At 32.1% G+C, this 60,827-nt stretch overlaps 3 protein-coding genes and 1 long non-coding RNA gene across 4 annotated transcripts; 1 reads left to right on the forward strand and 3 right to left on the reverse strand.

The window, feature by feature from the left end:
* Positions 1-1,300: 1,300 nt before the first annotated feature.
* Positions 1,301-33,825, forward strand: LOC123660333 (estradiol 17-beta-dehydrogenase 11-like). Its single transcript, XM_045595435.1, has 6 exons — positions 1,301-1,607; positions 20,273-20,397; positions 21,066-21,176; positions 25,399-25,646; positions 26,335-26,451; positions 31,905-33,825. The coding sequence occupies exons 1-6, from the start codon at positions 1,301-1,303 to the stop codon at positions 32,086-32,088; spliced, it is 1,092 nt and encodes a 363-aa protein (XP_045451391.1). The 3' UTR covers positions 32,089-33,825.
* LOC123660335 lies at positions 25,336-28,559 on the reverse strand. The gene is made up of 2 exons (XR_006744168.1): positions 28,433-28,559; positions 25,336-25,690 (listed from the first exon to the last, which is right to left on the reverse strand). It is a non-coding gene; the product is annotated as an uncharacterized LOC123660335 (long non-coding RNA).
* A 1,159-nt stretch (positions 33,826-34,984) lies between the features above and the next one.
* LOC123660463 (integrin beta-nu-like) lies at positions 34,985-52,584 on the reverse strand. Its single transcript, XM_045595538.1, has 13 exons — positions 52,340-52,584; positions 46,243-46,381; positions 44,225-44,382; positions 43,826-43,991; positions 43,374-43,518; positions 42,760-42,949; positions 42,153-42,274; positions 41,422-41,751; positions 40,129-40,301; positions 39,138-39,329; positions 37,940-38,109; positions 36,560-36,754; positions 34,985-35,379 (listed from the first exon to the last, which is right to left on the reverse strand). The coding sequence occupies exons 1-13, from the start codon at positions 52,413-52,415 to the stop codon at positions 34,985-34,987; spliced, it is 2,451 nt and encodes an 816-aa protein (XP_045451494.1). The 5' UTR covers positions 52,416-52,584.
* Positions 52,585-57,491: 4,907 nt separating this feature from the next.
* LOC123660159 (phosphatidylinositol 4-phosphate 5-kinase 2-like) lies at positions 57,492-59,187 on the reverse strand. The gene is made up of 2 exons (XM_045595262.1): positions 59,028-59,187; positions 57,492-57,895 (listed from the first exon to the last, which is right to left on the reverse strand). The coding sequence occupies exons 1-2, from the start codon at positions 59,185-59,187 to the stop codon at positions 57,492-57,494; spliced, it is 564 nt and encodes a 187-aa protein (XP_045451218.1).
* Positions 59,188-60,827: the final 1,640 nt, after the last annotated feature.

Here is a 60,827-nt window from a genome sequence, read left to right on the forward strand (position 1 = left end):
TGCAAAAGGTTCTTTCGACAAACACGCTTACGGCTCACCTGATGGTATGCGATTACCGTAGCTTATAAACGCCTGTAACACTAGAAGCATCTCATGCGCGTTGCCGATCCTACCCATAATTCCCCTCAGGAGCTCAGTCAATGTCACAAGTCACCTTACTCACCACAGGAACGTATTATTTAGCTGTGATCTTCTATTCCAGATTTTGAGCTGTATACTAATGTGACCTATCTCAGTTTACCTTTGTATCTACCAGTAAATATGTATATATAGCAATGTATATGCATACATTTTTATTTTATAAAACTAATGTAAGAGTAATGTGGTATGTGAAATAACTTTTCTTACGTCTAGTGGTGAAATGTTGTAATCTGTAAGCATTCCTTTAATACGACGAAGATTAAAAAAAAATGAAGCTGGCTATATTATATAGGTAAAATAATTTTTAAATTAAAATGAAATAAACATTTGCAATTTATATTTATGAGTTTTAAATGATAATATCGTCGAAATATAACGTATTAAAAAATAAGTGATTTTATCAAGCAACAGGTACTAAATCATAGCGCGTGTGGGCACGCTCTTATTTCTTAAGAAACTCACGTCAAGATTTACCAATATCATAATATTATCATATGAAGTAATAAACGTCGATTAATCTATGCGACGTTTGAAATATAATGCATACTCAATCATTATTACGAAACATGTTTGTAAAGGCTGTATTCAAAGCCTCAAAGGATAGGAAAGAACTATTTCAACTAGTTACCTATTAGATTAATAGACGTACAGGTACAGGTACCTGTATAAAAATAAATCCCTATTTCCCTTGGTGACGCCATAAATTGAGGAAGATTTCACAGATTTTCATTCATCTATATTTTAAGTTTGTTTTTACAAAGTACTTTATAGGAAGTACCTTATAGGAAGCTCTTACGAAATAAAAAAAAAACAATGTTGTGCAAAAAATTGGAAAATTTCAAAAACTGCGAAACTGAACTTTACGCGTTTGGCAGTTTGACGGACAGGACAGTCTGTCGAGTAAACTTAACTCTTGGTAATATTACGGCTGAATAAACAAAACTACGTTATCTCCTTTTTAAGAAAATGAACACGTCATTAAGAATAATATTTTAGCAAATGTAAAATAGATATGTTTATAATTTTTTTTTTGTTCTCAGATTCAACTGTTCGGAGTTTCAAATTTTATTGGAATAAATAATAAAAAGGAGAAACAGTTCGATTAGCAAGTAATGTTCAGCAGAAATATATTTTAATTAAATAAAACAATTAGATCAAAATGGCGGCTGAGACTCAGGAGTATATGAACGGATTGAGACCCGGGCCCTTAACGAGAGAGATCCCAGAGTGCATGCGTGATAAATACACAATTATACAGACTGTTTTCGATGTACTCGCATTTTTGATCGTGGGTATTGGTCATGTAATACTAGCAATATATAGATCAATAGTTGGGATTCCGAAAAAGGATCTAAAAGGCTGTATAGCTCTCGTGACAGGGGGCGGAGGGGGTCTTGGTAGCCTCATTGCTTTGCGGCTGGCCAGGCTCGGTTGCGTTATCGTTTTATGGGACATTAACAAAAGAGGTAAGTACTATTTTTTTTTTATTAAAAATATTTTATGGTGTAATGTCGAGTAGACCTAGCCTAGATGTAGAGACCGTTGCATTACAATCAAATACATAGATGTTTTTTTTTATATTTATATGTAGGTACCTATATTCTTTTCAACCTTAGATTGTGGCAAAAACTATCGACGGCATCGGCCAATCGACAATATCAGCTTCATAGACCACCCTTAAAACTTTAAGTTTTTAAAAATTTGTAAGTTCCGTGTTAAGTAAAATGTATATTCCTTTATGTATAACTACTTATACATTATTGTTTTAATACAAAAACACGTCTAATTTGACCCCAAGATCAATTATAAAAATAACTAACTTATTTACTCTGAACGCTTCTTTTCCGTGTGTAAAATTAGGTCTAAACACAAACGTTTCGCATATTGCAGCAGCTCTGTGTTGCATAATACAATGTATCATTGTAGTGATAATAATAATGGACAGCTGACGATTTATGTGTAAGTTAGTAGTCGCTAAACCCAAATGCATTGTCATATGTAAGTTAGGCAATTGTTAGAATTTTAAGTACTTTTCCACGTACAGTTTAGTTAGCATTTATGATTGTTTTTCTTTTAGTTTACTTTTTCGTAATTATTGATATTTTTCTGCCAGTTAATTCTTTTTAATCTTTATATTTTACTTAATCATTAATAAATAAGTAATTAATAAATGATTAACTCTCAACGGTAGGATGGGATTTTTATGTCCGAACAACACGAACAACACTGGGCATTTGTTATTTGTTGTCACACATGTAACGTTTTTATTGGCCATACAGATGTTCGCCGTGGTCTGGTTGTTTGTGTAGTCCTTGTGGGTCTCCCTACCGTGCCTCGGAGAGCACGTAAAGCCGTCGGTTCCGGTTGTTATCATGTACCTACACCTGATAGCTCTGATACTTCTCCTACATGGGGAAAGAGGCCTATAGCCAGCAGTGGGATATTACAGGCTGAAGCGTAGAGCTTGATATTGCTACGATTTGACACAATATTTATCTTTAGCTCTGGTGTGCGTGCAGTGTTGGCGCCTACTCACCGGTGGTCGCGGGTTCGATCTCCGCTCGGAGTGAATATTTGTATATGTACAAATATTTATTTCCGGTCTTGGTTTTTATCCTTGACTCCATACCGTGCCTCGCAGAGAAAGTTAAACTGTCGGTCCCGGTTGTTATTCTTGTTTGGCTAAGTCTTGATATTTCTTAGTTTGATTTTTATTGCTTTTAAAAATAAAAAGGAATAAAAAGTCAATATGAAATGGCTGTGCACATTGACTATAAATAGAAGATGTAAGCTGTTCACATAATTTATTAGTTTTTCTTTAAAAGACATTATGTTCGTACCTTGGTATTAGTAATCTTTTTACTGTTCTGAATTTTAATTTTAATAAACTGAAGGTCGGTATGGTCTTTCATGTTTCACTGCTGTTCGCTTGTCAAGGTTTGCCACACAAATGTTACATTACCCGACGAAATTATTAAAATAATTACTAAAATTGATACGTGATAGCTAAAGGTCGAACGATATGAAGCAGTAAGATTTGTAGAAACGGTCAAAAGTTTATTTATACTAAAATTAAAATTATATATCTTTTAACTGTATGCTGTGTGGTTACAGCAGTAAAGAATATAGCCACCCCCTCTCTTCCCCTGGGTGTCGTAAGAGGCGATTAAGGGATAATACAATTCCACTACCATCTTGGAACTTAAAAGCCGACCGAGATGGCGAGATAACCATCCAACTGCTGGCTTTGTAATACACAGGCCGAATACGGGCAGCAGCGTCTGCGGTGCGACAAAGCCAGCCCTGCGGTTACCAACCCGCTTGCCCAGCTTGGTGACTATGAGTAAAACACATGAGTTCTCGCGATCGGCGCGAACTTGTGGAGACCTATTTCCAGTAGTGGACTGCGATAGGCTGAAGTGAGTGTGAGTGAGAGCTTTTTTTGTTTTGCTATATATAAGCTTCCTTTGTATCACAGACGCAACGTCCATTACCTTATACAATACTTCAATTGATGGCGACGAATTAGCGCGGTGGTCATATGAACTGGTCCGTTAACGGTCGTAGGTTCGATATCTGCACATGAAAACTATTTGAATAGACGATACACATGTTTGTCGTTATCTGGGGATTTGTACATGCGTATTTTTTTTTGTGTTTTCGGTACCCTGATACAGTATTCATGTCCTATTGGGTGACATGTCCGTTGAGTGTTAGGCGTTATTTATATTTATTTATTGAATTATTATTATAATTTTATAAAATATAAAAATGTCTAACTTGTGTTATAACTAATTTAGCATGCTTCTTTATCAATAATTATTTCGTCGCTAAGTAAAATGTAGTCATCGATTGCGTGCCTTTCGGTGTTCGAACGTCGCTGTCGAAACTTGTCCAATGTTTACAATACGAGTGACCGAGCAAAGTCTATGTTGTAATAATTGATCAAAGAGGACATACCAACATCTCATCTGTTAAATATATACTTTAGGTCTTTGAGGCTAAGCTACCTTGAACTTAAAATATAGAAGTACTTATTATGTAATTATCTTGTATTAAAAAGTCTGAAATATAGGTTAAAAATTACTAAAATTCTGCTTACGTATTACTTGAATGACCCCTTAGAAATCGTAACAGCTTTCCTCAAAATACCGTATGAATTTCAAAATTACTATCTTAATCGATAAAAGTTATTTTATTGTTTCTCAACAAAGACATCTATATTGGAGTTTCTACAAATACTGAACTTAGTCAATTTTGAAACTGCCGCTTACATCACTGCTTTTAAATTACTGTACTTCTGTTTTTGTTTTGTTTTCAAGGCCAGTACATACTCATTATGTTTCAGACATATATCACTAATTAATTATTTTATGTGTATTATGATTAACTTGACAAAAGCCTCATTGTCATTTGAAAAGTTTTAAGCCATAAAATTAGGTATTAGAATATTATCAACTTAGTAATAATAATAATAACCTTGTTTATCTCCAAAGTAATAAGATATAAATAGGTACTTCTTACGTTACTTCAGGGCCATATCATCTTCTATATATACATATATATATATATACTAGCTGACCCGGCGAACTTCGTATCGCCTAACACAAACTTTATCGTATGGTATTAAAGTTCAAATTGACTTTTAACTATTAACACAAATCTTTTGTATGGGAGTATAGAAAAGTGTTGTTTTTAGACTTTTTCAGGAATTTTTTTTTTTTTTTTTTTAGATTTGTTCTCTCCGTACAACAAAACAAATAGGTATGAAAATATAAAACACTAGCTGACCCGGCGAACTTCGTATCGCCTAACAGTCGATTCTTTAATTTTATTGTTTTTTTTTTTTAGAATTTTTCTCTCCGTAAGAACCATCCTCGTACTTCAAGGAATATTTTAAAAAAAGAATTAGCGAAATCGGTCCAACCGCTCTCGAGTTTTGCGCTTAGCAACACATTCAGCGACTCATTTTTATATTATATATATATATATATATATATATATATATATGTTCCAGATAAAATCCGAAACTACTGAACCAATTTTTATCAAATTTTGTGTGCATCTGTGATTTGGTCCAACTTGGGAGATAGGGTAGTTTTTATCTCAATTCGACCCGGTAAGTGGCACTACTATCGGTATGTAAGCAATTGAATTTGGTAGCTATTTACCGGACAGGACAACGTCTGCCGGGTCCGCTAGTTATTTAATATGTATACTAGCTGACTCGGCAAACGTTGTCTTGCCGCTAAACGCTATTTAAAAATAGGGGTTATTGGTAGAAGGGTGAAAATTTAGGGTTGTATGTATTTTTCAACGCCAAATCATAATAAAATAAAATAAAAAACAATAATTTATCTAAAAATTAAAAAAAAATTAGGGTTGAACTACCCTTAACATTTAGGGGGATGAAAAATAGATGTTGTTCGAATCTCAGACCTACACAATGTGCACACAAAATTTCACGAGAATCGATCAAGCCGTTTCGAAGGAGTTTAACTACAAACACCGCGACACGAGCATTTTATATATTAGATTAATATTTTGACGTCGTTAATCTCAGTGTTGGATGCAATAATGTAATTTATATTCTTGAAATATAATAGAGCAACCTTTGTTGTAATCCATAGTCAGATCAGAATTTTGATTTATATTATGTGTATAAAATTATTAACCTTTTCATCAGCCTCCTCCCTGGGTAAACGGTCGCAATGTATACTTTGAAGTCCTACTTTTCAATAACCTCTACGTTGAAACCATTTTAAAAAAATATCATAATATGTGGAATATAATTTTGTTGTCCACTATCATAGATTTTTATTCCATTTGTATCTCTATTAAACGATAAAAAAAATTTAAAGTTACGATATTTCTCTTAGAAAACTAAGAAATTTTAACGAACTATCTTCATCAAAGTAAACTTACATCATTAAGGAATACAAAAAAAAAATAATTAGAAGATGTAATTATTTTTAATACATTTTATATTAAATAATAAAAAGATAGTATATATTGCCACGTATCAAGCCCGGTAAATCAGTCGAGCGCTAGCGCTCTTAGAGGTAAGGTCCACGCCAAATTCTGCGCAGCCGTCTCTTTCGCTAACACGCGCCAAGCGCCTGTTGTTATAGCGGATAAAACGCATTTGATACTTTCATAATAAAATATAAATAAAATAAACATATTACGAAAATGACTGTAAAATAATATAATGATAATTTCTGTAAACAAATGTATAATTTAATTTTCTTTTCTCACACTATCAATACAAATAGGCATTTCAATCTGTTTGTCTTGTTATTTGTTAATTAATATGTTTGTCGGTGTCGATGTCATTAAATGCTTTTTTATTCATATCGTAAATATTAGATTCATTCGTAAACTGAAAAAACTAAATCAATTTGAAAAATTGTTTCATAAAATTGATTTTTTATTTTTATTTTAAATTTATTGACTGTTGTTATATAACATACTTGAAATTTTTAACAAATTAATTATGTAAAAAACATTTTATACCATAGTTATAATTTTTATTATACATCAGAAAATGATCACGATGGTCTTTTGGTTGTCACACTATACGTACTAGCACAAAGATCGCGCGGCTCGTACGACTCGCGCGATGCGACCAAATTTACCTAAACTTGCAGAGCGTAAAATTGTGAAATGGCTCTTAACGAAGAATGCTATAGGCTTTTTTTCCTTAAATCAATGCGTGTGAAACCGCTAAGCAAAGCTAGTTATAAATAGTCATTTCTATATAGGCAATATGTAAATTTTTAAAAATAAGGTAATATTTTATTCGTGTATGATTTATGATACTAAAAAAGTTAATATAAATTTCGTAGGTGTGTAACTAGTTTATAATGTTATTCAATCTTATGTTTCAAATGTTTGAAATGAAAAACTACATGGGTAGAAGATAGCTCTGTTGTTAAATCAAAATGTTCGTTATCTTTAGAATCGTCTTGCCAATAAAACATTCTGAAACCATTATGTAGCCGATGATATGCATTAAATTTGTGACACGAGTACCTACCATAGCAGTATCCTGCGTATGGCCTGTTCTGTCTCTTATTGTCTGTATAACCCTTTTGTCGTCTGGTGAAATAGCTATTTTATAATATAATAACATTGGCATCATAGATTAAAGTACGTTTACACGACACGATACAGTGTCTCTAATTATATTAGGTTATTATATTTCTCTTAATTCAATTTATTTTATGAAATATGTCAATAATGAGTTTTTATACAAACTTCTTTATATTTAATAAACAATAGCAAATCATAAAAATGGCATCGGAATTATTCGATTGCGTATCGACATAATTAAAGTTTTTATTACGTTAAAATAATAGCCGTATTAATTAGTTTGGGACTTTGGGTACCTATTAACTGATGTTTCATGGCACGTGATCAATTTAGAATAAAATTAAATTTAGATATTAAATTAATAAAAAAATATTTTAGTTATTAAGGTTAAACATTTCATAATGACGATTTGTTTTAAATGACATTAATAATATTTGGGTACGTTTAGCACGTTTCAAACTGGAACGGAAAAAGATTAATTATAATTAACTTTAGGTAATTAATTAACGTTTATTAACGTTTGTCTAGTTTAGTAATTATCCGCGTTTAATACACAGTAAGTTTGAAATTGTTTTTATTATTTGATTTGATTTGATTCAGCCCGCAACATTCCACTGTATAAACTGACATAAGCCTCTTTCTAGGCCTGCGGAAAATGTTTTTATTATATTTGCATTAATGTTTACGAGTTTTATCATGATTATGCTTGGTCTGCGCCTTTTTAACCGACTTTAAAAAAGGAGGAGGTTATTCAAATCGACCGCATAAAAATCAGACAGACAGAAAATCGTACTGACGACTAGTGCGTTTGTTATTTTTTTTTCGTCTACTTACGTTCTATTACTTGTCGATGTAATTGCAGTCGGTTTTTTTCGTTTGCGAGCAAACATAATTATTTGTAACTCCAACGTTTTACAGATTGAATTCATCTCTCTACTGACAAGAAAACCGCGCTCTCTCAGACGATGATTTTGCTAGATTTCTACCCACTTACCCTCACAATTTAGCTGGTAGTGTCGTTATATTTATACATCTCAGGTTTGCGTCGGTATATCGATGTCAAATATAATTGAATGTTATGGAAAACAAGACTGATAGCCTCGAATAAAAAAATGTTTAGAATTCCTAATGTGTGGGTAACACAAAAATAAAATCGTACATATTAAGTGCAATATATTTGAACGTAGGGAAATATTTTTATTAATTTCTCTTTCTCTTTCTTTTTTTTATTTTGTCGGTGATAATTTTAATCTAAACGGTTAACTAAGCCTGTGTAAAATATACAAGAGGAGGACGATAAAGGATCATACGAAGATATGTACAAGTCAAACATTATAATTTTTATTTTGAAGACAGACGATTTATTCTATAACTTTATAATCTTGAGAATATAATAATATCACATAATTTCTTGATTTTAATTTTCATCTTATTCTAAGATTAAAATGTAATGAATTACTCTGTTTTAACTCTGTATAAACTAAGATGTAATAGCAATCTTCGTATATATATATTATTTTTAAGTAGCTATGTATAATCATGAAATCAATTTTAACGTGAACTATAAACCTACATTAAGTAATTTATTTGAAGAAATGATTTGCCATCAAAAAACAATTAAAGTTTCTTGCTCAGATAGAACATAATTAAGTTCATTTTAAATAATATTATCATGATGGCGCGCACGAAACCGTTTCATACGCACAGCTAGTATTTATTTTATTTATTTTAAAACTGTAATTAGTATATAAAAACTGATAGATTATTATTTTTAGACTGATTTTAAATTACTTTGTTAATGACGCATATTCAGATGCCGCTGCAATAGTTTCAATCAATCAATCAACCATTATCAATTTACCGCTCAAGCATTGACAATCAGCAAGTGACTGCACGTGAATGATCAATCACTACCTTCAACCGTACCTATCAATCCAATAATATAATTAAGTCAGAGTAAACTTAATATTTACGACTAAATAGAAATAAATCGAATCCGTGTCTTGCAATTAGCTATACGTTAAATTATCTATCACAGGACAAAAAAGTGTCATTAACATTATTTTTACATATTGAAGAAAAACTAAAATACCGAATCGTTTTGTATATTATTATTATATATTTTTTTAATATAATTAAGATACATCCACGGGCTTTTGAAATCCATTTTTTTTTATTTCTAAAACATGCTATTTTTTATCAAGATAGGCGTTATTCAACAACATCATTGTTTGAGTTAGACTAACTTAATGTCTCTAACAGAGACGTGAGTGCACCGACCGGATCTTATTCTAACGTATGATACAAATTTTTTTTTGTAACTATTCTATCTGGGGGCACGGTAGTGCCCCCGCAAAGACGAACCAAAAAAAAAAATAAAAAATAAATAAAAAAAAAAAAAAAAGGAAAAGCACTACCTATCTTTTCTCGAAGTGCTTCGTCGTTTTTTTGAACCCTCATAACTTGGGTTTGGATTATACCAGATAAACAAAATTCTGGGGATATGATGTCAATAGTGAACTTATTAAACATATAAAGTTTCAATTGCATAGCTCTTATACTTTAGATTTTATTGATATCTAAAAAACCCCGATTTCGTCACTCACTGATGATCATCAAAATTCTTAGAGCACTTCCTGAAGTCCCAGAAAGCTGAAATTTGGTATGTAAGCTAGTATTAGTACACAAACAACAAAAAAATTCTAAAACTTGGAACTTTTACCCCCCAACCCCTTAAACTGGGGGGTGGAAGTTTGTATGAGACTTCCGCAAATTTTGATGCTAGAGGTCTGAAAATTGATATAGTGACTCCTTGTTATTAATAATAATAATAAAATACATAAAAAACAAAAATCGGTTATTAGTTTATGTCGAAAATTTATATTTTGTAATTTTGGTATTTAAGTTTTGGCGGAGATCACCGTTTGCATATCAGTTCAACATAAAATCAAAAACAGCGTGCTTAAACCGAATATGGTGAAGATTGGATGATATTTATGGTATAAAATGTGTCGGAGGTAAAATGCAGCTGTAATATTGTCATAAGCAACTTACAAAAAGAAGTGAAATCCCACCAAAAACATTTTCATGTAAAATGTTGCCAAGACGAGATCATATGGCTCGCACTGTCAAAAAGTTATCAGATCTCATGTAGAGCCAAGCTTCTAAATCTACACGCCCTAACTCTACAAGCTCTAACTTCACAAACTCTACAGCTTAGTCAAAATATGTGGCTTGGCCGTTTCGTTACTACCGGCTGCCGATGTTGTAGATGACGACTTTCCTGTGTCATTTATATATATATATATATTTTCTTTAATAGAACTATTGTATGACAGAAAAGTAAAAAACAGTGAAAAAAATTTTCACCTTACGTGACGGTAGCGAAACGGCCAAGCCACATATTTTGACTAAGGTGTAGAGTTTGTGAAGTTAGGGCTTGTAGAGTTAGGGCGTGTAGATTTAGAAGCTTGGCTCTACATGAGATCTGATAACTTTTTGACAGTGCGAGCCATATGATCTCGTCTTGGCAACATTTTACATGAAAATGTTTTTGGTGGGATTATTTATTCTAGATGTATAAATATATCTATGTTTTTTTTTTTTTGTATATTATTCTCGACTAATGAGTTTTTAAGGCCACGCTTAAACTTAGGTTTTTTTATAAACGATAAATAAATCTAAGGTAAGGTAGGTAAGATAAAGAGATATCGTGGGTGAATATCGTTGTCGTTGTAGTAAAGATGGCACGACTACGGTAGACGTTATAGTTCAATTTTATAATACCTTTAAGAAGTTTGCCATGATAATTTACAGAACAAAAACATAAACTTATTTTAAATGATATTTTATTGATTTAAATAATTTTATTTTCATAGCCCAGTATCCCTTATAGTCTATAGTCCAGGATCCCAGGTCTATTTTTGTACTTGACTACTATAAAGCTAATTTTCCGTGTTTAGCGTCATTTTGATAAAGATACCATAAAACAAAAAGTAATTGAAACCGTAATGGTTGTTATATTCCGTCAATACAAGTTTCATGTACCTAAAGTTGCAATAATTTTAATATTACAAAAATAACCATATTGTTACGTCTAAAGTTTTTTTTTCTCAGAAAAAATTAATCACAATTTAATGGTTCTTTTATAATTGAATTTACAGAATTCATCGCTGTAATGATACAATAAAATAAAAACGACTTGAAATCATAATTATAAATTCTGACAATAAAAGTTTACCTACCTAAAGTAGGAATAATTTTTATTAAATAAAGGTTAATTTAAATCTAGAAAGGTCGTATTTGTGATCGACCCAAAGAGATCAAGGATAACTTGTTGAAGTCGTTATTAATCACGTGTACTTAATTTGTTTAAATAATATTTATTTTTTGAATTTATCATAATGAAATAAAAATAACAATTAATTCTTTGTTGCTATTTGTACTATCAGAGATTGTTAATTTTTCATATGAAGGAATACTTTAAAACTGAAGAACCTATTTATGAACTTCTAGCTTTCCGCTTACGACTTTACCCGCGTGGATTATACGGTTTTAGCTGTTTCTTTTTTCTCGTTAAAATGTAGCTTAAGTAACTTATAGTCAGTCATAACGAAGCTTTCTCCTGGCGTTCATTATTTAAGTAGTTCTTGAGTTTATCGTCTTCGGTGCGACGACAAAGCCAGCCCTGCGGTCACCAACCCGCCTGCCCAGCGCGGTGACTATGGACACAAGACACTCATGTTCACGTCATTTTTGGCGCGGAATTGTGGAGGCCTATGTCCAGCATTGGACTGCGATAGACTGAAGTGATTATGATGATAATAATGATGAGTTTATCCATTTAACACAAAAACTATATTTTTTTTATATACTATTATAAAGAGTATATATTAGTTGTGTGAGTTCGAAGGACATATTAACAAACTAATAATTATTATTTTACTTAACGATAAAACACGCTACGAAATTAAGTAGTAAAATGTAAATTTCGACTAATCTGGCAAAAATCGAATCGCGGAAAAACCACACATTGTTTTTTTTTCTCATACCTTAAGATCCGTTTTAGAACTCTCAATTATATAATTATAAGTGAACTAAAGTTTTATTTTAATGATTTGTGTTTATTTTGTTTGTTGTTAATTTTGATTTGTTGTTTTTATGTAATTTACAATTCTTTTTTGTGTATTAAAGTTTAAAATATATTTTATTTAACATTGGGTGTGTTATTCTTTTATTTGTCTTAGAAACATGCAGCAGACGCAAATGATATTACCATGCTTTTTTTTATTCATGTCTTACTATAATGTTACTAAGCTAGTAACATTATAGCAATGATTATTTTTGTATATATTCATAGATAAGTAATGTGTTATGTATTTGTTGTATGCTCGTTTTTACAAAAGAAAATTAAAAAAAAATGGTAGGGAAATTTCAAGGAAGAAAGGAGCGATTATTACTTTATTTTTCAAGAAAGAAAGTACTATGTAGGTGGTTCAATAAAATGTCAATTCTAGGTAAATGGCGTAAATCTTTTTAATGATGTTTACTCATTTCAAAGTCATTTAATATTTCTGTCGCTGTCAGTAGTTATTACTATAAAAACATGCAATGGCATAGAACCTTACTAAATCACGTGTGGGAAATAAATGATTTCTTGGAATAATAGATTTTATGACTTGTTGTTAAAAGACTTTACGTGCCTAATTTGTAAGAAAACTAAGTAATTAAATTGTTATTTATAATATTAGTACTAAATGCTAGCAACATTAAACTAGCCTTAACACTTTTTTAAGTGTGTGTAATTTTAAAGACGAAGACACGTAACAATAAAATTATTAAAAATGTTAAAATCAAATCAATTAACAACTTTAACAAACCGGTTATAAACTTAGAAAATCTTACATGTCTGTGTAGATATGTCTAGTAATGATCACGTAAACACGTTTTACTATTTGCGAATTTAGAGAAAGCTCGTAAATAAACGAAACTCTCTTCCAGTGTACCTAAACTTTACTTATTCTTCGAACACATTTGACTCTTCTTGAACATCCATACAATTTTCATATGTTAAAATCTTACGAATATTTAACTGTATTCACAATGTAACCTTTTGAATATTTATAACTGTATATGTAGATGATAAGCTGATGCTAATGCATTAATGTGTTTTTCTGTTCATCTAAAAAGTGTTACTCCTATGAAATATTTAAAAAACTTTTTGTCGTAATTTTATCCTATCACATATGTATAAGCAAATTTAAGTCTATTTTAAATATTAAGTAAAATTGAGTATTCTTCAAAATTTATCTTTAAAATATCATACACAAGAGAGGCATTCGTGTTAATAATATTGCTATGGAGCTTCTAGTAGGATCTTAGACTATATATATATATATATATATATATATATATATATATATATATATATATATATATATATATATATATATATATATATATATATTTGATATCTATTATCTTGGAGGTCAGCGACTCATTATAAGACTGCGTTTCTATTTTTTTTTTTTTTTTTTTTAATATTCTTAACAAAATATTTGATTCTACCTGTTCAATATATTATGCTTTAAATAATACAATTCGTCAAAACAGGTTAGCCGCATCAACGTGAACAACTGAACTGAACTTGTTCTTTGAAGTTTTTACTATTGTGTTGTAAGTGTTTAGAATTTTTGATGTCCCGCTAACTCGAACCGAGTAACACGAAAGCTATTTAATATATCTTCGTATTTAACGTAAATATTGTTAATTTTTCGTACAAGATTGTTTTAGATTTATAGTATCTCAAGGTATAGATAGGTAGCTATCTTTAAGTAATAATTATACATTGTGAGAGCGCGTTTTGTGCCTCTAAGAGCACGTAGAGCCGTCCGTCCTGATTATTTACCGATACGCCGATAGTAAGTTTTATAACGTTACGGCCGCCATCGTGCTACTATTGACGAAGTTCTGCTTAAAACCGCGTTCTGTAATTATCGATTCACACACGTGTTTAAATTTATGCAGATGTGCAAAAGTCAGCATCTGAATCGCGTACGTATCGCTTTTGTATCGCTACAAACGCGCGTCGTCGTCGGCGCGCTTTAAAACGTCTTTGCTCAGGCTCTAAAACAGATTACAGCAAACCCCAAAGGTTTGCGACAGTCAGGAGTCAGGAGGCGGACACGCTGTCCTAGATGTGGCAAGACAAGTGGCATCAATGCAGCGGGTGAGACGTTCGCCTACGATGACTATACTAAATTTTCCGCCAAAAAACAAAAACTAATGTCGAAAACACATATTGATATCTTTAAATTTCTGACTGAAATAAAATTAATAGGATTCGATTTAGCATTAATTTTTTTCCAATGCAACTAATTTATCATTGTCGTCATAAGTTATATACCTACGCTATTTCGTCAAATGTAATCTACAGTTATGATACACACTTGAAATTGACTTTATTTTATATTTTTAATGTAGACGTGATATACAAATGTTTTAGTTCTAGAGTAGTAGTTCTCATAGTCTCAAACCTCGTGACCTGCACGTACGTGTATTAAAGATACGTGTCAAGGCAATTTAGCTGAACTTTTTCGTTTTATAGTATGATATATTTAAATTTATTTCTCTAATTAATATACAGACATTTTAGTTGAAACGACTTCTATCAAAAGAATAATATCTCAAAAAATGATAACAAAAACAAAATGCATTTTTATTTTTATTTGGTGTGATTTATCATAAATAATTAAAAAGTACAATTTAGACATCCATTTGGTACCAGTAGTAAATTATCATAACAGGTTGTAAGATCTCGGTAAACAGTTCAGATTCGTGACGGGGCACGGTTCGATTGCCGTGTACTTTAAGGTGATACTTAAGGTGATGGAAACAGGTGACGCGCTGTTTTTCAATTCCTGCTATTAGGTCAGAGTATTTATGTATTTCATTTAAATATTCAGACTTAACTTGTAGTGAAGTAAATAGGAATTTGGTAAAGGAACCTTGTCGTTGTGATGAGGTCGGGTCGACCTCTAAATGTTCATCTAAAGAAGTAAACAAATAATTACAAGAACATTTAAGAACTATTATCATTATTACTATCGATATTCTATTGTTAAAATAAATTATTATTCTCAAGGTTTTACAGACAACTGTCAAATATTATATAACTATATTATATTACTATATCCTAACGTTATACTGCATGTTGCATCTTTAAGTTGTGCTTAATTTTAATTTTATCTTAAGCTTAATTCAGTGTCTTTACCAACTTCCTACTCTTTTTACTATCAGTATTACCGCTACCGCTACCGTAAAAATAACTAGCTGAATTTTTATTTTGCATGCTAAATTATATTGCGTTTATCCTTATTATAAATTTTGCAGCGTTTTATGCGTGAAATAAAGTTTTATTAATACTTAATTTTAGTGTCAAAGATAATTTGCCGCTTCACTGCAAATTCATATTTAGAAGCCAATTAGCATGTTTTAATGACGCATATAATAAATATAGCAATTTATGATTCTGTTATAATTTTAGTTTTATATATATATATTATTATACTAAAACTAAAAGTATAAAACTTTTAGTTTTAGTACTAATTATTTTTTGAATGCTTATTCATATTATAATTTAATATTCGTATGTTTTTTTTAATAATGAAGATTTTGAATGGCAATTATAATAGATTTGTAATTTGGATGATATTTTTAGCTATGCCCATGCGATTTTACTACTATATTTATACGAGACGTTCCTAGTATTTTTTATGTATGTTCGGTGATAACTTCGTCGCTTATGAACAGATTTTGATAATTCTTTTTTTGTTGGAAAGAAGATATCCCTGGTGTGGCACCCTGATAAGGAAACCAGGATCTGATCATGGGATCTCAGAGAAATCGAGGGAAACTCTCGAAAATCTGCATAACTTTTTACTGGGTGTACCGATTTTAATGATTTTTAATTTAATCGGAAGCCGATATTTATCATGTGGTCACATTTAAATTTTATCGAGATCTGATTACAACTTCTGGAGTAATCTTTGATAATGCGTATTTACTTGACTATTTTTTCGTCTACCTACGTTGTATTACTTGGCGGGGCAGTTTGTTTCGTTCGTTTATATTTTTCTTTCAAAATTTAATTATAGTAAAATTTAATTATAATAAAATTTAATATATAATATTGAGCTAACATCGATTTAGAATGTAGACCGTAGAGAGAAGAGAAGAATTGGCAAGAAAGTCAGCTATAACATTTGTCAATCACTTTATTTGTTTATAAAACTTTTTACATACTAGCATAACATTCTGTACATTACTGCTGTTATTATAACAAAGTAATTTATTGAACTGTATTTAACGACAAGATGAGAAAGTAGTTCATTTTTTGCAAAAATAATTTAACGTTTGATCTCAATGGTTTTCACTTGGTTATGATGTTTTCGTCACAAAACTATATTGTATTTAGTCAAGGTAAACTGGATTACGGCAATTCGTGCTGTAGGTATGCAATATAATTGAGCCGTTACATTCAAGTGTACTCGGTCAAGAGTAAACTGTTGAAGTAACAACAAAAACGCGAATAATAAAAACAATAGAAAAAATTCATGGTTGCTTTTCGTGTACGTCATGGAATAAATATATGTGATGAATGTGATAAATGGTACACGGTAAAGTTTTCTTATAAACTTATATTTGTAAGTACCTTAAAATTATATATGTACGAACATTATAACTGTGCAATAAATAAATAAATAATGTACCTTATATTTACCTACTACGAGTATACTACGAGTGCCTATATTGTAATTTAACACTGCAAATATTTCACTGCTTTGAAAAGATCATTTCAATTAAGGAGAAGGATAACTAGTAGAGGATAACTAACTGAGTTTCTTGGTATTAGTCATATAAGGGACTAGTATAGTTGATAAAAGCATAGTTGTTCTTTACAATTTCCTGATAGTAAAAATGTTTCAGGGTGTCTCAAAATTACATCTAGCATTAATAATCCAAATGACAAGAATATAGAAGACTAGCTAGCTATACTAATACCAAAAGTATAACGGTTATCACTTTTCAAAATAACAAAAAAAAGTATTTATACGTGACTTAATTTGAAATTAAACAAAAATTTTACCGACCGTCAATCATGTTGACGTTGTCTCAATGTATATCTACATATATAATTGTAAAAATAAATTAATTTACAAAAAAAAGCAATAACAAATTTTTTAGTCGTCGCCGGTAGAGCAAGCAATTATATATAAAACGATACATAATTTATGTGGAATAATTCTGAGGCTTTTTCTAAAAAGGGAGGCAAACATCTTAAACCTTAGCGTATTAACATATATGATGACAAGAATTTCATAAGTTAAACATACATTGCAGATGTAAAGACTTCAAGATTATAATAATATTTTTTTAATTAAAAATTTTAATATTAAAGAAACTACACTAAAATAACTGTAAATAAAAAGTGCCACGCTCGAAAGTGCTGTATCATTACACTGATATCATTAAAAGAAAGTTTTCTTCATTTCTATCTTAGGATTGCTTTTCAATTGTATTCATAAACATATCTGATATAAATATATAATATTGAAATGATAATTTTATAACTTATTTTTAAAATAAAAAATTCGACTATTGACCGCTCAGCATATTTTTTTTAAAAGATAATCTACGATAATAAACTAATTTTCTGACAACAAAAATTATATACATGTTACATTTTGATATTTTTAATGAAAATTAAATTTAGAACAAATATAATATAAAAGCAGTAATTACGTTCGACGATGCGTTAAACGAGTTCGATCCCCCCACATGACAAACATTTGCATTGGCCATGCAGATGTTTGCTGTGGACTGGGTGTTTGTGCAGTCCTTGTGGTCTTTCCATCGTGCCTCGGAGAACACGTTAAACCGTCGGTTCCGGTTGTTATCATGTACACCTGATAGCAGTCGTGACTCATAGTAGGGAATATATCAGCCAACCAGCATTGGAGCAGCGTGGTGGATTAAGCTCTGATCCATCTCCTTCATACTGAGGTAGGGCACAGCAGGAATTCCCTGCTCAAAATATGGAGCAGCCCGACTGGGGAAGTACCTCGACCTTACAGAAGATCACAGCTAAATAATACTGTTTTCAAACAGTATTGTGTTCCTGTTGGTGAGTAAGGTGACCAGAGCTCCTGGGGGGGGGGGGGGGGGATTGGGTCGGCAACGTGCTTGCGATGCTTCTGGTGTTGCAGGCGTCTATGAGCTACGGTAATCGCTTACCATCAGGTGAGCTGTACGCTTGTTTGCCGACCTAGTGATATAAAAAAAGTAAAAAAATAAAAAATAGAGAATGAGGTCTATGCCCAGCAGTGGGATATTACAAGCTGAAACGTGAATTTCGTCCAAAAATCTCACATATTTAGCCTTATCTTCTTATCTTGTCATTATGTCGTAGCTTCTATCAATACTAGCATAATTCTAATACTTTTCATGTTATTATTATTTTTATTCTTTGCCACGTACCCTCAATAAGATATTATTAAATAATTAAGAGACAAAAATTAAGTAAAAGAAATAAAAGAAATTTTAATACGTTTTACACTAATCTACCTATCCAACAGTTGTTTGTTATTACGTTGCCGTTACTATAATTCTAGGTACTCCAGTACTAATGAGGAATACCGTTGATTCATATTATACGTGACGTCAGCTCAGAAGAAAACTTTACAATTACACGATACACTTGCCTACGCATATCTTCTAACAAAACATATAGGCTTAATATCATGTAATATAGTATGTGGGACGAGTATGTTACTGTGTTATATATCTAATGTAAGCTTATTATATTATAAATAAACATAACACGTGATTTGACCCTCAAAATAGGGTTCCTATGTAAAAAATGGAAGTAGTTTCACTGAGAAATTTTATTATTTTGAAAATATATTGGTCATTTAATTTATTTTGTTAATCGTATCCTATTAGAACATCAATCATTAATGTTTGCCATAAAACTAAAGTGAAATAAAACTAAAAGGATTTACGAATATTTTGCCTCAAGTTTTAAATTTTTAATTAAACTTTTTATGTAACTATTTAACGAAAAGTAGGTATTTAAGCGATAAACATATTATTCAACTGTTTACTATATTTTACTAGAACAGGAAAAACAAATTGAAAAAATAAATATTTATATATATTATAATTATAGATAGTATATTAAAAGTCGTTTTGTTGTGGATGCATTGCATTAATTTATTTCCGCATTATTTATTTAGTTATCAACATTAGTTTAAAGAAAAGAGGAAATTAATTTTTATTGTTATAAATAACATGTGGAAACTGGGAACTGACGTAATAAAAGTTTATAGGTATACCGAATGTATTACAATTCATTTCATAAACTAATTATTTGTAAATATATATAGATATCAAATGTTTTTTTTTTTTCACTGAACGATATATGTATTCATATAATTATAGGTATATATTATAAAACTAGGTCGGCAAACAAGCGTACGGTTCAACTGATGGTACGCCTGCAACACTACAAGGTAGTAAACGCGTTGCCGACCCTACCCTCTATCCCCCCTGGAGCTCTGGTCACCTTACTCACCATAGGAACACAACACTGCTTGAAACAAAGCTGTAATATTTTGTAGGGTCGAGGTACCTCCCCAGTAGGTCTACTCCATTTTTTCAGCAGGATATTTTCTGCTGTGCCGCAGCTATATATTTTATATACAAGACTATAAAATCAGTCAGATATAACTTAAATGGTTATTATTTACAGTATCAAAAACCAGAAAATTAGAAAAAAAAGGATTTATTGTACATGAAAGTAACATATTACATGGAACCAGTGTTAAAATAAAAAAAAAAAAACAAAAAACAAATAGGTACATACAAATAGGCTGTTTTGGTGCTAAGAGAGTGATCTCATCCAAACAACCTTTAAAAAAACAAATTGAATTAATTAATATATTATAGTTAAATAATGCTTAAATCATTGTTCTAGGGTTGGAAGACACGGTGAAACTAGTCAAAGGTCTAGGCGGTAAGTGTTACGGCTATCTGGTAGATCTTGCGAATAAGGACGATATCTACCGGACTGCAAAGCAAGTGGAAGAGGAAGTTGGCAGAGTAAGTAAACCTATTTGAGCAAATATATGTTTTTGCGAAGTTTTGCTTATATCATAAGATTATGTGTAAGCTATCACTTAATATAATAAAAAAAAATTTTCGACGCGGCTTTATGTGAATACTAGCTTTTCCGCGACTTCACTCGCGTTGACTTCACGATTTTGACGGTTCCTTTTGCTCCCGTTAAAATAATAGGTTTCGCTCGGCGATAACGTAGCTTTATATTGATATAATAATTTTTAAAACTCGTCCAATAATTTTTGACAATTATTTAAGCTTTTTATTGGTAAAAAAATATAGCAATATTTTATGATATAGACAAATTAACATCACCTATTAGTACGTTTTCTTCTTTATTCGAAACCATGTAACACGGATGTAATTTTAAATATTTAATATGGGTGTAAAAATTTGATAACTTAGAATGACGCCAGGACCGGTTCTTTGTTGGATATCACCTTATTCAAAATGTGTAAGCATATTAATTAGAGTTAACTAACTATAAAGATGACTAAGCTTTTGTTAGTGGATCTTATAGTAATAAATTGGAATTTTATCAATATGTATTTTTTAATATTGGTGGCATAAAAGTATATATTTGTATCTTTGTAATATATATATTTGACTTCTAGATAATATTTTTAATTTTGCTCCGTTTCTTTTATTAGGTTAATTTACTGATCAACAATGCAGGAGTGGTGTCAGGGAAATATCTGCTGGATACGCCGGACCATCTCATACAAAGAACTTTTGACGTCAACGTCTTAGCGCATTTCTGGGTGCGTATTGACTTGGGTTTATTTGTTATTAGTATCTTATTAATACTACAATGTTAATTAATTCTAGAGCTCATGGCTTTCTAAAGAGAGGTTTTTGACCAGATGTAAAATAAATATTTGAAATATAGGCCTGAGTTGGAATTATGTATAAAGTACGTAGCATAATCTAATATATAAAATTCTCGTGTCACAATGTTAGTTACCATACTCCTCCGAAAGAGCTGGACCGATTTTTATGTAATTTTGTGTACATATTGGGTAGGTCTGAGAATCAGCCAACATCTATTTTTCATACCCCTAAATGATAAGGATGATCCACTCATAAATGTTTTTTTTTTTGTTGACAAAATTTTATATATTTATTTTATGATGATGTGGCATTAAAAATACATACTACCCTAAAATTTCACCCTTATACCACCAAACCCCTATTTTTTAATAGCGCTTAGCGGCAAGACAACGTTTGCCGGGTCAGCTAGTAACGTATAAAGTTAACACCAGAATGTCTTGCTCTTATTGAGAATCTTAAAACCAGTAATACAAATATAACTTTCCGTAGTACAAATATAAATTTACACATCACAATATATGCTTCAAATCTTTTTATAAAATAATATATACATCACATATGTAAAATATAAAAACATTTATTAAAATAAAATTATTTAAAATAAAATGCTGATATCCATTTAGTTACCTACATAATTACAAAGACATTACTTACAAATATTTGCATAAATAATTGTGTTTATTATATTTTATTGCGCGCAATTCACGTGATGTGTGATGGTACGCTAAGTCTTTGTGACATGTCCATGACAATTACAATTAGGTATATGCGCGTAGTTATTTTTTATATATAAACATTATCAATAACCTTGTAATAATATTGCCGCAGATAAAAAGTTTCGATCTCAGTAGAAGGTTTTAGAGTTGGTAAAGTCAGTTAAAAGTTATGGTTCAATTATTTGTATATCATATATGTATGTATCAGTCAGTCAGTCAGTTAAGCCTATAGCAGTCCACTGCTAGACATATAGGCCTCCCCAAGTTCGCGCCAGACATCGCGGTTTTCCATAATCCTTATTAAATAGTAATACTCAGTATAGTATGTATGTATACATACAATTGTATACTTATTATAAATGTTTTTGGTTTTTAACCGACTAAAAAAAGGATGAGGTTATCAATTCGAGTGTATTTTTTTTGTGTGTCACCTCATTTATTACTTACCGGGCGGATTTCGATAATTCTTTTTTTAATCGAAATGTAGTAGTTGTCGTGTGGTCTTATTGAAATTTGATCGAGATCTGACAATTACTGTTTGAGTTATTACTAATAATGCGCATTTACTTGAATATTTTTTCGTCTACCTACGTTGTATTGCTGGTCGTTGTGATTGAAGTCAGTTTTTATAGTCTGCGAACACAATTGTTATAAGTCATTCTCATTTTATAGCCGAGTATAGAATTATTAATGGAAAAACCTAAGTTAAAATTACGAATAGGAAAAGTCATTTAAATCAAAGTGATTAAAATATTAAATTATAATCCATCCATTAAAGTCTTATAGAATGTGAACTGACTTAACAATACTAAACAAAATACTAAAAGCCTAAAAAAAACATGACCCTGTTGAACAGGTTTTTTGATGGATTTTGAGAGCAAAAAATGTTAAGTTCTTAAACTTAATTCTAAAGATTAAATTATATCAGATTTGCTTGAAAAGTTAGAGTATATATACCTTTATTTTCAACTGAAAAAAGGAGGTACTCAATTCGAGTGTATCTCATACTATTAAACGAACAATTCTTGTATATGTGTAATCTGAATCTCGGAAACGGCTTCAACGATTTTCATTAAATTTAGTATGCAGGGAATTTCGGGGAAGATAAATAAATCTAGCTAGGATTCAGTTTTAGAAAATATCGTTTTATCCCAGTTTTTAGACAATGAATAAATATCGTTAGAATACGAAGGTAAATTTCGCAAATGTCAGTAAAGTTGTAATAGCTCAGGTGGGAAATCGGCCGGTTTCGATCGACCGAAAAAACCACGGTTCAAATTCTCGATCGATTATTATTTTTCCTTATTTTTTCTAATTGCACTCGTTATTTTTTTTTTAATAATGTATATAAAATCGAAAAATATTATGTATATATATCATTATAATTTTTTAATTATTTTTTTTTATTTTTGATTTTTTCTATTTATTTATATTTTTTATCATTGTCGGTAAAAAAAATATTATTCATATTTTATAAATATGTAATTCGCATTTAAATCATCATTACAGCCTATACAGTCCACTGCTGGACATAGGCCTCCACAAGTTCGCACCAAAAATGCGTGAACTCATGTGTTTTGCCCATAGTCACCACGCTGGGCAGGCGGGTTGGTGACCGCAGGGCTGGCTTTCTCGCACCGAAAACGCTGCTGCCCGTCTACGGCCTGTGTATTTCAAAGCCAGCAGAAGGATGGTTATCCCGCCACCGGTCGGCTTTTTAAGTTCCAAGGTGGTAGCGGAACCGTGTTATCCCTTAGTCGCCTCTTACGACAGAAGAGAGGGGGTGGCCATATTCTTTAGTACCGTAGCCACACAGTACACAATACAACACAGTACACAGTATTTAAATATGATTTCCAAAACACAATTTACTAAAAATACCGAGCTAAGCTCGGTCACCCAGGTACTTACTTATAACTAACTTTTTACTGGTTGTACCGATTATAGACGATTCTTTTTTTTTAAAATTGAAAGCTCGTGCTTATCATATAGTCCTATTTAAATTTTATCAAAATCTGCCAAGTACTTTTTGAGTTATCCCTAATAATGAATATTTGATTGACTGTTTTATCGACTACCTACCTACGCCGTATTAATTGTCAATGTAATTGAAGTCGGTTTTTTTCTCAATTATTGGACTGTATGATAACGTTTACTATAATTATAGACGATTAGTCAAGTAATATTTTCAATGAACTTTATATTATAGCTAAACTCATTATAAAGTATTTGCCTTATAAGAACTTAGAAGAAGAAGAGATTTGCCAAAGAGTAAAAAGCTGTGACCTGTTTAGTGCATAATTCTAACTTTACAAAAATAAAGGATGCAGATAAAATATATTGAAGTGTAAAATTTATATTACAATTTATTGACGATGTCTTGGCGCAGCGGTCAAAGCACTGGCTGTTGCGTTGGCGGTCGCAGGCCGGATCCCCGTTCACGACAGACATTTGTATTTGCCATATAGATGTTTGTCGTGGTCTGGGCGTTTGTGCATGTGTATTGTGTGTGTTTCCGGACCCCGACACAGGAGAAAATCCTACTGGCGGCCGTTGGGTGTGAAGCGTTTATTTATTTAATTTTACTGTGAACGTTATACTCACTTGTTTTTAAAATTTCTTGATGTTATATGAACTATTTATAGACTCCAGTATCTATGGCAATAAACCTATGACATTTCTGATCTTTGGAACCAAAGTATGCAGTATAGAGGGAACTTTCTCAAAGTATGCATTACAACGGTCTCAAACTAAGAAAAATAAAATAAAGTGAAGAAATTTTAAAAATTAAATTGCTGTCAATTGTAGTTGAAGAGTAAAAAAGTTTTTTGATGACTGCCCGATCTTTGATTTAATTTCTCAAAAATACGTTAAGTCAAGTACTATCCAGTGATAAGGGACCCTCTTAAATTTACTTAAACAACGTAGTACGTAGTACATTACATGTTTATACAAAATAGAATATTAGTTTTTAAACAGTCCATAAAAATATATATAATAGACTGTGTGGCTACGGCAATAAAGAATATAGCCACCTTCTCTCTTCCCGTGGGTGTCGTAAGAGGCGACTAAGGGATAACACAGTTCCACAACCACCTTGGGACTTATAAAAGCCGACCGATGGCGAGATAACCATCCAACTGCTGGCTTTGAAATACCCAGGCCGAAGACGGGTAGCAGCGTCTTCGGTGCGGCCAAGCAAGCCCTGCGGTCACCAACCCGCCTGCCCAGCGTGGTGACTACGGGCAACACACATGAGTTCACGCTATTTTTCATCAACTCAACTTGTGGAGGCCTATGTCCAACAGTGGACTGCGACTGGAGTGATGATTATGATGATGAAAAAAATATAAATGCATAGAAAGCAAAATAATTGCCACCCAAATATACTATATACTTTATTAAAAATAACTAAAAAAACTTTCTACGTTTTCAGACAGTGAAGGCCTTTCTTCCGTCTATGATAGACTATAATGATGGTCATATCGTGACCATAGCGTCTATGGCTGGCCACGTTGGTGTGGCGAAGCTTGTAGACTATTGCTCCTCCAAGTCTGCGGCCTGCGGTTTTGATGAGGCGCTGAGGTCTGAGCTGGAGGTCAAAGGCATTAAGGGCGTACACACGTCTCTCATATGCCCTTATTTCATTCGAGCGACTGGAATGTTCGAGGAGGTCAACTCAAGGTGAGATTTGTTGCTGCAGGAAATCTCAAACTCTTCAACGTTTCCTAGAATAAAATTATAGTTAATTAGCCAAAGACAAAGTATATATTATTGATAATTCAACAACGATATGCGTATATTTAAGTAAAAAATTCATATGAGCTATCGATACCGAATGTTTATTATATACATACTTTATAATCATTGTATTTATTTGATAAAAGAGCTTAAAATTACGCTATATCAAAAGCGTGCGTAGGGTTTTTATTACTAGATATGTGAAAATTTTGCTTAGATGCATCCCTATCACTTAGCGGTATGAAATTATACTTAATGGCCTGTCCTCCTATCTACCAAATATACGAGTACATAAAAATACTTCGGGTCATTTTGAAGGAGTACGACGTTAATTTTTAACCGACTTCAAAAAAGGAGGAGGTTACTCAATTCGACCGTATATATATATATTTTTTTTTAATCGGAAGCCGATGTTGATCAGATTCCATCGGGATCTGATTACAACTTTTGGAGTAATCTTTGATAATGCGTATTTACTCGACTTTTTTTGCCTACCTACGTTGTATTACTTGTCGATATGATTGAAGTCGGTTTTTCTTCGTTTGCCTGAAAACACAATTATTATAAATGAGATTATTTAAGTATAATAATACATAAAAAATTTAATATGTATCTCATTCCTTGTTGACAGGTTCGTGCCGACGTTGAGTTCGAACGACGTAGCTGACCGCGTCATACTGGCCATTCGCACCAACGAAACGTTGGCAGTTATTCCATCGTATTTTCGACTGTTAATGCCTTTTAAATGGTGAGCTTATAAGATACATAATTACACATAGTTCGAAGTACAACGGTCGTATGAAATCTAATATCTAGAATAGTACAGTGAAGACAGATCTCTTTAAAAATAAGGGGGGAGGGCTTTACAAGCTATAAAGATGGCGGTTTTTTGAGAGAACCAAACTGCGAGAATTACGCATTGGTATAAACTTTGATTTCAAAGCTTTAAATAGCCATAACTAGATGACCAAATAATGTTACATACTATAACTACGAAAATATTCATTTAAATAAATAAATAATCTACTATACTAAATAGTTTGCTGTATGTAGTTTTGTACAAATTACAGTTTGATAATCTACGTGATGAACGCAATGATTCTGTAGAGATCTTAAACTAAAATGGCTATTCTATTAAAATTTCTTGTAAAAAACGCAAAGCGTGTATAGTGAATAACATGATTTTAGACACACTGTCATTAAACGTTAGTGATTTTAACATGGATCTCGGATTATGGATATTTACTGCATTGTAATAAGATTGTTTGTAATTTTTTTTTACTTTATGATAATCTAAACCAAAATCAATACGGTAATTTTATGAGTGAAAGTTTCATGCAAAAATATACAATCAAACCGTCTTGATAATTTAAAAAAATATATATTCGTTTTTGCATCGCTGAGGTGATAAATCTAATACGCATTTGGCAAAACCTTGAATTTGCCAAGTTGTAGATGATTAATGTCAAAATTTTTGTTTCCTTTTTATGCAAATGCATGAAGCATTTGTTTTGAAGGTTTGTTTTTCCTGCTAATGAATCTTTGAATACAATTTAAAGAAGAAGAAAAATGTAATTAATAGATGTTTGCTATGTAAGGTCCCCAACCAAAACATCTATTAATGAAAACGGAAAAAAGATACAGTGTAAAAATTTATAAATAATTAAACATAAAATTCGAACAGCTCAATAAAGATCATAATAAAGTGAGTGAGTGAAAATGTGAGATCATAATACAACATCGACATCGTTAGATATATCTACTCGTTTAGTGAATCTTCTTCCACATTTTTTTAGGTTTAGTTTTCATTTTTTTTCGATTGTATTTAATTTATATAGAAAAAAATCTCATCCTAAATTCAATATCAACAATTACCTAGCTATAATTATTGTAATATTTAATATTTTGCACACCGTAGATGTATAAAATATAACAATATTTTTTATTCGAAGTATGTTTTTTGTTGATTTTGGTGAATAATATACAAAAACGGTATAGATGGCATTTAACAAATTATATTAATCAATAGCTGCGTCATGCTGTTTAACCCACGTAATTTCCGATGTTGGTGGAATGTCGGAATAATAAAATAGTCTATATGTTATTCTAGATCTCCAGCTATCTACGTGCTAAGTTTCATTAAAATCGGTCCAGTAATTTTGTGTGAAAGAATAACAACCATACATACATACATCCTCGCAAACATATATATTTATAATACCAGTAGGATAGAATTTTACTTAAAAAAAAAAACATTGTAGGTAGTGTGTTTCCTGTTTCGCAGATTATAGTCATAAATTATTCAATAGATATTAATAATAAATATAATCTGAACAGTTGACCTAAAGCAACAATAAGCAACAGAGTCAAGGTTTTTTGCTTTGTTTCTAGACATCACAATTTGCGTGCACTTTGTACTTGCTTTGTTCTTGTTGGAGGAAAAATCGAATGTTTCAAATTGAAATGAAGAAAGAAGAACCTTTGACAGTTTTATTTTATAAGTATATAAAAAAAGGACGATAAATAAACTTAGTCATGAAGATTTGATATTTAACTCAAAAAGGAATCAAGATGATGATGTTTCAGATATTTCAATTCAAAGTTTTGTAAGGAATATAAAAATTATTTGATTTTGCCTGTAATTCATTCATTTATCTGTTGTTATAGTTAAAAAATGCACAAATTGATTATTAACAACTAAAAGTAAGGTTTAATCATAGCTAACTCACGTGCCATATATACCTCGGACGGCCCAAAAGGAGCCGACGAGTGGATGTCACGATTGTGGCGCGGCGGTGGACTCTGCCCAGCACACTCTCGAGGTGTGCCCGAGATGGGCGGCGCTGCGTCGCGATCTGACGACAGTCCTCGGAGGAGACTTGTCACTGCCGAGCATCATCACCGCGATGCTCGGCGACGACGAGTCCTGGAAGGCGATGGTCTCCTTCTGCGAGACAGTAATGTTCCAGAAGGAGAACGACGAGTGGATGAGAGAAGAGGTCACCGACGAGGCCTCCGTCCGCAGGCGACGAACGGAGGTGCGTAGGAGGCGCTATTTAATGCACCTCCAGTAACGCCCCTGTGCTCGTGTCGGGCCGGGATGGGAACCCGGTCCTGCTAGACATGGCGTCGTCGGGATTGTTCAGAGGTGAGCCGGACAGTCCCCATGGAGGAGAAGTCTGGCCTTTTCGCCGAGGCCAGCCGGTCGCTGGAAGGATCCTGTTGCCTGCAGATCCGGGACCCTCCAATTAAAGCGGCTGAAGGCTCCCGCAGGGGTTTGGTCGGTAGTGCACCCCCAAGTGTTGAAGCCGACATACGGTCTAGGACCGCCTACCCGGGCGTCTTGGGTATCACCCATAAATGGGTTCCCCAGCGATATCAAAAAAAAAAAAACATGCCATATATACCTACTACATGTTGATATCTGACTATTCAAAAAGCAACCCCATTAAAATGAGTTTCAGCGTTTGACGGTATAAGGTTCTTCTAGGATAAAGTCACAACTAGTCAAAGATTTTTGACCTTTTATTTGTTATACGTAATGCTATTTTTGTTATTGATCAAGACTTCTTAGGTTTCAAATTTTATTCGATAAACAGTACCTGATATAAATACAAAACATTATCAATATCATAAAGGTTTCCAACTTAGTAGATAGGTAAATGTGCAAATACTCGCGGAAATTCGTGCAACACTTTTTAATACTTCCGTTGCGTGTCGCGGATTAACAATGAGCATTCGTATTAAATCAATGTAATATTTATACAAGTATAATAATATATAATCATTTATATAACTCGCTTAAGACAGGTTCAATGATATTATTGAATTATTATATAGCCGGGTCCGACTTGATTTCTTTGTTTTAAACATTGATAATATTATACATACAATCGATTGCTAGCTCCGCCTTGCGGTCATATCCGCCTCATTTTGCTTCCTTGGGAATATCAGTTATGTCCAGCAATCTACGTTCCTAGTTTCATTATGATTACTTCAGTAGTTTTGTAAGGAAAGGAATTAAACATACATCCATAGTTTCATACATACATCTTCACAAACTTTCGTATTAAAGATATTAAAAGGAATAGGAATAGAAAAAAATATTATTGTTAAAGAATCTTTACATATTGACATACATATGATAATTATTTCATATGATTGCGCCAGTCAGTTTGTAGTGAACCTGCTTTCTGCTCCGGGGTTATGGGTTCGATTTTTGCCCCGAGTCTGCGTGTAATTTATATATATACGTATTATTTATATGTATAGTTATCAAAAAAAAAATATAGCTATACCAATCGGCTGTTACCTTACAACACAAGCATTAAATTGCTAAGCAGCGCTGATACTAAATATATAATAAAATATAAAATAAATATTTGAAATGTAAGCGCAAAAATGCGTTTATTTACGACATCACATTAGAAATCTCTAAAGCTATCAGTGTTCCTCTACTATATTATCCGTGTATTATACATATAAACCGTCCTCTGGAATCACTCTATCTATGTACTAAAGAAAAGTGCATCAAAATCCGTTGCGTAGTTTTAAAGATCTAAGCATACAGACAGGAAAACCACATTGTTTTTTACTATGTAGTAATAATACATAAAAACCTTCATCAACAATTTAGTCGAAAAATACTGTATTTTTTTTATTATTATAGCTGAGAAAACAATTATAATTGTTTGTTACCTACTCAGACGCACAAAAACAATTATTCATTTTTGTAAATATTTGCATGAGATTCAGAGCCATTCCTAGATTTTTTAATTGTGGAAATTTTTTCTAATGTAATAATCGTATTAAATAAAATGTATACATATTAAAATTATTTAATGCAGTCGCTTTTAAACTACAGAAAATGTTAATTTAATTTCAAATTTATAACATTGTTTTAGTTTAATTAAAACAATTCATTTATTATGTACAAATTAATGAAATTATATTTGTTTTTTTACATTGTGTATAAAATCATAAAATTTTAAATAAAATATTAATATATAAGTTTGTCAATTCGTAGACATTTTTAAATGGCTGTCTAGAAAATTAAAAAAAATGAAAAATTTATACATTACTTAAATGATATACATATAAGTTTGTCAATTCGTAGACATTTTTAAATGGCTGTCTAGAAAATTAAAAAAAATTAAAAATTTATACATTACATAAATGATATACCTAAATCACATACATCACGTCTGATTAATTTTTTACATTAAATCATACGAATCTTTTACCAAACTATACACCTAAGTTTGAATTCGTTTTTTCGGGATTTATACCATGTACCTTTTTATCTTTGAGGCTCCGATATTTCGGCGCAGTTGCATGCGCCATGGTCACGGAAGAACTGTTCGATTATTGCGGGTAGATGTTATGGGCAGACATATCGGTCTATCCTCCGTCTCAGTCTTCTATTACGCTCGATACCGGTACCACTGTCTGCAAACTCACTACTCACTCGAACCTGTTCTCGACACACGACACTCACTGTATCCATTCGCGAAACGGCACTTTTACGTTTTCCGTTGTCCCGATACAAATGAACCACTGGACTCCAGACACTCGACAGTTTAAACCCATCCTCACGATTGAAATTTTTGTGTTTGGTAATTTCAATCGCTTCCCTGACCATTCTCGGTATGTAGTGGCGTTCTGTTGAGATAATCTGAGGATTATGCAACTCGATCCAGTGATTTGTGCCCGATTGTATCAAGTGTTCAGCGATGGCCGATTTTTGCGTATCGTTGTTTTTGACCGCTTTTATGTGCTCCTTTATACGGCATGCTATTGTGCGCTTTGTTTGGCCGATATATGAACTACCACAACTGCAGTCGATTTTATAAACACCAGGTTTTTCCAACGGAAAACTATCTTTGGGCGATCGTAGACATTGTGATACCCTTTTCAAAGGAGTGAAGATAGTTTTAATTGCATACTTTTTTAAGATATTTTAGACCTTATCCGTCACTCCTTTACATACGGAAAAAATACTGGCTGTCTATCTACTATCTGCCTCCGTAACGTTCTTCCGTGACCATGGCGCATGCAACTGCGCCGAAATATCGGAGCCTCAAAGATAAAAAGGTACATGGTATAAATCCCGAAAAAACGAATTCAAGTAATGTTAAGAACCATGGAAATTTAAAACAATATATACACCTAAGTATTAAAATCGTCATAATTTCATTTCAGGATGGTGCCCTGGGCGTGCGTATCGGACCTCATACGCGGTATAATACCGGATGCGGTGCCCGCTCCTCTGCCTATGCCGCTGCCCGCACAAGAAACCCACCAGGACAGAGAAGCTCAAAGTAAAGGGACGGCACATCCGATGTCACTCGCCTCTCGACCAGCGCGACACGACCGACAAGTGTGATGATACATTACGTCTATCCAATGTCATGGACCAAATGTCGATTTACGTCATAAATATTGTAAATGTTATTTTAATATGTTTGAAATATTATTATAAACAGATTATAAAACACGCTTGCGGTAATGTATAATAGGTAAAAATAACTCTATTTTACCTTTTATACATAGCATGGTAGACCGTTGTTATCAAAAATCAAAAGTGTTGTTTAGTTTGGGTTGCGTTAAAAAGTTTTTACATACATCTAGAGACATGAAAAACTCGTGGACCACAACAAGTTGCCTTTATAAATGCCTTACTAAGCGTATTACTTGGTAGTAGTGTGACAATTCTGAGAATATTTGTCAAAGGTAATTAAATTATTGTTTGACTATCTTCTTATAATTGTTTTAGTATCTGGCCATAAATAATACACATCGACCTTTGGAAAGAGACAATCAGCTAATTTCAACTTCTTAGAGCGTGAGCGTATGTATTTTCTGTATCTGATTTGGGATCTTGGACTATAACACACTACGAAGTCAAAATTAGTCGATTGTCTCTTTCCAAAGGTGAATGTAGATTATTTATGGCCGGATACTGTAATTTAATTGAAAAATACTATGTTCGATTAGTTAGACTAAACCTAAAAATAAATCGCTAACTAAAGTGCTGTATTAAAGTTTTCACTTCACATCTTAAATAACGTCATCCTTTTATTTTTAAAATTACATATTGTGTTATTAGTCATATTGTGATTTTAGAGATATATATATGTATATAATAAATAACGATAAAATAAAATATTAAATGACAATTACTTTACGTTACTATATGTCATGAAATAATTATACAATTGAAAGGGATGAAATATGTTGAATTTCACGTTTATGGTTCTTTCCATAGGCAATTAATTTTTATTAAAAAAAGCGATATAATTGTAGTCGTCATAAGATGATTTTTGAGAATGATGTCTCTACAATCTTTAAAAAGAAATTTGTTAAAATAAAATTTAATCATTCAATTTATATAAAAAAAAAACAACAATCTGTTCATAATATAGGTTTTATAGTCACTCAAATTCTGTAATTCCTTTTTTAAAATAGGGTGATGATACTCTAAATTTATTTTGTATGTTCTTAGTTCCCGGTATTGTCCAAAATCGAACATAATTTAATTTATGTTTAGCGTGAGATCTGAGAGAGATGAGATTTTTAGTTCCATTGACCTTCTTTCATGTAGGTATTAAAATAATAATGACATACCTCGTTTAATTACTTAGTTTTTTTACACAAATATTATCAAAATTGCTCAATTACAAATTATAAATAGAAGTATTGTAAATATAGGATTAATATAATACATTTATTTCAGGTATTTTTTAATCGGTAAACGGAATGATCACTTAAGTATGTGATATATTTGTAGTAGGTATATACTTAGAGATTATAGTTTACTAATCGAATTGTCTTTGAAATGCGTTAATTTTGGTAACTCAACTTTTTTGCATGTGTATGTCTACACATTAATGGGAACTTTTCAAGTGAGACAGTCTTCCGAATATTTTTTGTGTTTTTGTTCCTCAAACAAGGACTTTTGTAAGAAAAAAAGTGGAGTGCTGAAGATTAATATTAATGCGTATAAATTTATTTCCATTACCTCGTATTGGTTACTAATAGTACATGGTTGGATATCATTAAAGGTACTTTTATGGGATATTGAAAATTATTACGCCGAAAGATAAATAAATACAAAAATTATTTCACGACTTTTATTTTGTTACGAACAATCATAATGTAATAAAATTAATTAAAACTTAATAATAGGAACTTACATTAATAACGATTAACAAATCCACTACAATATTCACAAAATAGACACTTTTACAACTTAATGATTTCGTAAAATAAGTACTTTGTTATGAGACTAGTAAAGGTTATTTAAAAATTAGATTGTTTGTTGCAAAAAGTACGTTTAGAGTGCTTTGCGTCATATTAACGTCATTTTCTGCATAAAAACACGTCCCTTTATATAATAAATATTATATAAAAAATCGTTTCTATCAATAAATGTCAATGAAATGCAGGTCACTGAAGTTTAATTATAGACATTATTAACACAAATCTTTTATGTGTTAATTAAAATGATAACCTACAACACGGCACAAATTTAACTTACTACTATAGTGCACAAAATTTATTTTTTATTTTTTTATTATAAAAATAAAATAACCCATATTATCTACAGCCATTCACAAATTATCTCGTGTGATTTTACGAACACAATATGTCACTCGCGTGCGCTATGTGAACGTACCCAGCCGTGCAACAATGTGGGTTGCCGGTAATCGCTAACATATTAATATGTTATGTATTATGCATTTATTTAGCGCCGAATGTGGATACAATTTATCCTGCACATAAGTTACTAATAGACTTTAACAGCAAGAGGTAAAATAGACTATCCTGTTTCACCTCAATTATTGAACTAAAATTTTTAAATTCATATTTGCGAATAGAATTCTATTAACAAATTGAAATTCGATGGGCAATGGTGAAAAGACATGTGACGGGGAAAAGAAAAATATAACATAAACTTTTATCCGTTGGATACCATCGTACATCAGCTTTAGCCGAAACTGGGGAAACAGGCCCTTACTATACTAGGTATTTTAATAATAAGAATAGCACGATACATAAAACTTTATATAAAACTGTACTTTCAAATTTCATAATTACGTATAAGTACACGACGCCACAGTAAAATTCTTATAAAACGTAATTAAAACTATCACGTTCATGTCTACAATACTCTAAAAAACTTTCTTCTTTAATAGATAAGGTTTGAATGAAATTATTTACAACATAAATAATATAAACCGTACAATATGTATATAGTAGCTATAGAAGATCACATTAAATTATAAATCGTGTCGATCTCTCGGATATGACTCCGGTAATTGGAATTCTGAGATGGGAGATTTGTACAGAGGATTCAGTTCTTGCATTCTTGTATTCTTTCTGCTCTCTTGCGCTTCCTGCAAAAACTTGGCGTATGCGCGTCTATCGGATACAACTTGTGCACATTTAATAAAGAATATAAATATAATACCAGCAGCTACAACGCACGCCATTATTATGAGCGATGTCGTCATGATCTTAGCGCTTGTTGGTTGTGAGCATTCCTTGCTCCTGATTATGATCTCCATCGCTATCATGGATTTAATAGCAGCCTTGTACGTGTACCTGTACTCGCACTCGAGGCCTTCTTCCTGACGTCGTAATATGCATGACGTGTCATCGCTGTTTGAGGTTTCTAGAAACATAAAATTGTATCGTTATTATTTGAAATATGTTCTTAAAGCGTAGCTGTTTTTTTTTTTTGTTTTTGTGTTAAAGTAATTACGACTTATGTAAAAACGCCTTATTATATTTGTCGTTAAAATAAGTATAAGATAGTTATTTTCTATAGCCAAAAATAAAATAATTACTTCTGCGGAATTCTAATATTTTTAATAAAAATATCTTAAGTAACTCCAGAGAACGAAGAAAAATAAATACATAGTGTAACCTGTGTGAAAATAGGTCGCATTGTTTCAGAGATTGACCATAAAAAAAGAAACAAAGAATAGGAAGCATGTGTGTGTGTGTGTGTGTGTGTGTGTGTGTGTATCGAAACATTTGATGCTATTTAAAATGTTTTAGTGGAAACCCATTTATCCAAATGAATGGAATGACTGAATGAAAAGACACTAAGGACACACACATTAGCTCCATAAATAATGACACCTTTTTTACTTCCAATTTACACTCATAGCATATATATACATTAGCTGTAAGGTTTATGGTATATAGTAAATTACACAAGCACGCGTTACTGTAATATAATTTTACGAGTCATTTAGACGTAATTTGAAAATTGTCCGTTATTATAATTCTGTCACCGCAACCACATTAAATTACCCTCTTTGTAAAAGATTTTTCATTTCATTCATTTAACCACGCTTTATACTTAATATCACCACAATTTATAAACTATTGTAGCAGTATATAGCTATAGTACTCAGATTTCGATAGTTATATTGGTACTTAAGTTGATATAAGACATAGTTAAAGACAATTAAATGTTTATTATGTAATAGCAAATGAGATAGTAGCGTGTTAGTACATCTTTTTAAGAGATCTTTTCTCGCCAGTCGATATGACATCTCTGCAGAGGGTCTAGGACAGTCCAGGTCTCGACAGAGTCAACGGCTTTCTAGTCATGTACAAATACCTTACACAGCGGCTGATTATACTCTTCAGTTTTTTGTATGATTTGCCGAACAGTATGGATTTGGTCTACGGTGCTGTAGGCATTTCGGAACCCAGCCTGCTCCGGTGATTGGAATTCGTTGAGCTTTGTGGCGAGACGATTTGTAACGCCCCTCGAAAATAGCTTATAGGCATGCTTTAGAAAAAAATAATAGTATATTTAGGTAATTCAGAACACAAACCTTCATTGAGCCTCTCACTAACAGTATAATTGACGGTTCCAATTGCACAAAGATCAGTGCAACTGCTATTCAAATGGCACAACACACAAGGCTCTGCATTAGCACAGAGAGGGTTTTCACAAGTTGCACATGTTTCACAAAACAGTCCAGAATATACAAGTCCATCTTCGTTGGCAGTGGAACACTGGCATTGACCTGAAAATAAGAAAACAATTTCATATAAAACTTTTTTTTATGTCCTACTAAGGTGACAAAAAGGTAGATTTCGCCTGATTGTGATTGTAAGCGGTTACCATAGATTATAGACGGTTGCTAATCGAGTGTATTGTTGACTTTACTTCCACTATCAACATGGATCTAACTAATTTAATAACCACTATAGGAACAGCAGGACCCTTAATAGTACTTTAGAGCAATATTTGAAGGTAATCTTCAGTAATTTTTGCAGTATTTCCCCAGTCAGGCTACACTAGACTGAACAAGATATTTCCTATTGCGGACTTCATAAAAATCTAAGCAACATTATGAAACCCGCGTTTCATTCGTTTTTATTTTTAACTAGCTGCTCGGACAGACTTCGTTCTGTCAATAGTTAATAGTATTTTTTGTATTAAAACCTTCCGTGGGTCTTAAGGAACATACGAAAAAATAAATCAGTCGAATAGGTCGAGCCATTCTAGAGTTATGCGCTTAGCAACATTAATTTTTATTTGTATAGATAGATAGATGATCCACTTCTTTGCATCATCGCGTGATGTTTCACGATAAACTACCTCGATTAACAGGCTTTCTAACGGAATATTGAAAAAATTGGATCGGTACAGTGTATTCTATAGAATAATTATTGATAAATTTATTCAAACAAAGACGACTCCTGTCACATATAATTTAAGTGTAGATTTGTTAATATTGTTTAGTTCTGGTTTACACGAAATGAACAAAAAACATTTTTTCACAGACGCCTGTAACACTAGAATATGCTTTCAGTGTTGCGGTGACGACTATACGCTTCGTTTGCCGTCATATTTGTATTAAAAAAAATAAGTATACGATTCACTTGGTTTCTTTCTGTGTGCTCGTGTGGTACCCAAATATCGAGTTTTTTTGTACAGGTACACTTTTTTAAATTACAGTACATTTTTGTGGTCAAATTGTTTTAGCTATATTTTTATTCCAATTTTTCCAAAATGGCATTAACTTCCTCTTTATACCAACAATTATATATATTATCAATATTATATTAGAACAAGAGCATGCAAAAAAATGCCACAGAATCAAAATCAAATATAACTTTATTCAAATAGCCTTCCAAAGCACCTTCAAATCGTCATTTTACAAATTAGATTATTAATTCGGGTTAGAAGTGAAGCTACCACTCACCGCAAACACACTCCCCGTGTCCGGAGCACACGTCGCTGGAGGCGGGCGCGACGCAGGCGTCCGTGCTGGCGGAGCAGTCGCACGCGGCCCCGCCCCAGCCGTCTGCGCATGCGCACGTACCGCACACGCACACGCCGTGTTCTATCCCGCCGCATTCGAGACCGTTCTCTCTAAAATACATTATCAATGGCCAGTTAAACTCGGTAAATTAATGTATTCAATGCATAATGCATTCAGTTTATAACATCCCACTGCTGGGCATAGGCCTCTTTCTCCATTTAGGATAAAGATTGGAGCTTAACCCACCACGCTGGTGGCGGATATGTTCCCTGCTATGAGTAACGATCGCTATCAGGCTTTTATGATAACAACCGGTACCGACAGTTTAAAGTGCTCTCCGAGGCATGGTGGAGAGACCCACAAGGACAGACATCCAAACCAGGAAGAAATATTTGCACATAAATAAATATCCATCCCGGGCGGGAATCGAACCCGCTAACCGTCGGTGTTTAGGCGACTACTTGCACCACTAATCCAGAGCGGTTGAAAATTGAAATACATACTTGTAAATAATCGCTTCGCCCCCCACAGGATAAAATCTTGTGTCGACTCACAAACAACAAATGGTAAAATAGTATGACATATACAAACATTTTTCGAACGTTTGAAAATTTTATACAGAACTTCAAAATATAGTAGTCGTTGCTTAAGCAAAAACTATGTTAACTTATGTTTGTTTCATAGTTTTGAAATGGCCATTAGAAATGTCCGTTAAATATTTTTAAAGGCATCAGTTCCTGATAAATAACAATGGTTACTTTTAAAGACAGTAATATACTTTAAGAAGGTACCTAATAATTTTTAGCTACTAGTTGACCCGGCGAACTTAGTACTGACATATTTTTTTTCTTTTATACAAACGTCTACGTTATTTATTACCGTTATGTATTTTTCCTTTCATTTTCGTTGTATTCTCTTCCTTTTCCAATGGGTTTCATCCTACTATAATTTTTTTCACTTTTTACCATTTTCAAAGGCTTAAGCCCTGGTCTACTGCTAATCTCACACTCCTGCACCGATAGTACCTGACCCGCTATACCGCGGTCGCACTCGCACTGGCTGCACATACAGTCTCCTACTCCGGAGCACGCGAGCCTATTTAAATTCATAAACGAGTAACTTCTCATCTGATACTCACCTACTAATCACACACTCCTTACACTGGCAGTACCGCCCGCTGTACCCGCGGTCGCACTCGCACTGGCCGCACATACAGTCTCCTGCTCCGGAGCAGACGAGGGAGCGCGTCGCGTTCGGTTCGCGACACTGAGCCTGCAGTTCAGCAGACTTGTTCTCGTCTTCTATGGAGCAGTCGCATAATGGACCAGACCTAGAAACCATTTTAATTACACAATGTTTAAATATCACTGTTTATTTATTTATAATAATGCGCGAGCAAGGTAGACTACAGACGGACAACAAAGTGATCCGATAAGGGTTCCGTTTTTTCCTTTTGAGGTAGGGAACCCTAAAAACAATCGTCAAAATCAGTACACCCAGCAAAAAGTTATGCGGTACACAAAAAAATACAGTCTCATTGAGAATATCCTCTTTTTTATGAAGTTGAATAAAAATTATATGTACAAGTGTTGTGTTGTATACTTGTATTTAAGAGAATATGATTCTATATTTTCTTTTATAAAAATATTTCATTAAAACGCACGACATGACATGACCTTGTTCTAGTTTCTCACATGTATAAATTTATATTATGGTTTTGACAAGAGCAGATACTTCAACCACCTTGGGGTGTGCGACATAATTCGTAACTTATTATTTATAAGTTAATTTTGTTTCTTTTACGACATTTCTTTAAGTGTTTAATTTTTAATGATTTACCAATCTACTCAAGAATTAATTTAATAAATAAATCCAAAAAAAAATATTTAATTTTAATTTAAAATTGTATGCATAAAATCAAACGTATAAATTTTAAACAAGCTAGAATGTATAGACTTTTTTTAAATTTTCTTTTATACAAATCTTGTCCAGATAGAAACAAACACAAAAAAAAGAATTAGGTATACCTACAATTTGGTGCATTTGTTCGGAAATGAAGCTTGTATATATATAAATTGGGCGATAAATTTTTATTTATATAGATTATGTGCAATATAGTAACTTCTTACCATCCTTTATTACATTGACAAACACCGCAAACAAGATGAGAGTTCCTCGGACAGGTAAGAACCATGTCCTTCTGCTTGTCGCTCTCACACATACATCCACACTGGATATCTATATCTAAGGTGAGAGTGTCCTGGCCCAGTTGACTCTCAGATATTTTTATCGTTTGATGCATCTGAAAAAAATATTAAGATCAACAATATAATGCTTAATTTTTAAACTTAAAAGTTTTGTTATTTTTTTTTTTTTTTTATAAACTGTATTCATCGTGTTTTATTTTATTATTGTTATTTTTTTGTATTAATATTTAGTCATTGAGAATGCAATGTTTATGGTGTCGTAAATATTTTTCTTTCTTTCTTTATTTCTTCTTAATTCTAAAGAGTATAGAGTTCAGAGTAGTAGAGTATTTTAATAATAAAAAGAAATTTCATGACTTAAGCACAACACAAACAAACGATCACGACAATGATCAATACAGGCCTATAGGAAGATCTGTCGTGAGTAGGAATCCAACCCGTGATCGCTACCATAACAACTAGTAGCTGAGACCGCTACGCTGTGCTATCCTCATTAATATTTATTATTTTAAATTACCCGGTCATTAATCTTTCATTGGATATAAAATAATTGGTGCTGAAACGTTTTATAATTACTACATATATGAATTTCAAATAAGTTTATAATTACTGGCGCTGTAACTAATCTGATTGCGGGTTGCATATTAATTTGACACGCTAGATATAACTGTTTCAATTTTATTAAATTACGCACTTTATATCAATTATTATAACGTGCATCGTATAAAGGTATAGTTGTCATTCATGTCATTTTTTTCTTACTAGCTGTGCCAGCGACTTCGTCCGAGTGGAATTTAACAAAAAAGTTATTGTTCAGTTCGTAGAGTTATAAAATAAATAAATTTCTAAAATTAAAGTATCCTAAGTTATTCCTTATTACCAGTTGTCTGCCAGTGAAATTCTCGTCAAAATCGGCCCAGCCGTTTTAGAGATAAGCCGGTACAACAGACAGACAGACAGACAGATAAAAATAGTTAAAAAAGTTATTTTGGTACACTTGGTTGGTAACACTCCAATTTTATTTATTTATACAGATGTTTTATATTACTATTGTACTAAAACAAGTATAAGATTCCCTTATGATATTAACATATTATGTTAAGTTATGCACTATATTTGAAATAAATAAATAATTTAATAGTTATACAGAATAGTTCACATTCAAACTATCCTTCAAAACGTCGTAAGAATTCACTCAAGTAAAAAATCCATTACCATTTTGTATTCCGGACAAGATTCCAAACTGACATGGGCCTCGTAATTAAGCGTCATGCCATATTCAACGCCGGTACACCGCTTCGCTTCTATCAGTGACCCCCCTTTCACTCCGCAGTCGGTGAAATATTTAACCTTTATAGGGCCGGAACTGGAGTCATCCTCAAAATTAACGACGCTCACGATATCTTCATAACCCATCTTGACTAGCTTGAGAATGTTCGAACTGTCGCTCTCCAATTTAGCTACGTAGGTGAAGTCAATCAACAGCTCGTGAAGGCTGTCGTAATGGTCCTTCACATTTTCTGTAACCGCGAAAATTACATTCACCTGCAAAAACATTGTTACAAATTACCTTAAAAATTTAGTTTTATTTTTTGTTATTTTAAATTGTAGAATTAGGAAATCCTATTTAAAAACTAACGTTTTTAACAATATTCAATTAATAGTTTTAACTTTATAGTCGTTACAACTACTCTAACATTACATTTACATATTTAGAATGTCCGATGAAAAATTAAAGCAACATTTTAAAAGTAATTATCGTATAATGCAGATATCACAAAAAATATAAAAATATTAGTATGACAAAACTAAGTATTTTCGCTTTGCAACGATTCAATTACACGAGCAAACATTGTTTCAATACGTTATATTCCTAATATCAACGGAAAACAGATTTGCGTAACACATACGACATAATCTGTATCTACAAATATTGTTCTATTTACCTTGTATTTATCTAGCAGTCGGTATACTTGTGCTATCGACGGATAATCGTACACAGCGGCTTCGGAATAATAACCATTTTTATCTAGATGGCATTGTTCATCGCTTTTTAAGGAAGCACCACCTAAATTAAAGTCAAAGAAATAAAACATTTTATAATCATGTAAATATTTTGGAACATATTAAATGTTTTGATCAGAGGAATTTTAACCCATTAAATGTGATTGGTTTTATTTTTGTTCTACATTAGTTCTTTTTAATTCTTGTTTTAACATAAACCAATAACCTTTAAGTAAACCAGGTACTGTATAAACAATAGAGCCCGCAAAATTACCTACATTTTCAGGCGTCGCTTTTACAACATATAAAGTATAAACATTAACATTGTGTTTTTTTGAATATATTTCAGCACATTATTTGACGCACTAGTAAAAACCAGTTAAACCTATTACAACTGCGGTAACCTTTGTAAGTTCAGCTTCCGCTAATGGCAAACAACAGTGCTTGCTTATCTCAATAAACATTAGTATACCTAAAGTATCAAGATTATCGTGGTCTTTTCTTATGTTTGTGTTTCAGTGATCAATTTAAATATTTATTTTACTTTACCTAGTCTTCCGTCACCCGCTGTGTGGAAGAGTCCATCTGAGAGCAAGATAATTATTTTTCGGCTGTGGGGAGACCAACCGACTTCCTTATCACATGTTATTGCTTGCACGAGAGCATCTAATTGCGCTTCAGCGTTGTCTAAGTTTGCTGTCACTGAACTCTTGTTAACCTTTTCAATAAATTCGTTTACCTACGAATACAATTTACAATTGTTGAAATATAAGTAACATAATAACTCGATATTATCCTGCATATTTATTTGTATATATAATATCTATTTATTTGTACATTTTTATATTCATGTTAAATGCTTACAATGTAAGTACCTACGCCTCGAAAACGTAAACGTGTATATATGTATGTATATATATATATATATATATATATATATATATATATATACACGTATATATATATATATATATATACACGTATATATATATATATATATATACACGTTTACGTAGCTTTATTTCGGCTTCAAGCCGTTAAGTAAAAACCTAAAAAATTGATAGAGTTACTGTGTGTATATGTTCTGAGCATCAAACACTACAGTGCCATTTTGAACATGGATGTTATTTCTATGTTTCGCAATATATTCTCTTCCACTTTACCTGATTTGTTAGCGTTAAATGATGTTTATAGCTGTAGGTTGCCTCACACGCCACCTCCTCCACGGTACAAGGATTCGCACGTCTTCGTGGGTCGACACTTATAAATGGCATCACTGGTTTCTCGGCAAAGGCACCAAATCCTATTCTAAAATGTTACACAATAAAATTGCCATTTCTTGCCACATGAAGAAAAAATTTAGCATGCCATTTTTAGAGTACCTAGATATTTTATGGATTAGGTAGTATTCAACAATCTTCTCCAAAATAACGACTTTATTTAAATAAATAATAATACAAATCAATCTATCTAGATATCTAAAAGACTGAAGTAGTAATTAATAGCGCAGTTTCCTTAACTCACGTCAATTTACTTCTAAATAAATACAAATGATTACGTACCTAATAATTTTTAATATAATATGTGCATATATTCATAACTTTTTATTAAATACCTAAAATTATCTGTTAAATTCTTCAATAAAGCTGGCAGGTCATCTCTTAGGGACACCAAGGTTTCTTTGTCGTCCTTCATTGACCATGTGAGATCCATTAAGTAATACAAATCTAAAGGGTAATTTTTGGCAGGTCTGAATGAAAATTTTATTTTTCTTGTTTCGCCTGAAATATAATTTAATCGTTACAAACATATGATGTCATCCATTACGTCATACCCCTTTGTATAAGTTTGTAAGTTTGTTGATTTGTCAAATTAAAAAAAAAACATAGGTAATGTTTTCGCTCTTTCCGTATATGGAATTTTGGAATTTAAAAGATGACCAGAGTTGCCTTTAATTGTAAAGATGCCTTAAAATTAGGTGAGACGAATGAAAGTGTGATAATGAAATACGTACGGGGTTTCAACGAAAGCTTTATTTTTTGCGGCTGTATTTGCACAACTGCTTCATGACTGTCGAGCAACATATCTTGGAGCGAGCGATTTTCGGCCACTTCCCATACTGGTTTGATAGGACGTTGAATCATACCCTGACCGCATCCCGTGGCTACCAGACTGTTAATAATTTTAATAAAAATAAAAGTAAAAATTAATGATTTAACTTATACACACAATGTAAAACTTGTACATGTTCGACAATGTTTTAGTATCTTAACTTGTTGTTCGGTTAGGACACAATGACTAATACTAATAACATCAATAGATTTTTAAATGAAAATTCATATTTTGTATTAAAATTAGTTTATTCTGTTAAACTGTACTTTTCACTTGTTGACATTTTATCAACTGTTACTAAGAATACTGGCCTTAACTAACGATTCTGTCAAGTTAGCAATTATTCAAAGCTATTTGAAAGCTTTATTGTGATTTGATATTTTAAAAATTAAGTTTTTGTAACAGTACTAAGATGTATAGATAGGAAAACCTATTATTAGCCTTATTATTGTTCATATTGTTTTAAATTTTGTATTTATACGAATTGTAAAGCTGTTGGTTTTCAAAAAAAAAAAATCAAAATCCTACGTCATTGAGTTACTAAATAAAAGCATATGATCGCAGCATTATTATCAACAAGTCACACATATCTCGAATAAGGTATTAAAAGTTTCAAAAGCGATGTTGATTGTCGATCAATGATAATATTAACACACTTGACGAACGATTGAAAAAAAAGCTGGGCAAATTGAAAAGTATACAATCTCCGAGTCATGTTCGCCTCACAATCAATCAAACGGGATGTCTTGATTGTTAAGCTAAGTCAGATATATCGTGTGTGAAATACTCATAGGTACCTATTCCCGATGACCCCAAAACGTTACAGTGCAGTGATTCGGTCAAATAATAGGTACATTACAAGCATTCGTAATCATCCATTGTTTTAGAGTGCATTTATTACCTTAGAGAAAAATTATAGTTTATTTTTTTTTTTATTATACGTTCGGGTCTGATTTAATTGTATACATCATCATTACAGCCTATACAGTCCACTGCTGGACATAGGCCTCCACAAGTTTACGCCAAAAATAACGTGAACTCATGTGTTTTGCCCATAGTCACAACGCTGGGCAGGCGGGTTGGTGACCGCAGTACTGGCTTTGTCGCACCGAAGACGCTGCTGCCCGTCTTCGGCCTGTGTATTTCAAAGCCAGCAGTTGGATGGTTATCCCGCCATCGGTCGGCTTCTTAAGTTCCAAGGTGGTTGTGGAACCTTGTTATCCCTTAATCGCCTCTTACGACACCCACGGGAAGAGAGGGGGTGGCTAAATTCTTTAGTGCCGTAGCCACACAGCACAGTGCCGTAGCCACACAGCACAATAATTGTATACATGGCTGTCTTAATAAAGATATATAAATTTGTTTTTTTTGTGAATGAAATCGCGGGTTAAATAAATCATATACCTACCTATATATAAAATTCTCGTGTCACAATGTTAGTTATAATACTCCTCCGAAACGGCTGGACTAATTTTTATGAAATGTTGTGTGCATATCGGTTAGGTCTTAGAATCAACCAACATCTATTTTTCATAACCCTAAGTTATGGGGGGGGGATTAATGGGGTTAATAACATATATTGCAAAACAACGTTTGCGGGGTCAGCTAGTTATTAATAAAACTTATTTGATTTTATTAACTTTTCGTTACTGTTTTACAATGCCTACCTATATGACGACCTGCACGGTTTTACCTACGTTTAAATTAAATACTAAGCATCTATACGTTATGTCTTATAGCAAGTCTCGTTTCACATTTAGACAAAAGAATTTTAAAATCTGATTTACAAGATCTCGAGATAAGCATCCAAACAACAATCAACCGTGCGAAGTGTTTTTAATCTATTATAACAGAGATTACTTATTAAATACTACATATAAATAATAATATAGACTTATAAGAGGTATTTAAGAATCTTACCTTGAATCGTCATTGCATCGCGGAGCAGTTGGACTGTAGTAGGGGTCCGCGCACCAGCGACAGTGGCTGGCGGCGGAGAGACATGGTCCACACTCTACGTTTTGAATGCATGCCAACTTGTTTAATAGCTGTTCTTGAGCTGTTAAAAAGTAAAATATTAATACATGTATAGCGAAACGAAATAAAAAATACATGCGGGAAAGTTCTTTACCTTAGAACTTGTCAAAAACATGTAAAAAATGTTTATTTATGGTAGAAAAAAATAAGGGAAAATAAAGAAGTTTATATAATCTAATTAGGATGTTTATATTATAGAATAAAGTACAAATTGTATTTTAAATTACATGCCTAAACCTACCTATTACTGTTATGATTAGTAGTCGTTAATAATAAAATTTTATTTGTAGGTACTTATATTTTTATCAAAATTAGTGAATCAATATAAACAGTCATTACTTTGCCTGACTAAGCTCACTCAAGTTTCGATTGAGCAGGAACCCCAATCACCTCGATTATCTTTTTAATAATAAATTTTTAAAAATTTTTAAAAATAAATAAAATTGTCATCGACAATTAACTCGTTGTCAGCAGCACACCATTAAATAATCATCCTATATAAGCTCTTTGGGAGTCTCAATGAAATAATAATTTTGTTCTATCGATAGAAAACCGGCGGGTGATTGAATAATACGCCAGAATCAGTCGAAGTAATAGAAATTTATTGTAACAAATACGAAGACAAAAACGCATTTATTTCAATTTATTTTAATCACTCCCAGAAAAATTAAAAAGGCTTCGATATATATATATATATGCGTATAACTGCATAGTAACAGACTAATATACTGTTTACAGTTTCCTCTTTTTGTATATGTCCTCAACAATTTTTCCACTTGACAATAATAAATTCAAGAAACAACTTGCTTACATACATATGTATCATCACATCACATCAGCCTTTCGAAGTCCACTACTGGACATAGGCTTCCACAAGTTCAAGCCAAAAATGGCGTGAACTCATGTGTTTTGGCCATAGTCAGCACGCTGGGCAGGCGGGTTGGTGACCGCAGGGCTGGCTTTGTCGCACCGAAGACGCTGCTGCCCATCTTCGGCCTGTGTATTTCAAAGCCAGCAGTTGGATGGCTATCCCACCATCGGTCGGCTTTTCAAGTTCCAAGGTAGTAATGGAACTGTGTTATCCCTTAGTCGCCTCTTACGACACCCACGGGAACAGAAGGGGTGGCTTTAATCTTTCATGACGAAACTAGCGTAGCGCTTTGAACTATCAAAATCGTCATAAAATGCGTGAGAAGTCAAATGCTTATAAAGTCTGTTTAGAGTTATTCTTTACGATTAACCTACAAAACCATTTTCATAAAAAATATTAATTGACCATAATGTTTGTTGGTAATTTGTCACAATTAAAAAAAGTTATGGTATAAGCACGAGAAACATAAGTACTAAGCCGTAGTGCCTCAGTTGTTACTGGATATAAAAACTAACTAATAAAATGCTTAAACAGATGATAATAATAAGATATTTATGAAGCCATAAGAATGTAAGATGATAATGCTTGTAAATGAATAGCCGGTAGGAACAATAAGCTATTAATCAAGAGAGAAAGTTGCCGAAATTGCTCAATTGTATAAACATTTATAGATGCGTGTATCTTGTCCAAGAAAAGAAATTCTGTAACGGAATGTTGTCAACCATGAGAACTGTTGCGTTAAAGTTGTAAATTTTTTTTATATAGATTATTTTATCCCTTATTAAATTTCTTTAAATATACTTTTTTTTTATTTTAAAAATGTAACGATATATCAACGTTTTTGAAAAAAATATAAAAAAAATCGTTTCTCATTAAAAAGTAATTTGAGGTTTGCTTTGTAGAGTTAAGATATTAGGGTAAGCCTACGTGATCTTAATTGAACACTTATCAATGACTACAATAGTGGATATAATTACTATTGTTAAGAGTGACATAGATTGGTACAGCGTGGCCTGAATATGTCACAGTTACCTGCAACAACGCCATTGATAAAGAATAGTACATAAATAGAATCTATTAAATATTTATTGGTATACATTTATTAGACTTGTATCTTATAGGTATAAAGTATTGGATCAATATTTTAGTGTCAATAATAACAATGTATGTTACTTAAAAAGGTTAAACTTAAATTAAATTAATAAAAACAAAGTAGCTTATTAAATTTATCATCAAAGTCCTTACTTACGTAATGCTAAATTCTCTCCGAATGCATTGTAACGTATAATTTGTTGCATCTCCGTTTATAACTGATACTCAAACACATTCCTCCGATTTAATGAATGTTTATTGTTAATTTGTTAGCCAAAACATTAAATACAAATACAATAACTCTTTCTTTTGTTCTTTAAGTATGAAGGATAAGTTTCATCCTTCATGTCAGTCATAACAAATTTGAAGTATTTGAATTGTGACATTCTCTTAAGATTAAATTTTCCTAAATTATGAGGAGTAGGATAGTAAATTAATTGGATAGCAATGCTAATGCAACTAGTGGATCACAGGTATGTTTTTCACCCATTCGAAACACCAGGACGTCGCTATTTTTACGATATAGACGGGACTGTACTTTTGCACATTGGCCAATTGTTGATAGCTTCCAAAGTACACTTATTGAAGGATTAAATGTAGCCGTGTCACTTACGTAGGTACTTGATATTTACACAATTATCATTAATAGAGCATCTTGGTCCAGGTCAAGCTTTAACATCAATACAGCTGTAGAGCGACATTTAATCATTAGGAAGTGTCTTTCTCCAGTTAACCTTCTAACTTTGACTCCAAATTTGAAGATTTGATTTATTTGTTTATTTATTTATTGAGGTTTGCTAGCAGTTGTTACATTTATGAAATATTACAATATGAATTTTATCAAAGACTACATTTCTTAATGTACAACCGTATTAAAGCAAACGCGACATGCAAAGTTATCTTGTTAATGTAACAATAGAATAAAACTTGATCAAATAGTAGCAAAATAATGAAGCACTAAATAAATTAAGCATATAATCTGATGTGATGCTTATGAAAATATAAGCTTATGATGTTTGTGATATTGTTAATTCATTGGAGTATTGGCACATTTGCTTCATTAGGTACTATAGTTATATAAACCACTACAACAAAAACATAATAAATATACGACACGCGGAGTTGGCTGAAGATTTGGATACGGAAGTTGGGACTATCATATTAATATTTAAGTTATTCTTGTCTATGGAATCATGTCTAAATTTAGACATTAAAATGGTTAGTGCGACTCTCTCGTTTGCATCCTTTTCTCTGTATGCTTAGATCGATGCGATTTTCGTTAGTAAGTAGAGTGATTCCAGAGAAAGGTTTATATGTACAATACATGCATAATATAATAGAGGCACACTGATAGTTTGTACAACCGTGCGAAGCCGGGGCGGGTCGCTAGTATTTAATAATTATAACTGTATTGAGTTTCGTTAACATCGTATAAGAACAGAAAACATACCGAAATTCTTGTTTACAAAATTAAGAAAATTCACTTCACTTCGGCATTTATACTTATTTCAAATAACTTCTAAATTTATTGTAGTTTTAAATTCTATTAAATTGTTTGTTTTGAGTTTAATCTAAAATGGGCGTATATGCGTTAAAACTAGTTTTACACAGATCGCCGGTACAAATAAAACACACACGTGGCTCGGAACTGATAGTATAATTAATGTTAGTATCGATCACATCATCACAACAGTAATTATTAACCGCCCACGCTTACATTATGTTTCATTAACACTTTCTTTTCAACCTTCCATCGTTCCCTCTCATCTATTTGGATTAAGTATAGAGTAGACGCTATAATTGAGGTTTATGTTATACGAGGCATACTGTCATCAAATGCATATCTATATTAATGTTATAGAAAAAAACACACGTTCTTTATGTAACTTTTTACGTTAATCATACTATAGCTAGTAAGTAGTACTATAGAATGATTGCAGTATATATTTATTGTAAATATATAGATGTATACACGAGTGAAACCGTGAAAGACTTCTAGTTTAATATAAACATGGCTTATTTTGTATCGCAAATATTGTAAATAAAAATCGAAAATCAACATTGCTATAATACTATTATACGTTTATGACAGTCAACTAAATTTTTCTTTTTAGTCTACAAGTTTCTTACATAAATATGTATATAAAAATAATGGTTTTTTTGTTTAAATATCATTTAGTTCAATTTTATCAATAATAATGTTTCGGATAAGCGCATGCGATTCGGCCGAGAAAGGTATTTCGCATCTGTTTTAAATCAAGTTTTCAGGTGTAAACAAACTATAACCACACGCTAATACGCAGTGAACTTTTATAATTTTTGTGTACATGATTTTCTAAGAATCATAGTCATGCATAAAAGATAAAGAATTGAAATCATCTTACATACGCCTAATACTAATTCACTATTGCAACAATAACATTGTTTTCATAGTGCGGAAATTCATTTACATCACATCCTGTTCCTAGTTGTAAAAATATAACGTTTTCATATTTCATCTTAAGCGCCAGTTTGATCTTAAATAAGTTTGATTTTAATGTTTTTCCGGTTATTAACTATAATATATGATTTTTATTTTAAAGCTTGTCAAAGTGAATATCTAATCTATACAAATAAATAAAATTGATGTGTCTGTTTGTAACATTAAAATAACCAATGTTTACTAAATGCATATGGATCATATCTGTCTGTCTGTTTGTTTCCGCTAATCTCTGAAACGGCTGGACCGATTTTTACGGGACTTTCACTAGCAGATAGCTGATGTAATAAGGAGTGATTTGAGATAATTTTATTTTATAAATTTATTTATTTTGTACCTCTGCGAACTGAACAATATTTTTTTTTAATTCCACGCGGATGAAGTCGCGGTCACAGCTAGTTTAGATATATAAACAAGTTGTAAATAAATATAGTAGTAATGTGTAATGCATTTAAGTGATGGTTCTCTCGATAGACACAGAAATAAATTCATGATAAGGTAAACTAAATGTTTGAAAAAATATAGATCATGAGAATTTGCAAATCAAATAAATTTAGTCGTATGATAACCGAAATCAAGCAACAAGCTGCATTAGAATTTATACTCTATGACTTTTACGTTACAGGATATTCTTGAGTACATAAATTCAGTCCATATTTGTATTTAGGACTTTGTATAAAATTAGACTTAAGCAGACAGGATTATTTTCCAACATTAATCCGTTTGTCCTAAACTTGTTGTGTAAATAGAACTGTCACACTTTAGTAAATTTTCTATTTCAGAGAGCTAATACTTTAACAGGTGGGTTCCGACATCTGTATGGGCTATTTTAGAATACATTTATTTTATGTTGCCAGAAATAAATCTTTCCTTTTGAAACGAGATGCGTCTTTATGGACTGATAAGAACTAACTTCGCTTAATTATAACGATTGATGTTACTGCATTAGCTTTTTAATTTATTTATGTTTGATAATTTAACACGTGTTATATTTCAATTTTAAATTTAGTTAGTTAAGTCTTCAAGATATTATGACACGTGTTTGGTTCTATAAATAAAATTGTACGTTATTTAGACTCGAAATTTTATATTTTTAATTATTAATATAACGATTTTTGTATTCAGCTAATTCTACCTGTAAGAATTTAAAGAATCAAACTGATTTATATCAAATACAGTGCCTACACGATTTAATTTTGCAAACGAACAGAAGATACAAATTTTAAATATAAGCTCCAAGTTACGACGTTTTAAATTGTAAATGGTAAAAGAGCGCTTTTTTGTTTTGTTATGTTTTATTAATAGTCCATTCGTAGATTTATTATTTAATGATAAATAAAACTATGTATTTAACAAAATAAACCAATTACAATTTATTTTATAATCTGAATACAATACCAGCACCGTGAGTAGTATACGCTAGGTATGATTAATATATGGTTATTACTCATTCCGTTACATGTAGATACTGGTGTATTATAAAAACGGAAATCTTAAAAAGAAAAACAATGTCTAGCATATGGAAAACTAACGCTCACCTTGACCGCTTACATATCCGACAGTAAAGAAACTGCACAAGTTAAACAATGCGATCACAAAAAATCTGTCGATCATGATCGGTTTCGAACTAATCACTGGTATTTGCAGTTATATTAAACCGAAACGCGATCGGTTTCGCGATGAGTAACTGATAAGGACTGATAAGGTGATAAGGATAAGGGGAGGCGCGGGCGAAGCGCTCTCGGCGCTCGCACCGACGACTCCTTCGGTCGACATCTGCCGCACATCTAATCTACGCGCCATGCCGTACCGACTTGTTGCCGCTCAGGAACCACTACGTCGATGAAAATTCACGATAGAAAACATTGTATCACTTTCATTTACCACTTAACCTAAAATCATTATACTTCACTTCGTACTTAATCGTCAACGTAATAGCAACTAAGCTATTCTTCTTTGTTATTAAATGAACTTAAGTGTGTTCAGGGTATGATGATTTTACGTAGAGCCGCGTGAATTAATTGCAGTTGCCTGATAACACAGTTTTTCAGTGTTATCAGAGAGGAAGTATGGTAAGATGTTTATAAATTAAGTGTTGCATTATTTTTTGTTCTTGCATAATACTAGAGATAGAGAATTTGATACTCACATAAGGTTCATAACCTCGTTTTCGTAACTCTACATGTTTCAACGTTAGTTAATAGCTACTCTCGAAATTTAAATTTAATATTCATTGTAGTCGTATTTATAATTTCTTTTGTGTCTGTATATAATATAGAAAAAAACGTTGTTATATTTTACTGTCTGTAGCGATATATCGTTTTATTGTAAAGGAAAAATTATTCTAATATATAAAATTCTCGTGTCGCGATGTTTGTAGTTAAACTCCTCCGAAACGGCTTGACCGATTCTCATGAAATTTTGTGAGCATATCGGGTAGGTCTGAGAATCGGCCAACTTCTATTTTTTCATATCCCTAAGTTATAAGGGGGGAGGGGGATCAAGAGAGTTAATCACATATATGGCAAAACAACGTTTGCGGGGTCAGCTAGTTAATTTATACAATTTTGTTATGGAATTTTAATATCGGTTAATACCTATAAGTTTGCTACGATTTGAAAAAGTTTTAATTTTATAAATATTACTGCTCTGTTATAAGAAATCTTTAAGAAAAAATATTCCAGAAGTTTTTGAAACAATTAAAAACCGCCAGTTAATTATATAGCGTGATAATTTACATATGCTTTAGCGATAATGCCGTCTCTTGTACTTCTCTTTTTCTGTTGATATGTAAATTGTTTTGGTGTACAATAAAGAGTACAAATAAATTATACCCAGCTTAAACTTAATGATGAGTCTTTATTTAAAAAAATACTAAACACGAAAAATAAAGATGAGATCTTAGTGTGACCTTACTCAAAAGGTATTTTTAATAGAGCCAAAATTCTGTACAGTGGGCGTACATCCGAGGCCAAACGACAGTCATTCCTTTTTATTCGTGGGCGATTCGTAGGTAACTCCTATTATAGATGAAAATTGCATCATTAACCCGGTGCTGGTGTGGCTGGGTATTTAATACCCGACAGATTTTGAAACATCTCCCGTTACCACGGTTGCTGTAAAGTATCCGAAACGTCGGGCATGTAAAAAAATCTAATAAACCGCGGTAAAATCCGAAAAAGTTATTTCATTATAGTGAGTTCGCGTCGCTCGCTTCAGCTTCAGCTGCTGGGAATAGGCCTCTTTCCCCATATTGGAGAAAGATCAGAGCTTAATCTACCGCGCTGGTCAATGCGTGTTGGCGAATATATTCCGTACTACGAGTAACGATCGCTATCAGGTGTAAATAATAACAACCGGGACCGACAGTTTAACGTGCTCTACGAGGCACGGTGGGGAGATCCACAAGGACTGCACAATCTCCCACACCATGGCAAACATCTGTATGGTCAACACAAATGTTTGTTATGTGCGGGGATCGAACCGCCAGCGCAACAGCCACAAACCAATGCTGTGACCGTTGCGCCAACACGTCGTTCGTAATTCGCGTAAATATTAGAAAATAATACACGCGCTATGTATCATACGAATAATAATTAAAATAAAATGTTAGAGACAATATCTGAATAGTTATATGCATACTGTATAAATAGAATACCATTTCATTTACTTATATTTTATATTCAAAGAAAATAATATTTGTATCTCATGAATCTATTACTTGTGACTCTTGTGAGTAGCGCACTCAAGAGATAAAACCAACTTAAGGAATTAATTATTATTTAGAACTCGTTGGTTAGAGTATGTTGAAAAACTATCTTAATTTTGGTAGCGTGACGGTGTTTCTAAAATAAATTTCATTTTATAAATTAATTGTAGTCTTCTAGAAATCATTGATAAATTAAGCTGCGTAAATTTTTATTAGGTTAGTAAATGCAAGTCCATCTAAGTCCAATTGTTCCAAATGAAAACTAACAGCATATCTTCCTTTATACAAAGCCAATTTTTATGTAATCATGATTATGGGGAAGTACCTAACGAGTAGGCATAAAACGAGTCGGACTGATATACATCGAAACACACTTGACATTTGGTTTTTGACGTTAAAATGTCACAAATTTGTGTCTTTAACTGGTTAAGTAACTGTACTTATCACGGTCACAACAGGCCATTTCACAACTACAGTGATTCCTTTGTTTACTAAATGTATAATGTGTTAATTTGACTATCCTGTTCACGGAAGCTACTCAATACTTGGGTCCATTTCAATATGCATTTTGGTATGACGTTTCCTGTTACGTTTGAGGTGTGTTAAGCATACGTATACGCGGTTGAATTCGTGTACCGTTATGTTATCATACTTTATATAGCGCTACTTTGTTTTATTAGATAACTTTAACACAATTGTACAAAATTTAATATTAAATGTACCGAGGTAGATAACCGTGAAACACTTTAATTTATCTTAATACATTACGTATTATATAATTTTCGTATTTCATTAATACTATATCTAGGAGTTCCTACGAAGTTTCGTAGCCTCCAAATACCTTGTTTAGATTAGTATTGCTGATTTATTTTTTAGAATAAAAAACTATTCGTTTAAACTTGAGTTTTAAAATTCAGTGAAATCAAAAAATATTGTTTTAGAGAAAATTACTTAATAACCTGAATATTTGTCACTTTGCGTGAGATTTTACAAAACAAGAGCTTTAAAGAAAGAGAAGAAATGGCTGGAATAAAGCATTCAAGTTCTGTCACCTTAACACCATTTTAAAAAAAGCTAATAAATTAAATATTAAGCAGCGTAGTCGCATTCCTGATAGAAAGTACACAATGAAATGAGTTTATGAGCACCGAAGCAAACAAACAGACGTGATGAAGATTTTTTCGACCGCAGACACGCTAAGGTCAGACAACTTGTCACTTGTCTGATATGTATTGAAATAAAAATGCGTTGGTTTAAGTATTTTTAACTGTAAGTACGATTAATTAGACTGGTACGGTAAGGTGGTACTATAGGTGTATATTTTTTTACGCCATCTGAAAATAGAGATTTCAATGAACAATAAGCCCACTAACTTTTTGAGGTGAGAATTTTCGATTAAAAATGAGGGTGCTTTTTCGATATTGAGGTCAAAATAACGTGAAGAAATAAATATTTTAAGTCGAAAAAATTACAGTGTATTTGAAACATAAAAAGGTAAGTTTTCGCCACATATTATACATATATAAAAAAAAAGAATTTTGTAAAAGATAAAAATAAAAAAAACAAAATCTTGTCTTTTTTTTAATTTTTCGCATGAATTTTGAGGTTATGTGAAAAAAGTTTAATACAAAAGTAGTAGACCTTTTTATTACCTACAACTTTGCCATTTTATTTTTTTCCACAGGACTTGTAGTTTAGCCGTAAATCGAGATACACCGTTTTTACCCTTAAACCCTCCCTACTATACTTCCCGACCTCAGATTGCTCATTGATAATTTATTTCTGCTGTGTGGCTACGGCACTAAAGAATTTAGCCACCCCTCTCTTCCCGTGGGTGTCGTAAGAGGCGACTAAGGGATAACAAGGTTTCACAACCACCTTGGAACTTAAGAAACCGACCGATGGCGGGATAACCATCCAACTGCTGGCTTTGAAATACACAGGCCGAAGACGGGCCAACACAGACACAATGAATGCTCAGAACGCGTCATGGCTTTTCTTCATTGCCACAACGCGTTGAGATCGAATAGCATGTAAGCCACGACACGAATTTCGTTATTTGGTCTTTCTTTGATTGCCACAACGCGTCGTGCGCGTTTTCATTAGAGCCATAACACGAATTTCGCTATGTGGATGTTTTACTGTGACCACATCGCGTTGTGAGCTATTTTTTCGCTCAATGAGCGTTTTCGATCTTTGAGCGTAACATATATAATTATATATATATTTTAAAGTGTGTATTATAAATAATAAAATGCCAACAAATAATAATCGCTAAACAATTAAAATAGATATGTGTTAATAGTACTAGTACGTCATAGAATACATAAAATGGCTTTTCAGACATAATACATTTGGATAAACACAATAACATGTAAAATCAAATAAACAAATAAAAGAAGTAAGTAATAATTATAGTTTTAATATGAAGTTACTAATGTTGTCTTTTTCACAAAACATCAATAAATTTCATTTTTTAAATAAAACGTAACTCTTTTATAATATAAGTAACAATTAAAAAATATAAAGTATAATAGGTACCTATATCTTCTTTTGGAAGATTCTGTTCATCTTATTCTTATAAAATACATCTATGAATATTACAAGCAAAATATTAACTAACTACAAAAAAAATTAAAATACTACATAAAAAGTACTTACTTCGTTATTTAAACGTTCAACCATTTTTCTACAAAGATGCACCAAGCAGTGAAATATATATAAGCCTAATTTAGCCGTAATAGTACAGTTAGGTCAGAATTGTTATTTTTATTCCTAATATTTAGATTGGTTTGTGTTATTGTGTTTGAATGTAAATTTCCGGATGCATGCGGATAGATGCGGTCGTAAGTAACAATATTTCAATGAAAGATTAAAAACATATTTTAATATATCATTTAAATGAAAATAACATAAATTCTTGACTAACGAAATTTCATTAACTAATTTAAAATTAATGCAATGTTTCAAAATATTTAATCCTAATCGACAGATTTAATATTCGACAAAGTAGAACGTACGCCCACGTCCGTAGTTCTGCGCTTCTTTACTTTACTTTCTTTTGTTTTCTCCAAATATTCATAGAAATGATTCACAGGTTCAAACCAGCCGTAACCTTGTTCTGCTCTGCCTAACCATTTATGATTATTTGGATCGGTTAGAGTCAAATTTCCAACAGGTGTGTTTTCGCTAAAATCACATTCTAAGACACTATCATCTGGATAAAAGTATTTTCCTCGACCGCTGTACGACCAGTCTTTAATTTTTCCCACATATTTTGAACCATCAGTAAATTTAATGCAAACATCTTCATTGACTCCTAAACGGTCTGCATCCCATTCCCCGAAATAAGTGTCGCCTTCTGCTGTGGTGTAAGTGCCGGGGCCTTAAAATATAAAAAATAACTTGTAGAAAGATTTTATTCTAATATAACTAATATATGCTTCTATAAACTGTAAGAAGTTTATATGTACCAATAACAAATGCCTATAGTTTAAAACATACAAATTCAAAAACAAATTTAAGACATTATTTTGTTATCTACTATAATTATGTTCAAATGTGTTTTACGGATATTAACAAACTAAATAAGTATTAAATTATCATCAAATATCTGAGGTAAGTATGTAAAGTCAAAAACTATTTATTAGTTTATACCTAGGTAGATTCCAAAACTTCAAAAACATTATATACAACGGGCTTTCGCTATTGCTCAATTTTAAAAGTCGAGTACAGTCTGATAGGAAGTAAAGATAATTTTGAGTAATCAGGGCGTGACGGGAACATATCTGGATGGCCGTGCACTCCATTAAACTGTGATAAAAGACAAAAACGTTTCGTACTGCTTGAGCGCACTTCGCATTTAGAGGCAGCGGACTTTTAAAATTAACATCGCATTTGTAAACAATCGATTCATTCTACACTGTTCGTTTATTTTTCTTTTTTACTTATTGCGATAGAAAAAAAACTAATCTATGTATTTTTCGTCCTGGTTCTAATATAGCGTAACGATCGACCCGATTCCACAAATTCAGAATAAAGTTTGTATGAAAGAAATTTAAAAAAAAAAACAATATATTTATGAAAAAAAAATATGGCAGTATGAAGTTCACCTGGTTAACTATTTTAATATAATAATAATATAAGGTTTGTTTGTTTTCTCTTTATTTATTTTTTTATCTTAAGTTCCGTTCGATTTTCTTTCACAAATATATATTTTTTTTAATTTCAAAGCGTCTATTGATTGAAGTTATTAAATATCACACAAATATCACATTACAAACTCGTCGAAATACGACGGATATTAAAACGTAATGGACAATGAAACCGTTAACGACAACTTGACGAATCAAATTTCAGACAAATTAAAAATATTTTTTTTTAAACTCGACATAATCATTGTCACAATAAAATATCACACGATAAAGTATTTTTTTAATGTTTGTTATTGAGACGAATTTTGTCAGAAAATTAAATAATGTTTTCTTATCTAAAATACGCGCTTGCAAATACAATACCGTGCATTTTTACGCTTTTATCCTTTTTCTTAGCCTCAAAGAAGCCTTCATAAATATCGCCGGTGTCGTGTTTAAAGCTGCCATGGTCTTGTACCACAGGAATTTCCTTAACTGGCTTCGGGGTATCAGTTACCAGTTCTGTATCTCCTGGGTTAGCCATCGCATACTATTCTATTATGTCTATAAATTTTAATTATATTACAACATAAAATATTTTGTTTGAAAAAATGTTAAGTTAATAAGATGAAAATATAAGACATTTTCCCTAAACAGTAAAATTTTGTATAGGGTTGATTTTTTACGAACCACAATAGGTGTTTAAGCTTTCCAATGCTTCAGCTTGTAATATCCCACTGCTGGGCATAGACCTCTTTCCAACCCAAAAACAAAAATTTAAGTCGTATGAAATATTAGAAAATGTAACTGAGAGTGTATAGAGACCTAAAAATTTGATCACTATCTTAAGAAGCCACGCAACATTTTGTAAGTCGAGCTGCCTTACATATCACAAGATGACAAGACTCATGAACTCAAAAGAAAGTTTTTAGCTTGAGATTCAAAGAAAGTCAAGGGAAATAACGAAAGGTGTAAAAATTGGAAAAGTACGATACATGCATAAGCGAATGCTTGACAAAACGTTGTACAATTAATAAGTATTTTCTTACGATCTTACAACTTTGATATTGCGGCATAAATATTATACTTACATGCTCAATGCCTTTATCACATAATTATGTAGTTGGCACGTTCTTTAACAGGTGGTTTGGTTGTTGCCTAATGGTGAAATGGCATAAATAGAGTTTATCTCGTACTCGACAAAAAAGAAAAATATCGTAAAAATAATTGTGTTTGCTCGCAAACGAAAAAGAAAACCGACTTCAATTACATCGACGAGTAATACAACGCAGATCGACGAAAAAATAGTCAAGTAACAACGCATTATCAAAGATTACTCAGAAAATAGTTATCAGATCTCGATGAAATTTAAATGTGACTACATGATAATCATCGGCTTTCGATTACATTAAAAATCATTAAAATCGGTACACCTAATAAAAAGTTATTGCGGATTTTCAAGAAGTTCCCTCGATTTCTCTGGGATCCTATCATCAGATCCTGGTTTCCTTATCATGGTACTAAACTTGGGATATCTCCTTTCCAACAAAAAAAGAATTATCAAAATCGGTACATTCAGTAGAAAGTTATGCAGTATAATACAATGTAGGTCGACGAAAAAAGCGTCAAGTAAAAACGCATTATTAGATATAGCTCGAAAAGTAGTTGTTAGATCTCAAATAAATTTAAATGGAACCAATTGGCACACACTACCTTTCGATTAAAAGAAAATTTGTCGAAATCGGTCCACCCAGTCAAAAGTTCTGATGTAACATACAGAAAAAAAAATACAGTCGAATTGAGAACCTCCTCCTTTTTTGGAGTCGGTTATGAAATGAAAAGCTACGATTTTTTTTACGACATACGCTTATATATATACGCAGTTAAACAACTAGCGGATCTCCTACATATAAATAGAATAATTATGCTTTTGATCTAGCTGTGGCATTTACGGTCTGTTACAGTACCCTATCAGTAAATTGACGATGCGTTGGGGCAGTAGTCAAAGCAACTGGCTAATGCACCAGCGGTTTTAAGTTCGATTCCGCACAAGTCAAGTTTTTATACACATATAGGCCATAGAGATATTTTCACAGTCTGGTATCTTGTGATTGTATGATGTGTATCCAGATCACGATAATTAATTCACGTTGTAATGTGAGCCGTCGATTTTGAAGCCTCTTG

The sequence above is a fragment of the Melitaea cinxia genome, chromosome 15 (genome assembly GCF_905220565.1).
Source record: "Melitaea cinxia chromosome 15, ilMelCinx1.1, whole genome shotgun sequence".
Lineage (NCBI taxonomy): Eukaryota > Metazoa > Arthropoda > Insecta > Lepidoptera > Nymphalidae > Melitaea > Melitaea cinxia.

What these genes read in the sequence shown, in the direction of transcription:
- LOC123660333 (XM_045595435.1), top strand. Translation starts at nt 1,301, where the DNA reads ATGGCGGCTGAGACTCAGGAGTATATGAACGGATTGAGACCCGGGCCC. An exon ending in ATGGGACATTAACAAAAGAG is followed by an intron (nt 1,608 to 20,272) that starts GTAAGTACTATT and finishes TCATTGTTCTAG; the next exon opens with GGTTGGAAGACACGGTGAAA. An exon ending in TGGAAGAGGAAGTTGGCAGA is followed by an intron (nt 20,398 to 21,065) that starts GTAAGTAAACCT and finishes TTCTTTTATTAG; the next exon opens with GTTAATTTACTGATCAACAA.
- LOC123660463 (XM_045595538.1), bottom strand. Translation starts at nt 52,415, where the DNA reads ATGATCGACAGATTTTTTGTGATCGCATTGTTTAACTTGTGCAGTTTC. An exon ending in TGTCAATGTAATAAAGGATG is followed by an intron (nt 39,330 to 40,128) that starts GTAAGAAGTTAC and finishes AATGGTTTCTAG; the next exon opens with GTCTGGTCCATTATGCGACT. An exon ending in TAGTGAGAGGCTCAATGAAG is followed by an intron (nt 35,380 to 36,559) that starts GTTTGTGTTCTG and finishes TTATGTTTCTAG; the next exon opens with AAACCTCAAACAGCGATGAC.
- LOC123660159 (XM_045595262.1), bottom strand. Translation starts at nt 59,187, where the DNA reads ATGGCTAACCCAGGAGATACAGAACTGGTAACTGATACCCCGAAGCCA. An exon ending in TAAAAGCGTAAAAATGCACG is followed by an intron (nt 57,896 to 59,027) that starts GTATTGTATTTG and finishes TTATATTTTAAG; the next exon opens with GCCCCGGCACTTACACCACA.